This window comes from Lemur catta, chromosome 1, assembly GCF_020740605.2.
Source record: "Lemur catta isolate mLemCat1 chromosome 1, mLemCat1.pri, whole genome shotgun sequence".
Lineage (NCBI taxonomy): Eukaryota > Metazoa > Chordata > Mammalia > Primates > Lemuridae > Lemur > Lemur catta.
In genome coordinates, this window is record NC_059128.1 from 256,300,216 (window position 1) to 256,369,603 (window position 69,388).

The window sequence follows — 69,388 nt, forward strand, 5'->3', positions numbered from 1 at the left end:
AAAAACAACCCTAAATGAATGCAAGTAAACAGAGGATAAATAGGCACTATTATTTTACTCTATCATGAAAACGTAAGGTGAACAGATGTAGGAGCTGCTAGGAATAAGAAATTCTAGGAATAATTGGAATCAGGTTAATCTTGAACCAGATTGTAAGAGGGAAGGAACTAATAAATGAGGAAGATGTCCTTATTTATCTTCAAGTGAGAATGAATTGAATCATAGGCAGAATTTGTAAGGAGGTTTGTCGGTTTGCAAGTATACAAGACAGGTATATATGAGGAATAGGAGGAATAAATAAAAAGACAGTGAAAAAATCAAATAAGCACTTGGTTCAGTGTTTTGAAGGCAGTGAAGTAACAAAATAATAAATGATAGCCATTTTTAGGGGAAGGTAGTAAATTGATGAGAACTGGAACCTGACAAAGAGAGGCTGTGCACTCTGTGGTGGTGAAGATTTCCACTGCACTAAGTTTTTAAAATAAAAGGGAGTAAGTACCTAAATTAAAAAGACTTAGAAGAGTTTGTTAATTGTTTTGCTTACAGATTAAAGGAATGAGTAACATATCTATGAGTGAGTATATTGCAACTTGTTCATAATGCACCTCACTTTAATATAGAATTATAAACTTAGACTTTATATCTTTGCAATTAATGTAAAAGCATTCCTTCTCTAGGTAGTCACGTCGCTGAGCGCTGCTTGGCAAGTGGAGGTCACACTACATTTCAGACCTACTTGCACTTGTGCAATGAATAGCGTGTGCAAATGTACATAGTGCACAGTTTAGTGAATATGCTTGTGCATGGAATAACCTGTGCAACTGTACATGGTGGTGCTGCTTTATTGATTTTCATATTATAGAATGGGAGGAGAACTTAGTAATTATCTAGATGAAAACGTTCATATTATAGATGAGAAAATGAAGCCCAGGGACAAGAAAACCTTTTCTAAGTTGTTGAATAAGTAACCCTGATAATTGCAAATAGTGAACAATATTCAAGATTATTCTATAAGGAATTAAGGCATAAAACTAATTTAATATCCAGGACCAATTTGGCCTTTGTAAAATAAGGTTTGTAAGATTTTTGTTCTACTTTTGTTTGGATGAATTCAAAATATATTCATTTTATTCCTTGAGCCACAAGAATATCAATATTCATTGAAGAATGTGTCTCTTTTTCCAATTTATTTTTAAGTTTATTCCTAAATTTTCCCAGATTAATTATATGCATTGTCATTATCACTTAGTAGTTTACAGGTATGTAGTAATCATGCATTCTATATCTAGATTGTATTATGTTTCTTTAGGCCATACAGCCAAACATTCTGAACCAGAAGCTGAATTTGTATCTGTTTGAACTTAACACCTGTGCTCTTAACTATACGTCAATATTGTCCTGTTATGCATTATATAATAATAGTTGTAGCTAACCCTTCATTAAGTGTTTTAGAATGTGCAAGCCATGATATTTGGACTTTTTATGAGTAATCTCATTTAATTATTACAGTTAATAATCCCTGTTATTATCCCTATTCTACAGATGAGGAAATTGAAGCACTGAGTAGTCAGTGGGTGGTTTGACTGTGAATCCATTCTCAACTTTAACCTACAGTAAAACTTTTATCATTGTATAACTAATTATTATGTTTTGCTTATAATTCTTATATGTTGATATGTTTACATAAATTAACATTTTTAAGGAATTATAAACCCATTATTTAAAAGTCTTTTTTCTGATTATTTATGTACCATTCCCTAACAATCACTTTTGCTTCAGATGCTTAAAAACCTGTAAGTTCAAAGCCACTTAATATTTCATAGAGCAATAATAATGTTTTATATTTCTCATTTCACTACATTTAAACATTGAGAAGCAATGTTTTATTCATAATAACATTCTGTTCCTTGGACAGTGAGGTATAATTCAGCATTATTTAGTCTGGGATCTGATAGCCTCGTCCACCAACAGAGAAGTCAGTTTGGTATGGTCTAAGGAGTGCTAAAAAAGCAATCTTAGGATATGTGATTTATGCCAGTGGTTCAGTTATTAGCTAGTTGTGTGACCCAAGGCGAGACACTTTACTTCCATGAATCTGTTTTCCCATCTGTAAAGTGAAGAATTTATCTCTTCTAGCACTGTTATTACATAAGTCTGAAATTTTCATGCAGTTAGATGTTACAACCCGAGTATAGTAAATGTAATTTAATCTTTGATTAAAATAACATTTTAGAATCTTGAATTTCTGTAGTATTACCATTATGAAACTAATTTATCATTCTGCAGTAATCAGTGTTTCTATTAATAGTGTATTCCTGTAAATAGAAAGAAAACAGAATTGATAATATATGTGTAAGTAAAGTCCTTGGTCTGTAGTAAATGTTGAGCTGCTTTTGTTTGTTTTAGAAATTGGTTATTTTGTTTTGATTGTCTTTGTAACAAACAATATCTATTCACTTTTTAAATATTTATTATTCCTTGATTATTTAGTCAAGAATTAATTTTTTCATTGTTATTTTTGACGTATTTATGGAAAAACTGAATTTAGTCAACAGACATATATTAAGCCACTATTGTATACTTAGCTCGGTGCCAGATATTCGAAAAATGTAATATGAAAAAGTCAATTTTAGTCTTTCAGGATCTCAAATTTTAATAAGGAAAAACAAACGTCTATGATAATAATTGCAGTAAAATGTGATGAGTGCTCCAGTAGATATTTAATTAACAATCCTAGAATATTTGAGAGAAGACCTCTGTTTTAATTGTCTTTTGTAAATTTAATGGAGGGTTACTAAGTAGAAAAGAAGAATAAGATCCTTGTAGACCAAGGAAAGCCACTGTGAACAGGGACCTGGCGAATTCAGATAAACGAGAAAATATTTCATAGGTTATGAGGATAAAGGGGGAGAAAGAAGGCTGTAGAATTTGAAGAGAAACTGTGAAGGTGCTTGCAAGCCACGTTCAGAATGTCTACTTAATTTGCTATAGGTTATTTAGTTAACCAACTTGGAATTAAACAAGACAACTTGGAATCGAAGATTTAAAGCAAGGGTGTGAGAGGTTCATATTTGGTTTTTGGGAGCTAACTACAGTGGAATAATTACTTGACCCAGCAAACGGGCATGCTAGATGAAAGAGCAGTACATAAACATTTGCACTGGTAGATAATGAGCTACATTTTGCAGCAAAGAGTCCCACACTTTTGGTTGCTTTGTGCCTACTTATTTGCACATACACTACAATTTTTTTAAATATTTTTATTTACTACGTACTACTGCCTACCAATGCCAATGCATTATGTATATTTTAAACATACAAAATTTTATTAAAATTTTAAACATTAAATTAAAAAATATATATCAATAGAATTTTTATGAATAGCCTATGCCAATGGATTGTTTTCTGTAGCCCTGGAATGTTGTTCACTCATTTCAGATATTATCAGTCTAGAACAGTGGTTCTGAACCTTGACTGTATGTCAAAATCACCAGGGTGCATCCCAGACAATTATTTCTGAATTTCTGGGTGTGGGACCCAGATATCTGAATTTTTCTATTTCTCCAGGGGATTTCAGTGTGCAGTCAAGGATAAGAACCACTTAAAGGGATTAGAAAAGTGATTTCAACCCTGAGCACAGAGAAAAACAAGAGAGAGGAGTGGTATGTTATGTTAGAATCACATAGGAAATGATTTCAAACTACACCCACTGCTTCACATTTCTGGAGATTTTATATATCCTCTTGGGGTTATAGTATATGCTTTGAGTCCATCTAGATGGAATTAAATGCTTAGAGTTAATCTAGACAGAGAAGTTGGCTAGAATCTAACTTAACATGTGAAATTGGGCTGGGAGAGAAGATAACTGGTTTGGGAGAAATTTTCATGATAAACTTGATTATTTGGATATGGGGATAATACAAAGGAAGGATTCCAGGTGGACTATAGGGTTTCTTCATTTACTCATATACAGAGATATGAAATACACAAGAACTAAAATGGTTATTGTTATTTGTTTTGTTTTGTTTTTTTAAGAGGAGTAGTGGTATTGGTGAGGTGCGTGTGTGTTTAGGATTCAATCTTGTGAGGCATTCAAGTGTTTATGTACCAAAGAAGTGAGAACTATTGATTTGGGACTTGAGAGAAAAATTTGGGTTATAATAGGAGGTACTGGAGCCTCCCACATAAAGACAATAGCTAACATCTTAGGGTTGATTAATATCATTCAGTCAGGAAGAAAATTTAGCATGTTGGGGGGGGAAGTTAGAGACTCTCCAAAAATCATGATCAAAAGGAAGACGTGGAGAAAAATCTAGTCAAGAAGGCAGAGAAGGAACAGTCAGAGACGTGGAAGTAAAAGCATCAGAAATGACTATGGTAGGCACCAATGGAGATGAGGTACCAAGAAGGCGAAGGAGGTTAGAAATAATGAATTCTGCACAACAATCAAGTCATGCAGAACCTGAAAGCAGGCTTTCTGATCAGAACAACTAAAAGATTTTCAAAACCTGAACTATAAAGCGTTTCAATAGGGTGAGAAGATAAATTGAGCCAATGTGTCTCAACTTTAAAAAATTTTGGCAGTTTAGGAGTAAGATACAAACAAAGTACCATGAGGGAAAGTTCCAGGGATGTGTTTATAGGATGGGAGAGATATGGGCATACTAGTATAGGGAATGGAAAAAAATAGTAGGAAGATAAAAATGGTACCATGGAAAATCAAATGTGTACCTTATTCTAACTGAGCCCAGATAATTTTATACAAGTTTGTATTTTTTTTTTTAGCAATTAAGATATTTTTCATTTTGGAAATTGTATCTTGTTTTAATATATTGCCGTAACATGTAGTTGTGCCATTCAATCTCAGTTATGTCAGTAACATATGAAAACAATTTTTTAATAGAAAGTAAACCAAAGTTTTTATTTTGACTCTTCTTTTAAATTAAGCACTGTTAACAAAAATACTCACTAAAGAGGATTAGGTATGTGCTCCAATAGTGATTAATTCCATGCATGTATATTTGATTTGTTTACCACCATTCCACAGAACTTTCAACTACAAATATAAAGAATGTGGATTTAAATTATATCTATCAATTTCAGCAATAATACTAATAAGACAAATGTTATGGTACCAGATGACATTTGTTGTGTGCATGTTCTGAGGAAAATTGTGAAGCAAAGTATGTCTTCATGGGCCTTTACTTCTGTTTCAGTATGTCTTCAGGTTCTTGTTTTAAAATCCTCCTCAAATTGACCTTGCTATGTACTATCTCTGAAGCTTCCCTTCTAATCATAAGACGTTCACATTTGTGAATGGAATCAATTAGATTAGCTTATTTATATTAAGATGTTATTGATCCTGTTTTAATTAGTAGCCAACGGTGTCTGTTCCCACAGTTTATCCATATTCTATTTGGGTTGAAATTTGATATTCAACTTTGCATAATTAGGAAACGAATTTTACTGTCCACCTAAGGATAGTCAATCTCTTGGGGTCCAGTTCAATCTAATCAAAGTGCAAGTGGAATTAGTGAGAGTAGTAATTATTGTAGAGATGGCTTCCACTAACATGCATGAAGCAGAACATGAGACTACATTAATATTGACCATAGTAGCTAATATTTTTAGCTATAATTCACTGTATTGGACACTGTTTTAAGTGTGTCACATGTAATAACTTATTTGATCCTCACAACAATTCTATGATATGGTGTTTATTATTAATACTTATTTCATTATGCTTCCTTTTTATAACATATATGTAGAAATTCAAGCACAAAACAGTTAAGCAACTTGTCCAGTATTATCCTAAATCAGTGGCAAAGCTAAATTTCTCAGCTAGGCAGTCTGAATCCAAAGTCTCAACTCTTAAACACAGTATTATCCAGATTTCTACACCCTAATTTAATTTGCACAGAAAAATACCTATATCAGCAGGTGAGTGTTGTCAATAACAACCAAAGATTTACTTGTTGTTTATAGAATCATAATGGAATTCCACCAAGGCCTAATTCCTCACTGAAACTCTATTAAACAGTTTCTTCACAAGTGTCTGATTGGGATGTGAAGGTCTTTCATTCAGTCATTCATTGAACAAGGCTTACTGATTGTGAGATCCTCAACACTAGTCTGTGTGCTATAGACAAAAGATTTCTTGAAACCCACAGAAGAGTGGGGAAAAGAGACAATAAAAAATCATATAGATATAACATGCTAAATATAACATATAACCATAAGATATAATTCTGGTCTCATAGGTGTACTTTAAATTTAAAGGATAAAATTCTGCATAAATGGAACGCTTACGGAAGTACCGTGCTCTGTACTTGCCTGCTCCCTCAGTCCTGTGAAATAAGACGCTGGCGGGTAGAGTCAGTCAGTCCACAGACCTCAGCAGAAACTGGCTAAAGCAATAACTAAGGCAAATGAGACAAAAAAACGCTTTTTAATCGAAGGCCAAAAATGATTCCCGGACAATAATTCTGCTATAAACCATAGAGCATAACTTGGGCTAGAAGACTAAAGTACAGCGAAGTACCATGAAAAATCACCAAAGAAAACAAGGCAAGCTTATTAAAGAGAAAGGTTCTGAATGCTTTAAAGCTGGAATAGTTTGTATTTTTTTTTTTCTGAGCAACTTGAGGAAAGATCTTTGCACATATTTAAAGACAGGTGCTATTGCTCCTTTTTCTGTAACTTTGCCTCTTTGTACAGCACAGTGACTAAATTGCTGGATGTTGAGTGAAATGCTATTGCAAAGTAAATAATGCAATCCTTGCAAGGTTGGGGAAGCTGCGGCCTTGGAGCCACATGTAGCCTTCTGGATCCTTGAGTGCGGCCTTTTGACTGAATCCAAATTTTACAGAACAAATCCTTTTAATAAAGGGATTTGTTCTGTGAAGTTCAAATTCGGTCAAGGAGCCACCCTTGGGGATGTGGAGAGCCCCATGTGGCCTTGAGGCTGCAGGTTCCCCGGTAGTGCATCCTTTAAAAGTCTTACCAGTCTTATTTTAATTATTTTACTTATTTTTAATTAAATACACCAGAGTTGTATTTAATGGAAAGTAATGTATTATATAAATAGAAATCAGTGTGGAAAAGAATCTTTTTCCCTCGATTTTGTTTGGTCATCTGACAATGAACATCTGTACCTTTGTATTTGCTATAATTTTCCACCTTAGCAATTACACACATGAGCTAGTAGGATATAATTGTTTAAGGTTTGTGTTCATCTGGGTAATTTAGTGGAAAAATTCCTATTAGATTAAGCTGGCCAAAAGATAGAATTTCACTGGATGGTTTACCGGTTAATCAGCTTTATTTTATGATGGGTACAAATTCACATCTTATGCAAAGAAATATGTACACTTGATGCATTTCTATAAAGTGTATGATAAGCAAAAATCAGAAATGTCAAATCTACTAATTATAAGAGTCTGTAGTAAAATTGGAAAAAGTTCATTTTTCAATTAATTAAAATTATAAGTAAAATTTAAGTTTCATGATTAGCTTTGAAGAGTATTATCAATTTACCAGTGGATATTGACTTATATATTTGGTAGAATTCTATTAAATGGGAAATACTGAATATATTTTAAAGTATTTTAGACTTAGGAAGGTGAATAGAAGATCATTTCTGAATGTTTTTATTTATACAGAGTAAATAAAGTCACTTTAGAGATCACTGGTGTTAAGTATTGTTGAGCAAGGGACCCAATTTGAACAGCTATTCCTTTTGTTATTTGTTTTATAAAAATTAATGTTTACCAGGATATGAAAGTTAAAGTGACCTTCCTCTGATATTTTCAAGTGATAGATTATTTTTTAATTTAGAAATGTTTTAGCAAGTATCTTTCTTGCAATAGAGAATAAAACATTTAAATGAGCTTTTAATTTAAGCCTAGCTTAAAGGATCATGACCCTCAAAAACATTAAAGATGGTGGAAATAGTTAAATTGTGCAATTGTTTTTAGATTGTTACAGTTTTTGTCACCATGTGTAATATTAGAATTGAACTAAATGACTAGTAAATGAATAAATAGAAAGGATATGGCTGTGGAATTTCATGTACCTTGCTTGGGTCCTCATCTGCCATGTACTAGCAATATTCTTTGAGCAAAATTCTTAAATTAGAAAATGAGTAAGAAAGTGAGTACACCTCTCAGGATTGTTTTAGGTATTAAATGGCATTATTTGTTTATTTAAAAAGTATCTGTTGAGCTCCTTACTTTGAAAGGAACAGTACCAGATCCAAGGTATCCAAAGATATTAATAAATAAGACATTGGAGCTTAGTGGAGACACCAAGATGGAAATAAGACACACTATTAAAGAAATTCAGTTTTTAAACTAACAAGATGTGTAATAAAGATATTCAGCAACCAACATTTTTGTGCATGCACCATGTGCCAGGTACAGCTTGCTATGGGTGAATAGAGGAAGGAAGATGTATTATTAATAACTAATGAAAAAGGATGAGTATTGGAGATTGTCTACCACACCACACTAAGTGTATGTAAAGTAAGCCCACCCAACATGAAGTTGTTTTTTCTCTTTCATGTCCAAACACATCAGTCAGAAAATTATAGAATATTTATAAGAGATAATTTATCATCATTTTATTCTGGAAACATATGTTCCTTTAAGGTAATGTTTTAAATATCACCAAAACCTAAAATGGGTTGGGCATGGTGGTTCAAGCCTGTAATCCTAGCACTTTGGAAGGCCAAAGCAGGAGGATAGCTTGAGGCCTAGAGTTTGAGACCAGCCTGGGCAATAGCTAGACCCTCATCTCTACAAGAAATTTAAAAAATTAGCCAGGTATGGTGACACGTTCTTGTAGTCCCAGCTACTCAGAAGGCTACGGCAGGAGGATCACCTGAGCCCTGGCGTTTGAGGTTACAGTGAGCTATGATGATGCCACTGCACTCTAGCGCTGGCTACAGAGTGAGACTGTAACCTGTACATTTGTACACCCATAATATACTGAAATTTAAAAAAAGTCTAAACTGATTTATGGTATGAGTTTTTTCATCTCTTTTAGATAACAGTTTAATCATTTTAAGAAACAGAATAACTACATTTCTCTATGCTGATGTCAGAAAGTTCAATTAATTTAGTGTCTAAGTCTTTTTCTTTTAAAGAAAGAATTCCATTTAAAAACTGCCTACTAGGATAACAATGCATCCTTTTTGTGGTGTTATACTGATTTAATGAGTAAGAGCAGTGATTTTGGAATTAAGCTGATATGGTTTGTGTCTTGATTTTTGTACCTGCATATCACTTTGTTTTCTCACCAATAAACTGGGATAATAGTAGTAGCATTAAATTTATATGGTTCTGGTGAGGATTAATGAGATGAACGTACAACAAATCCTTAACCATGTCCCTAGCTCAGCATAAAATATTAAATTCCAATGTTAGTATTCAAAACATACACACCTTGCACCTAATAGCCAAAGAATAAGTATTAAGTATTAGTTTTGTTTGGTTAGTATTATATAGTACTATTATGATGTGCTTTGGGAATATCTAATATGAAACATAATTCTTGCCCCCAGGGTTTTAACAGAGCTCAGTGGTTAATATTGTGGAATTTGATGTCAGACAGACCTAGGATACAGTTCCTTGTTCCCTCATATAATAAGCGAGTGACTTAACCTCCCAAAATATCAGTTTCTTCATTTGTAAAATAGTGAAAATTCTTCACCATTTTTTTGAGGATTAAATGAGATTCAGTTCTTAACACAAAACCTTCTACATATTAAATGTCAGATTTTTAGCTATTTGAGTTGAGCAATGAGAAGTGATCGCATCATATAGAGTTATGTGACATATGAAAATAGGATGATATTTAGTACAATGTATGCTTTTCACTTACATAGTAACAACATAAGTTCACTTACAAAAAATCAGAAACTTAGAAATATACCAAGGAGAAAACTTAAATCATCCATAATCTCAGTATTCAGAAATGATATCAGTTTATCTTTTCTTTATGCTTCTGCTTTCTACAGATGTATATATATATATATATATTAGTTATAAGCTTTTACAAAATTATTAATAGAAATATATTTTACATTGGCCTTTTCCAAAGTGTAGTTACTAGAGATTTTATTTTAGAAAGATGTCAATGATGTTCCTCAAATAATTTAGAAAAATTAGTAAAGCTGATATGGTCAAATGGATTTGGAAAATACTAGAGCAATAAAATCAAATGAGTTTATTTATTGCAAGACTTCAAAATATTTTTACCATGGCAATGACTATTGTAATTCTCCAAAGGGGGACTACAACATAGAGAATTTTCCAAACATAAATGATGTTTTTTTACAATGTATATATTTAAGGTCATTTTGCACTAGTATTTTATGGAACATCATTTTAGAAACTTTGTTGTACACATTTTTATGTGCTTTTTATCAGTTAACATTTTATCCTGAGTACTTTATTGCTTTATTTTAAAAAGATCATTATATTTAATGCCTGTGTAATATTCCCTTGCAATGCAGTTCCTATTTTAATCACAAAGTGAAACTTTTGTTTTAGAACGAGTAACATGGGTATTGAAAACTTGAAATTAAAAAATACAAAGCCTAAAATGGCCTATCAAAGCTTTGTATGGGTGCAAATGAACTGGGGGTGTGAGTGGCATGCTAAGAGCAAAGTACTGTGTAAAAAAAAATGTCAGGGGAAGCCATTTTTATGTTCCCCTAGGAGGAATTGCTTCTAATAATTTCATGGCTGCCTGTCAATCTGAGGCAGATGCTCTATTCCTTCCAATATAAATGATAGACCTACTACTACATGCCTTTTTCCTTTGTTCAAGATCATTTTGAAAGGATCATTTTTAAACAAAATTATTTCAACTAGGCATTTGCAAGAAGGAGGTTAGGAAAATGTATTCAGGCAGGCATTTTAATCAAAGAGGTATTTGTTGAAAATATGGTCAAAAGTATACTTGGCCAAGTCATACAAATAGTAACTTTTTTTTCCCCTTTGAGCTCTAGCCCAAGGCTGTAGAAATGAGTTATGAATATAAATAAATACAAATCAATAGGAGTTCTGTTTTTATTATTTCACTGGGAATTTCTGTACAATTTGAGAGCAACTTGCTGCAAGTTCAGCAGATGATTAAGTTTAACCTTGATCCTGAGCCAGCAAGATTGGCTTACTATCTATCAGCAAGGGATGTAAATTTACTTGGACACATTTTAATTGGCATTTATGCAACATGTACACACAGATGCTGAATTCATTGAGAAATCCTGAGTGCCATCTGTTTAACTAGCTTTACCCTCTACTAAAGTATATGACAAAATGAGCCTGGGTCCCTTTGGCTTGCTCATGTATTTATCTTATACTACACAACATTCTGAATGACCACTTTATTAGCATGCTAGCCTGTCAGACATTAATGCTTACTATAATAATTTAAAAATATACTTTATTTTCTCTTTGCCTTTATGTGGGAAGATTTTTCCTACTCTTTCCCTTGGTAAAAAGATCATCTTCATGAAGGATCTTTTTCTAAGTTTAAAACTCTTTTTTTAGTTTAATATAATTTCTTAGTGAAACAAGTGGGATTGCTCTATATGTAGGATTAAAATATTTTATTGAATGCAAATTTATTTTTAATGATAGATGTATTGTTTCTAAAATATTTAAAATGTTTAAAATAATAATTTTCATCTGTGAAATCTGACTTACAAATGAACTAATATTTAAAATTGGTCTGTCCTATCTTCTACATATAATCAAAATTTGGGATTGGACCCAGTTTCAAATGAAAGAGTCAGTTACCCTGTTACCTTCTCTACAAGACTTGGGTCAGGTAACAACAGTATCCCATCATGACCTGTATACAGACTTTGAAGGAAGGCCTGAAATTATCATATGAGTATTAATGGGGAAGTGTTCCTCTTAACCATGCAGTACCTTTAAAATATATATATATATATATATATATATATATACATATATATATATACACACACACACACACACACACACACACATATATATGGTAACAGCAGTAAAACCGCAGGTGTAAAATCCACATTTGAAAAAAATCTAAACTGTACATTGATTCATTGATGAGGTGCTATGTTGAATCAAAATTACAACTATACTTTCCTAATACATTGAGTCTTTTACTTAAAAAAAAAAAACACATAAACCATTAAATTATTTTTGTACCTTTTGCTCTTGAACTAAATATTCAGTGTTAAGAGAGCTGTCACATTTTAAAGCCATCATGATGACAGAATGAACCATTTATTTTAACAGTAGAAGCCTTATGTCTCTGTGACAGGTGGAGATTATGATGACATTGATGTCAACCTAAATTCATGAGCTTGAGAATGAAATTCCTAAACTTGAAACACTTTCAAAACTGAAAGTAAACTAACAGATACAGTATCAAATTTAAATGGTTGTTACGGGAATGGGTTTAGTTAATTTCCTCATGTGGTTAAGTCTTAATACAATGATATTACTTACTATATTAACATAATTCTCTTCTAAGTGCTGGCTTTCTGGGGCTGATCTAAGGGGAAAACTATGAAATAAGCAATCCCTCCCCAATGAACCACCTTGGTCAAATCTTGTGGCTGTCAAGAATTTTCCATTAATGCCCTACTTAGAGCTGCTTGAGAAATAGTCTCAATTCCATCTCAAAATATATTTTTTTAATTTAAAAAAAATTAAAAGCTCTTTGTTATCTTTAGAATCTGTTCAAGTTGTCAATGGGTAATAATAACCTAATTGGAATTCAGCGGGCTTTCTTAAGCTGTTTGAGTTATTATAGCATTAAACCAATTACAACCTTGCTGAATTCAGTCTTTCTATCTGTACCATGAAGACCTGGACTAATAAGATCTCTGATTCCTTTCAGCTAAAACATTCTATGATTCACAATAATAAACATACAAAATAATATGATAGAATATAGATTAAGTTGCTTATCATTGCTCTCTCTCATGTCTCCAAAGTGTAAAACTTTAAGACATATGAACAAATCCTTCTCTGCTGAATTAAACTGAAAATCTATGTAAAAATTTATTTTGCTTTTAAGATATAGCACAGTTATCTATGGAAAATCCACATCCAAAACAGTCAGCTTCTATTTGCAGCCCGCCTCCTAACTAAAATTAAATCTTTTAACCCATAATCACATCTCTTACATTTCCACCCTATAAAACTTTTATTTCACACACTAACTTTACCGGATTAACTGCTCACACTTTCTATGTGGGTTTTAAATTTCTGTATGTATAGACAGCCAGACTTTGAGGAATAAGGTAAGAGGTGGAAAATGGGACTGCAAGTGGGAAATACAGTAGGGATTGGAGGGAGTGGAAGGGATGGTGGAGGGTTGGCTGAAGAGCTCCTGTGAAGTAAAGTCTTACAGATGGTTTCAAGATTGGCAGAATCAAAGATGGAGACTTGGTTTTTCAAAGACCACCACATAGTAAGAACTCAAATATTTGTTTACTGAATAAAATAAAAGATGAATAAATGAAAAAGGAGGGGATCAAATGCTGTGGGGTTTGACACAGAAGAGAAAATAATGTTTTTTTGTGTGTTTATTTATTTATCTTTTGCAAAATCTTGTTATAAGCATGTATTATCAAACCTCATAATGAAGTGAATGTAGTTAGCTGAAAGTTACAGTTGCTTCAAAACATACTTCAATTTTGATTATAACATGGGAGATTAAGGTATGACTTTCTTTTTAATGGTAAAGATGAGAAAATATAATATATATTACTCAAGTTGGAGGTGGTGTTCATAGATTAAAATATTAAAAACAGCTTCTAACTTCAGAAGGCCTATGCATTTTCTGTAAATTTGTTCAGTAGTTTTTTTCCTAGCCATTAGGGTACCTCCCAAAAAAGCCTACTAGAAATTCATTTATTAATTTAGTTTTTCTTATGTCTTTACTTTTGTTTAATTTTTACTTTGATACCAACATTGAACTTATGTAACCATATAATGCTGGATAGGGTATTTTAATTGCTAGTCTAGACTTACAGCCATCTCTTATCCCTGTTAGAAATGTGGTAGTATTTTTCTTTTAAGTATTACTTTGATCAATTAATTATGGTTGTTGGAGCTATCAATTATTTTTAGTGTTTGGGAATAAAATATTAATACATGCTTGTCTCTTGTATCACTTATCATATAAGTATGGTGCTGCTTCTTCAATACTTAATTACTCTTTTTTTTTTGAGACAGAGTGTCACTCTGTTGGCCTGTGCTAGAGTGCCATGGTGTCAGCCTAGCTCACAGCAACCTCAAAATCCTGGGCTCAAGCAATCCTTCTGCCTCAGCCTCCTGAGTAGCTGGGACTACAGGCATGCGCCACCATGCCCAGCTAATTTTTTGTATATATATTTTTAGTTGTCCAGTTAATTTCTTTCTATTTTTTTAGTAGAGACAGGGTCTCATTCTTCCCCAGGCTGGTCTCGAACTCCTGAGCTCAAAGGATCCTCCAGCCTAGGCCTCCCAGAGAGCTAGGATTACAGGCGTGAGCCACCACGCCCAGCCCTTAATTACCTTTTTCAACATGTCTATGATCCTCTCAAATCCTAGAATATTGTATAATTACTAGTTGTGTTTTTTTGTGTACTAGTCAAGATGCTTTAAAATGCCTTTTTAAAATGTTTTTCTTTTGTTTCTAAATAAAAATAGTGTAATTTTCAATATTTAATTGATTAAATGGCATAGTTTGATTAGTAATATGTTATACTTTCAATTATAAAAATTAAACATATAACCAATTTTCTCATATAAAATTTCAGTCATCTTTTATTTTTTGGAAATTAAAGAGGATATCATTGTTCATGACTCAACTAAAATTTTTCTCCAGTTTTGACCTTGAGAACAAAAAAAAATTAGTTTAAGAAATGTGAAAAAAATAGTGTGATTAAAAATGCTGCTACATCATTTGTTTAGTGACATAATTACCTTAAATATGTATCCTAGCTTATTATATGTTCAGATAAACTTCCCTTTTGTAACAGTGAAGTTAAAACAAACAGAAATAACAAATAAAAATATAATTGAAAGTAGGAGCAACAATGTGTTTTTAATTTTATTGTTTCCTGGCTTTTAGTATTTAGGTCAAGGAGGCAGTCTATGCTTGCCATGTTTAAAAGCTAATAAATAATCCTTTATATGACTCAACGTTTTGCTCATTAAGACCATGGGATTGCTCCATGATGTCTGTAAATCCAGACTTTCATCTCTATTAAATCATAGGTCATTGTCAATTAAAAATTATCATGCATTTAAAGTGGGTCTTTTATTTACTTACCTAAAGATATCTGTTAAAAAAATCAAGAAAATCTATTTAGACTCAGAAAAATTGTTTTATAATTTCTTTAGCAGGAAAATGTAATCATACATTATTATTGATAAAGTAAATCTTCATATTTTAAAAATAAATATGGATTTCAGTTACACACATTGTTAATGAAACCGAACTCTTTGAGATCAAATACACATTAGTAAGGCTGTAAACACAAGGTTAACATTTACTTTTAAAGACCTAAGTTTTACAATGTGAAAAAAATATTTAGTTTCTAGGAAATTATAACATTGATTTTAGGAATCAAACTTCAATGAATATCTTAAAGTATAATGTCACTAAGTGTGCCTTCTTTTGCCAAAATGAATTATCAGTAATTTTAGCAAAGAAGATAATACACTATCAATAACCAGTTATTTTACATTTACCTCTAATAGTTGATAAAATATGAAGGACTAAAAATTAATAGCTAAAATGATCATTTTTAATTTAGTTTTTATTGCAATTTCTACTCAAAGAGATGCTGGTGTTGAGAGGGAACTTGTGTCACATATATGTCAAAAAAACCCTACCAACTACTTAGCAAACAAGTTTATCAACATATTTAAAATACAGACAAAAGTTTTATGATAATCAGGAATTTTATTGGCTAGATATAACTTGATTTAGTAGAATTATTTGGTTCCATAGAAATAGAAACAACTTTCAGAACTTAGAAAACAAAAAGATTTAATTTTTTTTTTTTTTTACTTTTTTCACTAAAAAAGCAGAAGTTACAATTGCTTTTTGCAGAAAAACAAAACCTTACACATTTGCTTAATTTACAAGAAATGTTTCTGTTCCAACTGGGGTCTGTTAAAGAAGAAAAGTAATCCCAAACTTGCCAGCATTGCAAAGAAACTGAGGTTTCTTTGTTCTGTTTTGTTTTGTTTTGGTTTGGTTTCTTGAAGTTGCTAATGGTTTTATAGCTCTTTAAATCAGTTGGAGGGTATTTTCAAAAACCGGTCAGCTAACCTGGTCCTAGGAAGTATATGCTCTTCATTATAAGTGTAGGTTTTAAAATCTCCAGAGAAATCATTTGGCCCTCCTCCACCCGTTAGACTGAGTTTTTGCTTATTTGCTTCCCTTTTGACTATTGATCATGTAAGATTTGTACTTTGATCAATAGGGCCTTTGTTAATTCACCAAACTCAATAATAATTACATTAGGTTTGGATTGTTTTTCTTTACATTTTACAATTAAGAATATAGAAGCATCAGCTCAAATTTATGAAATTTAACCAAAGTTTAGTTCACAGAACATAATTTACGTTTGTTTATGGGGACCTATACACTCCAGGCCTTTAGGTTGTGGCTCTGATGATAATAGAGATGAATTGGCAATTTCTTGAAAGCTGATGACTGAATTAGTGAGAGTGGGGCTTTATTTAGTGTAGTGGTCTTCACCAAAGTATTTACAGATTTCAAAGGCGTATGGGCATTGTAGGTTTAAGTTTTCCAGATTCTCACCCTCCGTATATATCATTGCTGAAACTGATGTGCCTGAAAATGCCTTATTGCAGAATTCCTCTTTGTCAGCTCAACTTTCATATTTGCATTTCTTTCACATTATAAGTGAAGCACGTAGTGTTCAGATGTCTAGATCTTTCTATGGTGCATTTTCAGAGGGATAAAAAGCTCCAGGGCAACAAACATAGAAAACGCTCCACAGTTCCTTATTTGAAAACAGAGCTGTGTTAAAGTAATTAATAAAAAGCAACAACGACAAATCTTTCAGACATAAAAGCATAGCTCATGGGGATACAATTGGGTGAGATTTGGAATGGAAATTTTAAAAAATAAAAGTTCCGAGAGAGAAATGAGAAATGTAAAATTTAGAACTTAAGAAAGAGCAATTTATGCATATATTTAAATGGACGATAGTGCGCCTCAAATCACGATGGTCTTTGTAGTTTGTCTGATGCACTTTACAAAGGCACAGCATGGTTTTATTTTTTAACTCAATATTTAAGATATGCTATGAACTAGAACCTTTGGGTGGGGGGAGCAACTTTGACCATAGTTTATTTTCTCTCTCTTTTGGTTTTTTGAAAGCCAGGCATTATATTTGTTCATTTCATGCATTTGAAGTAGTCCTTGATGACTTCCTTGGCCTGCGATTATTTACCATAGTTCTCAGCTGTCACACAACTGCAACCAACCACTTTACAGATTGTCCGGTCTGTCAATTTTACAAAGGCCCACCCATTTCCTTACTATCTTGTTGTTATCAACCTTAATTAGATTGCTTTGGTGTTCAGCACAAAGAACCTCCACCAACTTGACATACATAGGCTCATCACTTTTGCATGCAAGCACGCAAAGGTGGACTTTGCCCTCCTATAAGGCTTTGGCAGCATCTGAAATCCTATGTATCAGGCCCCTGCAGGTAAGAGTGGTCTTCAGCACCTCTTTTAAAGCAGCATTAACATCCATCACACATCCTGCAGCCATGCCTTTGTAGGCTGTGTAGGTGGGTTACTGGTGGAGCAAAAACATCATAACCTGAACCTCTGCCTCTGAATGAGTTGTGGGCATCAGGGAAAGAGCCAGAGTTTCTCATCATTGCCTCACAGGCTGGTTATAGCTTCCCAGTTCATGCATTAACCTTCTCAAGTGTTGATTGTAGGTGTTTTGCATGTAGTAAACTCACCTGATGCTCACAGTGAGGTTCAGGTGAAGAGTTGTTGAAGATGTGCTTTTTTTTAGCATGGAATTTTCCTCCATTGTATGCATTCCATTTCCGTTATCTAATAAAAATAGACACATACACAAAAATAACATTGAGTAATGATTCATAATTCCAGATAATACACTTTGATAGAGTATTATTTATTTTTGTTGACTTGTTTTATCATATTTAATATCTTTTCCTTTGGCTTCTAATCCTTCCTGAGGAGGAATAAATTTTGTATTGCATGAAACACTGTTATTGGAAAAGATAGTATTGTTTATAAGAGTTATAAAATGATTTGCTTTGCTACTAATTTAATCCCAAGTACTTTTAGTCAGGGCTTGTTAGCATGATTCCAGCTATCAGCAAAAGGAGGTCTTAAACGTTGCTTGCCAAAGAGCTGAAGGCTGAGCGAACTCTCCCAAGGGCTGTGTAGTTTGTTAGGAAAAGGCAGCTCACGCAGCTACAGCTACACAATCGCATGCTTGTTATGTTCCTTGGAGATTGAGAGCCCTGTTAGGTACTTGGCATTATTATTCTGAAGCCCCAGACAGCCTGTGATAGGGGAAATACAAGGAATTAACAGATCTGAAAGTTATTATGTTCAGGAATAGTAATAGTGATTTAAGGCAGATTGTCACCAATTAAAGACCCCTTTGTTTAGTTCATGCATTTCTGTGTGTGCTATTTAGACTTTGTTTTTCCTATCACTGGAATATTCCTTTGGGTTGGGGGGAAGTTATAATTGGCAACCCTAATTATGCTGTACAAAGCTACATTGGTAATAAGAGTTTGTTGTTTTTAAATTCAATAGTTATTTTCTCTAGTTCTTCCCAATTACTAGAGAGGTTTTAATGAAATCATTGTAAATTGTGAGGATCCCTCCCCCCTTGAGACTGTTACCTTTAGACTCCCCCCCTTTTTCATAAAATTTCAAAACTCCTTTTAGCCTTTCTCCTGTTTAGCTGCTGATATTGTGGGCTTAAGAGGGTCCAGAAGCACTTGTGTATATGTTTTTTTTCTTTTTTTTACAACCCCCTCTGTTTCCCAGGAAATATTTTAATTAGAAAGAATCTGAGTCTTTTTCAGGCACTTGAAAAAATATATGTGTCTTTATGAAAATAAAGGATGAAAACAGTTGTGGGATCTAATCTTGTGTACTCGTATGTTCGGTAACTCATAGTACAATTTTGAGTCCTCCCATAGACTGTGTTCCTCTTTTGCGATGGGGGGTGGGAGTGGAAGTGGGGGAGGTTGTACTTAAGTTATATAAAGTTATGATTTTATAAGCTCTAGTAATATAGGCCTATTTTAAGGTATTGTTTGAAATGCTAGCAGTGATACTCCTCCGCATTTCAGTTTAAAGTGACAGTGCTTCCTCAGCTGGATGCATTTTGAAATGGCACAAAAGGAGAGTTTTCTTATAAACCACCGAAGAGACAAACCCAGGTCTGCGTATCTCCTCAAAGACCAAAAGAGTTTAGTGCTAAACGTGCAGGCCATGGTAGCCAAGAGAATCTAGGTCCAAATCCCAAATTTATCACTTACTAGCTGCATGCTGTTAATATTAATATGTACCTCTATAGGAACCAGAGAAAATTATCTAACTTCTTGCACATTTTACCTTTTAAATGAGGATGATAATAGTACCCACCTGTAAGTTCACTGTCAGCATTAAATGAATTAGTACATATAAAGCCCTTAGAATAGTGTCGACACTTGGTGTTATTACAATGAATTTGAGCTGCTGTTCATGTTATGTTGTTATTGTTTCTTACTAGTGACTTTCAAGCCTTTTGTGTGAGACCTCTAGACCTGGGTTCTTTGGCAGCACATCCCCATGTTCCTTTAGCTGTTTTGCGTATCACACCTTTGCCTGAAGTTTCAATTGAACAAAGCATCCTGTGACACACACAAAGGAGAGAGAGAGAAAAACAAACAAAAAAACCCTCTGAAATAAATGCCCTAAAAGCAGAGAACTTGTCTTGTTTATCTTATTAGCCACCACCACCAAATATGATGCACTGTACTTTTTTGAATGAATGAATGAATGAATTATAAATAAAATCTATAAGAATTTGGGGTTTTAGCATAATACTGGGGCACATAAAATGCAGTGAAATTTCTGATTATTCTAATTATATAATAATATTTAGTATGTTATTGATTCTCTTATCCTTAAATACTGATATCCCATATCCTTTAATATGTTATTGGTTCTCTTATCTCTTAATTTAAGCTTAACGTATGGCAGTCCTGAGGAATGCCCCATGATGTTTTGAGTTATATTCATTCTCCAAACAAAATAGCTGAGTTTTTACTATAATTTGCTCCTAAGCATGGATGCCATCACAACATATTAGTGGTCATGTATGTTATTTATAGGTTCAATCATATATACATTTACATATATAATCCATTATATGTTGTCTACAAACATATATAAAATTAAAATGGATCAGTAGTATTTGGGTTTTGCAGTAAGTTAAAAATATATGATATACATCAAACTAAATTAAAATTTGCCATCCTAAAAATTATAATATAGATTGATTGATCAAGGAATGTTATCAATTAGCAAATGGGATTTGTAATATAGTAGCATAAAAGTCCAAATAGGTCAAAATAGATCTTCTGTTAAATACTAAAGGGCAGAATTTGAAACCATAATATTTTAATCAATGAAAATATTAGTCTCTATAGTCTGAAACCATGTTTAATATTTTTTTAAAAATAAGGATTTCTTATGTTTCCCATTCCTCCTCATGGGAAGATTTATTTAGGTAATTAAATGTGAAATGTTCAATTTCGAATCAAAAGTGTAGTTTATTATATCTCTAACACGAAGCAGTACAATTAATCAAATCATATGCCTAAGCTATGGACACAGTTTTGGCATCTTAATGGTAGCTTGTTTATGCCAGCAGCCAAGAAGCTTGGAAAGTAAGTAACAATGAAATCATGAAAGGCGTTTTCCACAGCTTGTTGAGAATTGAGTATTTTTCCTTGCAAGAAGTGGTCCATAGCCTGGAAGAAGTGGTAGTCAGTTGGTGCAAGGTCTGGTCCAAGTCCAGCCTCTGTAATTTAAGCAGCATTGTTTATGTGACATGTAGTGGAGTGCTGTCTTCCAAGAGGATTGGCCTGTCTCTATTGACCAATCTTGGCTGCTTAATCACAAGCACCCTCATCATTTCATCCAATTGGTTACAGTAGACATCCGCTGTCATAGATTGAACAGGTTTCATGAAGCTGTAGTGGATAATACCAGCACTAGACCACCAAACAGACACCATTACCTTTTTTTTATTATGAATATTTGGTTTTGGACTGTGTTTTGGCACTTCATCGTTATCCAACCATTGTGCCAAATGCTTGTGACTGTCATAAAGAATCCATTTTTCATCAAACCTAACAATACAGTATAGAAATGATTTGCCTTTATGTCGTGACAGAAAAGAAAGGCAAACTTTGAGACGATTTCTCTTCTGATGCTCTTTTAATTCATGGGGAATCCATCTATTCAGCTTCCTTACCTTGCTGTTTGTTTCAAATGTTTCAATATTGTTGGAATAATAATTTCTAACTTTGCTGCTAATTTATGTGTAGGTTGAGATGGATTCACTTCCACTACAGCATTTAGCTCATCATTATCCACCTTGGTCTCATGCCGCCCATCTGGCTTATTTTCAAGATTAAAATCACCAGAACCGAGCTTCTCAAACCATTGATGTACTGTGTATTCATTAGCCACATCCTTCCCAAATGCTGTGTTGATATTTCAAGCTGTGCGTGCTGCACTGATTCCATGACAGAACTCATATTTGAAAGTAACATGAATTTTTGACTTATCCATGGTTTCACAACAGTTGCTCTAAAAAAATAATTTGAACGATAGTCACAAGCCAAAAGTGCATTGTAAAGACTGAGGATGTACCTTCACAATGAAAATAAAACAAGAAGTGTCAAAGTGATATGTCAGAGATATCAACTGTTAAACTTAATACTTAAAGAAATCGGGCATTTCATACTTATTAACCTAAATCTATTATCTGTCTATTCTCCTATACCTTAAAAATAGCATGTTCAGTTTTCAGAAACCTGGGTGTTATTATTGATAGCTTTCCCTCTGTCAAGTTCATGCTCTCAAGAGGTGATTTTGATTTTTACCAACAAAATGCACTTCTAATCTGTCCCTGTTGTGTCAAATCCAGTATCATCATAATGGTATAAAACCATCATCAATTTCCCCTTAATTACTGCAATAGCCGCCTAATTGGTCCCTCCACTTCCATTATTTCCATCCCCATTTTATTCACAGAGTGGCTAGAATGAACTTTTAAATAGGAGAATTTCATTATAAGACTACTTTGCTCAAGACTCCAGTGTCTTCTTAGGGGAATTAAAATAAAAACTGATCCTTTGTCATGGCTGCTGTGACCAGCAAATCTGGCCCTGCCTTCTCTACCAGGCTTGTGTGGCATTGCTGTCCACTGGTCCTGCCACAAAGGGTGTACCGTCCTTTAGTGTACCACGTTTTTCCCTCAACCTGGTTATTTCCTCTGCCTGCATTACACTTCTCCGGGTTGTTTTATCATTTTTCTGGCATCACCTTGACTGTTACTGTCTCAGTGTTCCCTCACCTTCAATCTAAATTATGCTTCTCATTGTTCTCTCACACAGCACCTTATCCTTTTCCTTCCTGTCATGTATCACAATTATAATTGTATATATGTGTGTGTTTATTTGAATATTGTCTGTCTACGCCCCCCAAACCTCAAGTACCATGAGTGTAGGCCTCATGCCAATTTAAGCAACCATTTGGTATCTACTACCTAGTGCATAAAAAATATAGTAAACATTCGCTGAATGCCTTCTATTGTCTTAGGCATTGTTCTGGGCACTGGAGATACAGAGGTGATAAAGGCAAATTCCCTGTTTTTGTGGAGCTGAACTTTAGATACAAAGAGTCAGGCGATAAATACAGAAGTATATTCCTTTGATTAAGGATTCTGAGTACAAGGCACTAAATAGAAAGTTGGATTTTACAGAAGAAAGAATGCATGCCTATCTTGCCCTAATCAGGCTCCCCTAGCTCAGATGTCCTCATTTTGTCTGTGTTTTTTTAACCCTGCCAGGCTACTCCTGAGTGTGACTTTTGCTCTGGCACTTAAAAACCCTCATCAATAGCATTCTTTGTCCTCCTTTCCATTTGTACTGGCAGCTGAGAAATTTGGCAATTCCTTACACAGTGACTAATGGCAATACTTCTTTGCAGATGTAATGTACCATATAAATGGCAAGTCCTGTATAAACATTAAATAATTAGCTTTCATAATAAGCCTATCAAGATAGAGTGTAAAACTCTGTTTTGTATGGAAATAACTAAGTCATTATGAATATACCTATTACAAATCACAGAGTAGTGGAAGATTATGTGTTGTGATTCTGAAATTCTTGACTTCTGTTTTCTGACTCATAAATCAATGTATCTATAAATAATACCATATAAAATAGTGTCCTATAAACACTGAATTTTTCATTAATAAATCCATTTCATTTGTATTTTAAAGTGTATAAAATGCAAACATCTAGTAAGCTGCTGACTTTGAGTTAGAAACATACAATTTTGGCACTTTGACTTACTTGGAGGTACATTTTTTTATGGTCTCCCAGACATTCAAGTCTGCTGAATATTAACAATTTAAATGTTGATCGTTTATCTGGAATAATACATTACAGATTTTAACTTAAATCTAATATCACAAACTTACTTTCTGTTTGTCTTGATGACTTCATGCCATTTTAATAAACACTAGGGAGTATCTATATTGCAGTATAGGAAGTGTCTTTATGGTGTCTATGTTTCTGCAAAATGGCAATGTTGCTTAAGCTTGGACCCAATCCAGAAGTAACTCTAACCATTAATAGACCAGGGATGACCTGTCCATTTCTACAGCCCAGGAGGATACAGAAACAGAACTGTGTTTAAGTTAGCTTGCTCCTCCATCATATACTGCCTAAAGAAACAAATAAATTGCTGATAATTGCTTTTTTTCTGGTAATAGCTTCTCATTGTATTTGTAATGGCTTGTATTCATTGTTAATTAAGGTTGAGTGATGCTTGACATTCCTCTGTACTATATAAGTTTTTCAGAATGTATAATTTGGGGACAAAAATGTACTTCTTTCTAGGACAGAGATTAAGAGGTTTGTGAACCTTCAAAAGCTCTACTATTTAAGAAAATAAGTGCTTATACCAGCATATTTTCTTCCAGGGTCTTAACCAAAGCATAATTTAAGGTTTAAAAATAAAGTTGTGTGATATAAAAAACACGAGTAGAAGATGACATAATTATTGAAGAGTAATTATAGATATATTCAGTGTCAAATTTTTAAAAGTAAATGCATATCTTTATGAAACAGTCATGGTTAAATCATAACTTTATACAGAATTGATATTTGCATGCATAATTAAAAAAGACAGATTTCTCAGCTTTAGAAGATGGTAGTGTAATATGGCTTATACTTCATGGGAATATTATTTTACATGTTATCATTTTAGTTTTCTTCTTCAATGGATTGAGTTATATTCCCATGCATTCATCTTTTTCATTTGAATATTTGTTAAAGTTTAGAATTATTAATTTATTTTAAGAAATACTGTGGAGTTTTGAACACATTTGTATAAAGAGTAACACCTTGTTCTTCTGGGTAATATGGTTAGCTAAAATGTAGGAATGCAAATAGTTACAGAAGCCTTTATCATATATGTTTTCTTATCCAGCTCTGAAAAATCTATCTTCATTCAAAATAACCTGCAATAAAACCCTGTTGTGTTAACTTTTCCCAACAAGGTGAATATTAATATTGTTTGTTGTAGACATAAACATTGTATATATACTTCACTGCAAGGAAAAGATAAGAGTGATAGCATAGCTGCCAGGCACAAAGTATGTGCTCAGTACAGATGTGTTAAATAAAAGAATTATAGTTATCTTGAAATTAAATAATATTTATTTACCTTAGCAAAGTTGGCATTTAGACAGAGAACTAGAAGTATCATTAAAGTGAGTAATATATTCTCTATTTAAAATCAAAGACTAGGTAAGTGATTAGTAATTTTGAAAATAATTAAAATGGTACATTGCAACAGAGGCACGTTGTTACTGAGCATCAGTAAAGTTGCTGTCTTTGGGAATATACTTCCTCATTTATTTCATCTTCCAATATACCCTATTTTTTAAAGGTTTCATTGATTTTTTTTCTTTCTCCCAGTTGACAAGAGTTTACTATTTCCTGCAAGGTTTCATTGATAACGTAGTCTTTTAAGTAAAAAAATAAATAAATCCCAGGACCTCGTATTATCTTCCCTGTTTTTCCCACGATACCCACTTCTAATTAAAATGCCCATATTTAATTAAAATGCTTATTATTACACAGCTTTTTCAGTCATGTTGTGGTTGAAACAATAGAAGAATTACAAGTTTTTCTTGAAAGGAGATAAAAAAATCATTGCTAGGAAATATGTCATATGCATATTATGAATCATGAAATTTAATTCTCAATATTCTGCTGAAAGTGTCCTCTTCCAAACATGAAACATATCTGAAAAAAATACAGGATGCAGTATATATTCAGAGATAGCCATATGACCATCAGGAGGGAAGGTTCTCATTTCACTTCTGTTATAATGGAAAGAGTCATGATACATATGTATTTAGAATTGTGAACTCTGTGTTAAGGCCAGATGTGTGGGCAATGTGATAGAACAGATTCCTTTATGGACGGGAGATCTGTGTTCTAACCTGGTTACTAAGTCCTTACAAATTCCTCATCTGTGAAATGAAACTAATAAATTCACTTTATCATAGGCTTGTTACCAGGATTAAAAAAGTTGTTACTTAAGATGTTTCTTTACCCAGTAAAAGTTCAATAAGCATCAGCCATCGCTAACTTTATTATTATATTGCTAATATTATTATTATTATAATTATTATTTATGTGGTTTGTCCCTCTCCTCCTGAGGAGCCTTAATTTATAAATAGGATTGCAAGCATGAACCATCACGCCTGGCTTGCCCTCTCTCTTAACATTACCCAGAGAAGTTTCAAAGATGCCACTGAGTTTTAGAATTCTTTTTTGAATACATGTTTACTTATTTTGAAAAGTGTATTAAAATTGATATAAAGCTTTTCAGAAAGACAAATGATTATATGCTTTGTTTTGTTTTAAAAGATTAGTTTTATTAAGTAAACATTTTTTTAAGACAAAAAACTTTCAAGAGTTAAAAAGTCGGTGCAATTTATGTTTTGTCTAATTTAACAGAATGAAAATAATGAAAAGCTGTTGAGTCAAATTATATGAACCAACCTGTACACATAAGATAAAATAAAACTATATAAATATGGAAGAAATATGATACTGTTATAATATTAGGGTGAACTGTGGCTTAATAGCTTTTTAGATAATATCTACTTGGATACACTATATATGCAACTTGTTTTTTCAAATTAATATTAAACCTTTTTTAAAATTTAGTTCCAAATTTAAAAATTTTATACTATTTAAATCAAGAAACATTTACATATATACATTTTGGTTAACAGACATGTTAGAGGAGAAAAGGAGAAGTTTTTCAAAAGATCTGTATTTGGGAATATTTATGGATGCCATCGGTTTTTCTGCCAAGATGCCACCAATCATTTGAATTTGATTTTTATTGTAATGGCTTAAATATACACATGAAATAAGAAAATTGAATAATTTAACTGAAAGTTCATATTATTTTATAAGGTGGCACATACTATTTTTCCCCAAAAGGAAATGTTCAGGGCAGGTTAAAGAAGGAAAAATTACTTTTATAGAAGGAAGAAAAAATCTTAAATTCATAACTTTATGCAGGATTGCTCATAGCCGAAGGCACTACTAGAGTTTTATGTCTTACAGCTGCAAAAATAATTGCATGAGCATTATCTAAGAAACAATTTTTAATGGATTACATTTTGTTAGCTTTTCATTATATACTGTAAAAAGCCAACTAACATAATAAATGGGAAAAAAAACTTGACTTATCTGACTTAGCCCTTTGATATTTTTGCAAGAAATGTTATTATTCATTGATTTGTTTGAGACATGATCTCAATTTGTAAATAAGATATAATATTACGAAGTTGGTTTTACGGTTACCACATAGAAAAATTGTTCAAATTATTTATTTTTTATTTGAAAAGTATTTTATTTCTGGGTGTTTCAAAGGTGTTAAAACTTTTTGCATGTGTTATCATACATTAACAATGTGATCCAGCAAAAGCACATACTGCTTGTTAAGGTCCATTCGTTTGCTTTTTCTATAAGCCTTACATTTTATTTGTGTTACATTCTTAACACCTAATAATAATATAAGTTTATAAATAGTGAAAGTCTTCATACTCTGTTCTTTTATTATGCAGGAACAGTAGCTGGAGTTTTCAGTCTATATATTTTATTAATAGTGAAGAGTATTGAAGTTAGAATTACAACAGTTTGGTGCAATCAGATTTCCTTTGCTTTTTCCTTTACTGCTCTTTGGAAAGATAAGAAAAAAGTCTCCTCCTTCAGGCAGTATTTTCCAAGTGTTAACATTGTCACATTGTGTCCAAGTTGTCTTAGTATGCAGATTAAAAAATGGGGTCTTCTTGAGTGGATGTTATACCTCACTCAGATGTATGTACCTACTTAGTTGGTATTGAGGAAGGAAAAGTAAAGAATTAAAAGAGAAAAATATAGGTTTTTGTAAGCCTGTAAACTTGTTTGAGGTTTTGAAACCAAAGTTGAAGAATGATTTTTGAAATAACAATTTGAGTATAAGTTTCTTACATTGCAGTACTCCATCCATGAAAGCATTTTTAATGCCACTGGAATGGATGGACATCCATGCTAGTCCAAAATTATAGTATCAAATATTTAATTCAATAGATTTTAAAATATAAATAATGTTTATCACTCCAAATCAATGCACTTAACATACAACAATAACAGTAAATATTTTAAGTACTGTCTTAAATCAGGTTACTAAAATGGTTCACATTTTATTACATACTGGATCAAGGAAAATGAGGTAGAGAAAAGATAACTATTTATTGGACTTCGTATTGAAGTGCAAAGGTATTTAGTAATATGTTCAAGATTACATGTGTAGTAAATAGCAAAGTTGTGATTTAAGACTAATTGATGCCAAATAATTTATGATCTTTTGATTTTATCAAGATAGTGAGGACAATTTTACTGTATGAACTATTTTTGGAATATATAATTGGATTATTTCCCACATTTTATTCCAACTGTTACAAAGTGTATAATACTGCTTGTTTTACAGTATGTTAATATAATAGGTCATTACATATGAAATGTTCAATTTTGAATCAAAAGTTTAATTTATTATATCTCAAACAAGAAGCAGTACAATTTATCAAAGTACACTGTGCCTAAACTATCGACACAGTTTTGCTATCTTAACGGCTTATGTCGGCAGTGAAGAAGCCTGGACAGTGAGTGGCGATGAAATCATGAAAGGCATTTTCCACAGCTTGTTGAGAATTGAATATTTTTCCTTGCAAGAAGTGGTCCAAAGCCTGGAAGAAGTGGTAATCAGTTGGTGTAAGGTCTGGTGAATACGGTGGATGACAGAGAGTTTTCAATTCCAGCCTCTGTAGTTTGAGCAGCATTGTTTTTTGAGATATGTGGTCTTTCAGGAGGATTGGCTTGTCTCTATTGACAATAGAAACAATATCTGCTGCTTAATCATAAGCATCCTCACCGTTTCATCCAACTGATTACTGCTGTAATCAGTTGACCAGGTTTCATGAAGCTGTAGTGGATAATACCAGCGCCAGACCACCAAACTGACACCAATAGCTTTTTTGATGAATGTTTGGTTGGACTATGTTTTGGCACTTCAACTTTATCCAACCATTGTGCCGAGCACTTGCAATTTTCAAAAAGAATCCATTTTTCATCACATGTAACAATACAGTGTAGAAATGGTTCCCGTTTATGTCATGACAGCAAAGAAAGGTAAGCTTCAAGAGGATTTCTCTTCTGATGCTCATTTAATTCATACCTTGCCCATTGGTTTCAAATGGTCCAATATTGTTGGAATAGTAATGTCAAACCTTACTGATAATTCATGCATGGGTTGAGATGCATTTGCTTCCATTACAGCTTTCAGGTCATCATTATCCATCTTGGTCTCAGGTCGCCCACGTGGCTCATTTTTAAGATTAAAATCACCCAGAACGAAACTTTTCAAACCATCAATGTACTATGCGTTCATTAGCCACATCCTTACCAAACACTTTGTTGATATTTCAAGCTGTCTGTGGTGCATTGGTTCCACAACAGAACTCATATTCAAAAATAGCATGAATTTTTGACTTATCCATGGTTTCACAAAAATTTCTCTAAAAAAAAATTTGAAAGAAAATTGTAAAACAAAATGTATATTTGAAACAATGAGGATGTACTTTCACAATAATACAAAAAAAAGAAGTGTCAAAGTGAAATGTGAGAGATATCAACTATCAAACTTTACACTTAAGAAAATCAGACATTCTTTACTTAACCTAATATATTAGTATTCAGTTGAGATTATAACAATAAATTGCTTTCTCCTCTAAAATATAGTATTAATAGTATAAATGGGATAAATAATCTCTCTCATTCTCAATAGATTTAAGGATTAAATAATATAATATATACAAAAAAAACCCCACAGTAACTTAAAACATAAAACACAGTGCTATTGGTACCAGTGCTGTTAGGATTATTCTTGTCTTCTAACATTCTCAGTGATAATGGAAAAATGTGGACAATGATTTTGAATATAGTTTCTTTGTAGATATGTGTAAAGTTTTTATAGTGAACATATTTGAATTATAATGATTATATAATCTGATTCATTAATTTTAAGTATCTATAAAATATCTCTCAATTAAATGCATGTTTGAAAGCATCTTTGTTTTTTCTTTTAAGGAGGATTTGGTTACAGTCATTAGCACAGGGATGAGAAAAATGTAGGCAGTAGGCAGAAAAAGAGGTGCACATGAAAGATAAGCCAAATGCTAACTAACTGTGAGGGCACTAAGCACAGAATACACTTGCCTGCTGGCCTATGAAGAATATCAAATTATCCCCCGTGTGCATGCTTAAGGCCAAATATCTTTATTAAATTGCAGATGTCTGTAAGTAGATAGAGATTCTTAAAGCTGTATGGCAATAGCTATTAGTAGTAGTTTATTATAATAAATGTCTCTTGCTGAACTTCAGAGATAAGGAATGTATATGTCACTATTAAGTATAATGATTTAATCTTGTTTCTGCAGTACTACGGGATGACTTCAGACAAAACCCTTCTGATGTCATGGTGGCAGTAGGAGAGCCGGCGGTAATGGAATGCCAACCTCCACGAGGCCATCCTGAACCCACCATTTCATGGAAGAAAGACGGCTCTCCACTGGATGATAAAGACGAAAGAATAACTGTGAGTATTTAATTCAACAGCAGGGAACACTTGTAGGTTTAACTACACATCTTCACAAAGAAAAAGAGAAAAATGAAACAGATTCTTTTAAATAAGGCTTGTATTAGCTCCCATTTTCAGCTCTTCTTTTAAAACGAATATATTTCAATTCTCCCTGTGTTGACATGAAAATAAGTGAGGAAAATGCATGGTGTTTAGAGATCAATGAAAGAAACTATAATTTCTATTTGAATGTCTTAGAGTTAACACATTTGTGTATGACTTTATTATTACAATAAGTACAGTTGTAAAATTTCCATGTGTTACAATAAAAATTATTTATTTAAAAAAATCAGTTATATATATGTTTCTAGAAGTCTTCTTAAGCTACTTCAGGATTATTTTATGTTTTTTTCTCATTTTTAAATTGCTTTTCGGTTCTATAGAGTTTAATATTATTTCTGAGAAATAAAATGTCATTCTGAATGATGGTTAATGATGAATTTATCTCATTACAAAGTACAATTTGTGTGATTAGGTTATTGGATTTCATATTCCTGCTCTCATATAAGAGAGAATTATGTGATCTGTAGGAGGTCATGATGCATTTTCTTCTTGATGGTAGTGATTCTATGTGACTTCTTTGCTTATTCTGTCTTGTAAGGTGTTATTAAAGCACCTCATTCACCAAGCTCCCATTGATTCTATGATCGTTCAACATTCCCCTTTACAATTTTCTCTGTTCAGCGTGTACTGATGTCTGTCTATTGTACATTAATTGGCCAAGATTTAAAGTTCCCTAGGAGAACACGTGCGAGAAAACAGTCACTGTTGAAGGTGTAGGAGAACAGTTATAACACGGACCACCTAAACCTAGTAAGTGCTTTTACTATTTCTGAGCAACCAGTCAGCAGATTAGCATGATGACTGAGTAGTGAGAAAAGTAAAGAAGGTTGTGTTAGACAAACTTTTAGGGACTTAAGAAAAATCAAGCATTTTTCCTGTACTGATCTAAGCCAGAATGAGTCTTTCAAAGGATTTTTGTAATTCTAGGGATTGGGCTGAGGATGACCCAGTTCTGCCTTTCAGTACTGCTGAAAAGTCACATGGCGACATGAACTCTATGTGGCAACGGTGGTTTTGGAAAATGAAGCCAAGAGCACAGGGGAATGGAAAGTAAAGGAACAAATGCTTCTCCTGCTAGTGATAAAAGATGCCTTTTGAATTTATGTGCAATTAAGATAAGAATATTTTGCCCTTAAAAATACATTCTAGATGATTTAAGAACCATTATCTGTAATCCCATTTCCCAACCTTAATGATTCAAACATATTAAAACCAGTATTATCACTGATTCCCCTCATGCCTTTCCTGATTACCTATTTGCATTTAATTCAAATTAATGACAAAATTCTTACCACTGGAAATACAGCTTAAACAAAACTCAGTGAGTGCCCTTCTGGAATTGACATTCTATGCGTGTATGTACAGACAAAACCAAAATAAATAAGTATAATATATACTATGTTAAACTATAAGCAGTCCTATAAAAATCGTGAAGGGGTACAGGGATTAATTAGGGTTCAGGTGGGATTGAAATTTTAAATAGGCTGATCAGAGAATGCCTCACATAAAGACATGAAAAAATTGAGGGAGGCAACTATACAAGTCTCTGGAAAGAGGGTGCTTTAGACACACAGCACAGTAAATTCAAAGACCCTAAGTTGGGGTGTGCCTGACACATTCAGCAAAAAACAAAGAGTCAGCTTAGGCATAGGCTGAATAGAGTTAAGTGAAGGAGAGATTTGCAGAGCCAGGTAAAAGGCAGCCAGATTGCATAGGATTTTACAAATGTAAATAGTTTGGCTTTTCTTCTAAGTAAGGTGAGAAGCATCAGGGGCTTCTCAGCAGAAGCAGGAAGACCAGTTAAGAGCCTTTGCAACACTCCAGGAAAGAGATAAATGATAGTTTGAACCAGTCTGCCAGGATGGGAGGCAGTGAGGAGTGGTTAGATTCTGGACGTACTATAAAGCAATAGCCAACAGAATTTGCCAACAGATTGGATGTGGCTTGTGAGAAAAAGGAAGAGTCAAGGATCACCTTATTTGATTGGCCTGAGCAACTGAAAAGGCAGAGATGACATCAGCTGAAATGCTGCAGATGGTAAGAGAAGATTTGGGGGGGGCGACGTATCAAGAACTCAGCTTTAGACATGGTAATTTTGAAATGCTTATTAGATATCCAAGTATAAATGGCAAATAGGCAGTTGGATATATGAGTCAGAAATGCAGAGTTGAGGTTGAGGTTAAAGAAAAAATTTGTGGTAGACATGCAAGTCCTCATTATTATGTAGTCCTTCCTCCTTCCCTCCTTCTGGGCAGATGAAAGACCCTGCTTGCCAGCTTCCTTGCTGTTGGGCAAACCTGTTTGTTTCAGCTTCATGGGCTGTGAGTGGAAATTAAAGAAATTAAATACTAGTATTGGAGTGAGCATCCAGTACTCCTTTGTTACCACTATGCAACCAAGGAAGCCCCATATTCTAGGAAGGGCCACTAAAATATGGAGGACACCTGAGAGCCTGAGCCCCTGAGTTATGCGTAGCAGAACTTTCTACCCTACACCCCTCTCTTCCCATGATGGATGGGTAGAATGAATGAGAAATAAATCTTTGTTGTATTAAGTCACTGAGAATTTCTTACCACAGCATAACATAGCCTATCCTGATGAATATGGGAGTCATCACGGTGTACATGTTATTTGAAAACAGGAGACTGAAATTGCCAAGGGAATGATTCTAGATAGAAAGGAAATGAGATGCAACGCTTAGTTCTCAGGAAGAAGAGACAGAAAGAGCAGTGGAAACTGAGAGGGAGCAGTCAATGAGAAAGGAGGAAAATTAAAAGGGCAGCCAAGTCAAGTCAGGGTTTTAAGAAGGTGGCAGTGACTGACGCAGTTGTAATTGGTAGATCACGTTATAAGGGGATTGAGAATTGACCGCTGGATTTAACGGCTTGGTGGTCAATCACAGATGACCTTGACAAGAGCCATTTCAGTGTAGTGGAGGGGGTTAAGATCTCACTGAACTAGTTCAAGACAGACTGGAAAGATGGGAATTCGGCACAGAGCACAGACAGCTCTTTTTGTTTTATCTCATATGGTAGATAAAAAACACAGGTGATTTTAGTCTTGCGTTTGGAAAGATCTTAGTTAATTTTAAAGATTATGTTTTCTGCATGTGCCTGTGTGTGTGTGTGTGTGTGTGTGTGTGTGTTATTATCTTGTGACATTCACAGTTTAAAATCACTATAGTAAATTTGATATTTAAAAAAATTCTTGGAACTCACTGCTGTATCATATATCGAATTAGATGGAATTTTGTCATTTATGCCAAAATGTTTAATTTATTGTAGAGTTTTCATTTACTTGGCTATCTAGAAGGATACTAGCCTCTGATTAAAGAGTACCAGTCCTCTACATACCAGCAGCTCCTCGTCAATGTAAGAACCACCTCCAATCAGGAATCAAGCAATTTAAAGTTGTAAAAACCTATGACTATGAAATTATGCCAAGATGTTAATATATAAATAACATTTAAATCATTTAAATGCTGCCAAAGTGATGATCCACGGTAGTGTTCCATATGCTAGGAAGTTGTAACATCTGAAACTTTTACTATTTCTAAGACCATCTGTGTGTTTTGTATAAATTATGACTGTGGAACTGATAAAACACTAGAGGTAAAAAGCACATTTATACATTTGGGAAAATGAATAGATTTAAAATTAGCAGTTTAGGTTGAAAAATCACTGTTTTTATTTAGATCATAATTGTTTATGTTTTATTTTCTTCCTTTCAGCAAAACTAAAATTGAATAATTAAAACAAAAACTTAGACTATAAACAGAATACATGACATTATTTCAAATTCCTTTATTCAAAAATGAAAATAAATTCTTAAAAAATGTTGGTTGTTAGCTATTTTAATGTGATTCTTCTTTCCTAAGCTTTGTATTCAAGTGATTTGTTTTCACTTCTAATGTTAATGTACTTTGCCAAATATGTTGAGGGCAGATGAACAGGAGATTAAAGCACGTAATATCTTTACGAAAGGCAATTGAAGATTGCATGGTTATTGCTACAGTTTTGGTTATAGGAATTTCTAGAGTTCTTTAATGTGGTGGTTTTCTTTGTTGAAAATTTAAAGTACACCTCTCCCAGCTGTGAGAACAAAGACACACCCTACAAAAAGGGGAAATATGTAATTGAATTGTAGCTGCACCTGTATTTTTTGATGTTCTTAAGTCATTTCTTCTTACACTGACCTGGATTCTGAGCCAAATTTTAGATCCATGATGATTATAAACCAGGCATACATAAATAACATTTTCTTATTCTCCTACATGATAGGAGAATCTTTTAGAACTTTTTTGGCACGTATTTCTCGGAATCATTTGAAAGAGGCCTTAGATGATGTTTGTCTCTGGTGTTTTTTTTCCCCCAGACATGAGTATTTACAGTTAGAAATAGGCTGGATTAAACTGATTTAATTCATGTGTTTGAGAGTTAGTCATAACCATCATTAGTAATAAATGAAATTTTCTCATAAGGATGAATCAGAGGACTGAAGTCTTCTTTTTGATGTATCACAAATTTATACATACCTGATAAAAAGTAATATATTTCTCTTATTTCATTATATTTTGGAAATACTGCATTTAAGTCTAAGATATTTCATAAGGGTGGAAAAAAGAAAATATTAAGATTGGGGAAAAAAACTAATGCCAAATGTTAAAAAAAATTATGTTCAATCAAAAAGCTAAATATTAAAACAATTGATCTCATTGAGACAAAGAGTAGAATGATGGGCACTAGAGGCTGGGAAGGCTAGTAGGGAGGGTTGGATAAACTAGGAATAATTAATGGGTGCAAAAATATAGTTAGATTGTTAGATGGAATGAGCAATATTTGATAGCACAACAAAGTGACTATAGCCAACAATAAGTTATGGTATATTTTAAAATAAAGAAAGAATAGAATTAGAATGTTCCTAACCAAGAAATGATAAATGTTTGAGGTGATAGACACCCCAATTACCCTGATTTGATTATTACACATTGTATGCCTGTATAAAAAATCACATGTACAGTGTAAATATATACAACTATTATGTGCCCTAGTAATTAAAAATAAAAAAAATTAAATGTTAAAAATAAAAAAGAACACAAAAAAAATTGTACTTGAATTAAAGAAAAAGTTAAATATAGCTTAAAATAGATATAACAAATAGTTTTCTAAATTAAATTTATTTAAAACTTTGCCACTTATTCTATATTTGTTGATTTGGGTAATTTCAATATTATTGTCTTAGTGAAAAGGTGAGTTTGTTGTTAATAAGCAAAGTTTTGTGGGGAGGGTCACAGACAATTATACAATGTCCCAGGCATCAGTTTCTCATACCCTGTCTTGGGTTTCTATGAAATGGATATTCTCTTGGTAGTAGCTAAAGATGGAGAGAAATAGCCAATCTCTCATAGAGGATGGCTTATAAATAAAAAATAATAAAACTTATTTAATTGATTATTATAAGCATAAGAACAAGTGTGTTTATAAACTAAAATACTAAGGTACCCAGTAGTACCTAGGTGATAACTAATGAAACAAGAGCAACTATGTGGTTTACTTTTTTTTTTTTTTTTTATGAGGCAGAGTCTCGCTCTGTTGCCTGGTCTAGAGTGAGTGCCGTGGCATCAGCCTAGCTCACAGCAACCTCAAACTCCTGGGCTTAAGCGACCCTACTGCCTCAGCCTCCTGAGTAGCTGGGACTAGAGGCATGTGCCACCATGCTCGGCTAATTTTTTTCTATATATATATTGTTAGTTGGCCAGATAATTTCTTTCTATTTTTTAGTAGAGACGGGGTCTCGCTCTTGCTCAGGCTGGTCTCGAACTCCTGACCTCGAGCAATCCACCCGCCTCGGCCTCCCAGAGTGCTAGGATTACAGGCGTGAGCCACCGCGCCCGGCGGTTTACTTTAACATATTATAGAAATGAGATAGCAAATTGATAACATTATATTAACAAAATGGTTGTGTATATTTGTATATGAGATCTGCTAATTGGTAACTAGAAATTAAATTTTTGTTTTAGATCAATAAGTGAATATTACAGAAACAATAGTAAATTCTTAATACCTGGTACATAGTAAATATGAAATCAATGTTTAATGAATATTGCAAGTTAGCATTTAAGGCCTTGTATTTAGCTCTTCTTCTTGTCTGTCATGAAGATGATATGAAAAAAACAGTACATTTTTTAAATCTGAAAATTTTCTAATAAATATATCAAGTTTTAGAGATGGTTATTGCAGGAACACTAACAATTTATTAATCTACCAAAGTAATAGCAACAGCTGTTGCATATTGAGAACGTGCTATGTATTAGATGCATTTTATTATTGCATTTTATCCACTTGAAAATTCAGTGAAGAAGCTATTTTCTTTCCATTAGGGCATATTTGTAACTGTCAATTCATTCTCTAGGAGAATAATAATAATAATAAGATGATGATGATGATAGTAAACACTTAATGTAGCATTTACTATGTGCCACGCCCTGTTCTAAGCACTTTATGTATATTGACCCATTTAATCTTGACAACAACCCTGTCAGATAAATACTAAAAATTTTGCTAATGCAGTAGCTAACTCCAAATTGGGGGATAACATTTTTTATAGGGTCCTATATATTTTACTACATATATAACAACCCTGATATGCTATCAGTACAAATTTTGACTCAGGATGACTATATCTCTTAGTTTCCACTATGAAATATTGTCTTTAATTTGCAAGGATCTGGAGAGGTTAGTCTGCACAATGGAGGTTATGGTGGTCTTAAAACTGGGCTTGGGACATTCAAGAATTTGTGCATATTATATCCAGTATTGAAATCTATAACATAATAAAGATCTGTAAAATTTGAAAAGTTTAGTAGTTTCATAAAAGATGGCACAGGAATGGTCAAGTTTGGCCAAAGATTATAGCTCAGATAACCTGGAATTATTTATTCTGAAGACTAGAAGTCTTCCCTAAAAAGATATTTGAGAATATCTAAAGAGGATGATAATTGACTATTCACCACTTAGCATTTAGAAAAAGGAGCATTTATGCTAAAAATTAAACTATGAATCAGTGAATGATTCAATGGAATGTGCTTTATAGTGCACAGTCCAAATTTTGGATTAGCCAGGTTCTAATATTATCACCTATACACACTTTAAAAGTTATTTTTGAAAAAATTAAGCAATTATGAGAAATTGTATAATTATTAGGAAATTGAGTTAAAGAAAATATTATTGATGTAGTGTTTTTATAATTTTGTATAGATAAAATAAAATATAGTAAAAAACTAACACATTAACAAGACAGTGTAAATAATGAGCTCTACCTAGACCCAGTTCTGAAATTTCAAAATTACTTTCTTCATAATCACTTTTATCTGTCATTTATCCTAAATTATTTCATTTTAGTACTTAAGAAGAAGAGCTTAAATAGCATTCATCTTTTCATGTTTGAAAGTCTTAGCTGCTATGAGCCTTTGTGACATGAATACTTTTGAATGATTGGTATTATTCTTTGAGATAAGCTGTTCCTTGAATTTTTTATTCTTCTTCCTTCCTGTCCTCAAAATAAGTAGCATGTTACAAATAATTCTATATGTCTTCCATTTTTTTAATTGATTGAAATAATAATTTAGATGGTGGGGAAATAATTTTCTTATAAGTTATTTATTTTCATCAAAGCCATAATCCAAACAGAAACCTTTTTTTTTTCAATTTCATCTACTTATCACATAACTGAATTAGGATTTTATCCATTCTTCTTTGAAAAATGTGAGCAAAAATTCACAGCATCAATGTGTTTTAACCTGATGAAAAAGCATATTTATAAACTTTTTTTAAGAAAGGTTTTTGCCTTAAATAGGATGACTAACCATTCTGGTTTGCCTAGCACTGTCCTGGTGTTAGCACTGAAAATTCTAGTCCCACGAAACCCCTCATGTGAGGGAAAACAAGGATAGTTGGTCACCCTCATCCTAGATGGTTGAAATGAATTGTTTTATATGAACAACAATTAATTACATACAAGGTAAGTAAAAACATAGCTAAAAATAAATAGAAGGGTCTTATCGTTTCTTTCATGAGCAAATTAAAGATTTGAAAATCAATAATGAAGTTAGGAGAACAGTTATGCATTAAAAAAATGATTTCACACTTCCCATTCCCATGCTGAAGAGTCAGAATTGTTAGAATGGAGTATGTCATCAGTTCTTTTTCCAATCCTTTTCTGCTTCCTGTATGTCTTTGTAGGTTTCTTTGATTTCCCTTGTTGGTGTGATATTTTGGTAAAAAGCAGCTGACTCACATCCCATCCAAATCCCCAGTGACCTTCAGATCCTTCACAAATTTGGCATTCAGCCTACTGCTTGCCAATTGCTTCCTTTCCCTCCAACTCCCGCGTGTCTCCTTCCTACACCATCTGCTCCTCCTCCCTTCCTTCGATTAGTGCTTTCGTCTGGTCTTCCAATTTCTTTCATTGTTCAGTGTCTGTTGCTTCCTTTCCCTCTTCTCTCCCCTAGAGGAAATCAACATACTTAATGCCACTGATGTCATAAAGCCCCTTTTCCCTGAGAAGTTAAATTTGTGTTCCTGCAAAATAAATATGTAGTTTGTTGTGTGAAGGTCAAAGGAAACTGGGATAGTAAATCAGAAATAGATTCTTTCCCTATTCATCTTACATAAAGAGTCAATCCACATTATGTATTTTATTTCTTTAAAAAAAATCTTTTAATTCAGGATTTAAATGTAAGTTAAATCACTATAATTTCATTATATTGGTCATGGGATTAAGGAAATGAGTTAAAAAATAAATTTATGTCCTATCCTACCATCTTAATTTTCTAATTTAATAATTGAAACACTATGGATTAGTAAAATAAAACATAGGCTTGGGCATTATAAGACCACATTATAATTTCAGGTTTCAACACTTATTAAATGCATGACCTTATGAAAGACACTTGATCTCTATAATTTTCATTGTTTCTATTTGTGAAATGAATTGTCTAATAATACCTATAGTAGTTCACGGTGTCATTGTGGGAATTCAGTGAGAAAATACATGTTAAATGTCATTGTAATGGTGACATACTCTATACATATTAGTAATGAGTGTTCTGGGGAATATTGTTATTAGTATACCTGCCTGAACTCTGGGTATATTAGTATTTAGTCATCAAAAACTTGACAGAAAAGGAAAATAAGAAACTGTTTGTGCCATAACCATTCTAATTTTCTTGCATAAGCAAGAATATCATATACTTGTGCATGAAGGGAGAGCTACCTTTAAATCTCGTCTGCCTATATTTCTATCTGTATCTGATTCACAACTGTGAGAGAATTTCCAGTTTCCACAGAATTAGCATGAGTATTTCCACAGAATTACTTATGAGTAAGTAAAGTATTTAGACTAATACTGAAATTAAGAAACAGATTAAAGTTCCATGTACACCATTATTGAGCAATGCAGTAGTCAACTTCAGATTCCACAAGAGAATTAAGTGAATGCCCTAAGGCATCCACTGTATGTAATGAATCAACTTTTTTCCCACACATCTAGAACAGTTCTAGTTATGTATCATCATTAGGGGAATTGAGAAATTCTGTGATTCAGACATAAAATGCTGGTTGAGAAAGACTGGCGTATCTTCCCAAAGAACATACTGAACCTTTCCATAAACTTGTAATTCTATTTAAATTAATTACAGATACACTCATCATGTTTGGACCTTGAAACTAGAAAAAGAAAGCCAAGCATTTCAGATCTACTTGTGAAGTCCAAGCACTCTTTTGAAATGATTGTAAGAAACTAAGGCATTCTCAGTACTAGCACACAAATTACTTTAGGTGACAATACAATGACAAACATAATTCCAGTGAATATTTGGTTGTTGCTTTAGCTTTTCAAGAGCCTTACGCACCAATTTATCAGTCTTTGCATGTGCTATTCTACCTGTCTGTTATGTACCTATATCCCCTTTGTCCAACTCACTCATTTTTCAGGTCTCAATTTAAGGGCAACTCTTTCAGAGGAGCCTTCAGCAAAATGTCACCCCTAACACCGGATTTCTTCTTCCTATTATCTGTTGTTTCTCCTCTTACCAAGTATTTATCTTATAATCTGTTATAAATCATGATTTATATGTGACTTATCTAATATACATAAGACACATAAATGACCAGCTGTATTCCTTGTGTCTGTCTTATGGTAGAAGCTCAATATATATTTATTGAAAAAAATGTTAAATGAATGAAATATAAGTCAGAAATAATGTCTTCTCGCTTACCCAAAACAGAAAAGTTACCAATCTGAACACATTTGATTTTGTTAATCTTATTTCCGTATATAACTATGTATTTCTCCTTTTATTCTCCTATAAAATGGAAAGGGGGTATCATTCACACCATTTCTTTTTCCTGAAGCAAGGTTTTTTATTGGCTTAAGAATAGGAGATATTACACAAGTTAATTATGTGAGTACATATATTGCTGCGTGATTACAGATATTCAGAGTGTTAGAGATGGAGCTGACTTGCAGGATTGTGAATAGGCAAGCTCCTTTGTTTTTAGGAACAAAGGGAAGCCAGGGAAATTGATTTACCTGGAGTTGCATAATGGGTTAGTGTTGAGTCAGGAGTAGGAGCCAGACCTCTCAACACCAGAGTTCTTCCTGTTCTGACTCTTCCCATGACAAAGTAGACCTGATCAACCTGTCTAAAACAATAAATTTGATCGGAATATAGCTTAACAAAAAAATCCACAAAGTTTTTTAATGGGTTCATTTCATGCAATTTTGCCACATGTTTTGTGTTTTAAATTCAGTATTTCCTACCTTGGTACCAGTATTGAAATTAGTTATTTTAAATGTATGGGGCTTCACAACTTTCCCTGCTTATTTATCCATTGGGTACAAACATGGCCTTGTGTATTCTGTACATTCTACATGTTATTAAGAATATATCCAAATTTATCTTAAGTGATTGAATATCTGTAGTTATCTCACAATCTCATTCAAAATAGAAAAATACAATTCAGCAATTTTAATAGTCAGTCAAGTTTAATTTATGACCATCTTGGGAAAGAACTCTTGTGTCTGAAGCTCCTTTTTTAAACCTGTACTAACAACCAGAACTTTGTCAAGTCTTTTAATTGTTGACAATATGATATATTAAGATAATAATATATGCCCTGCCTATTTATTAGGATCATTGTGAAAGGCAAGCCATAGTAGTTGAAAGTGTTTTGAGGACTATTGATGACAGCTTTATTATAAGGTGTTATTTTAAGTATTCCTGTCTTGATTTTCAGTTCATCTTCTTTCTGCATTCATATTAATAATTTCAAGAGGTGAGAGACTAGAGATGTTTAACTTTGGAAATTAAAACAACCCTTTTGAATTAGATATTGTGTGGACAAAAGGAAACCAGACCTTTTTAAAACAGTAGTATAGCCTGTATAGCCTGTTTCAATGAATTTATAAGCATACATCAAATATATGAGTCTCATTATGGATGACAAATACCTTTAGTGGGCTCTACAGTGCATAATCTGCATGCCCTTTTTGGTTCAGGTCCTTTGAGACATGTAGTTATAATCTCTTATGAAGTTTGTATAAACTCACATAAACTGACTCAAGGACTGTAGAGAGGATGCAAGTGTGTTTAGATGCAAAGATAAAGTAGCAGAGGCTGAAGATTGCCAGATAAAGTATTTTCTAGTCCAACAAATAATCCTTGGTGACTTTGGGAAACAATATACTATATATTTTTCAAGTTTCCTTTAAGTAGTGTAATGAAATTCCATATGGGTTGAACTCTTCACCTACGTGAAAAATATGAATATCGAACAGTTTTGATACTGTATAATGTTGATGTTTTATCCTGATTTGATTTGTTGTATGTTGATTATCAGTATTCTACTAAATCTCTTGAGATCATTCTGGAATTTTTTCCCCAAATAGGTTTCCTCAAAAACAATTTTGAAGGTTTTTCCAAAAGCTAGTCCTACCCACATGTTAGTTTCAGTCAAAGTAATATTAGCTGACATAGAGGACTGCCTAACAAATCTGCCCTAGCTGCCTTCCACATGGAATTCTACCAACTCCTGAAAGTCACTCTGCCAAAACCTGATATAGCTGCACACTGCCAGTTAGCATCTGCAACCCTTCAGTCAGAGTAGACCCTCCAAAAAGCATAGTGTCTCAGAAATTCGAGTAATCAGCCAAAAAAAAAGGCAGTACCTCATAATTCAAAGTAATTATCAATACAGGATACTAAGGTTAAGTACTGTATTATAACTCTACCAAAGGACACACATGGTCAAATGGCAAAACCTGTAATTGGAACTTCAGATTAGCTTGCTATCCCAACATTGAAAACTGACATGCAAATGTTATTTTCCATTTTTTTTTGCTTATAATAGATACTCAAGCAGCTGAGTTTCTTCAGTTCCCCAGCACTTTGATATATCTGATCAGGCCATTTAATTTCTCCAAATAGCCAAAGACCAGTGGAATTTTACTACTGTCTGGGAGCACTTTGTTTAATTATAGGTTAAAGTAGTTTGCCAAATTAAAGGCACAATCTTTTGTGGGTTCAGAAATGGTGTTCTAATCAGTTTATTTTATTTTCAGTGTTCTATTAATCACAGATGAAGTATTTTTCTAAAAATATAGTTTTAAAATTTATCTTAAAGAATTACTTATAAAGCTTATCTTTAATTTCAAAAATATTAAATGATACCAGAAATACTTTTTGATAAATTTTGTTTTTAAAAAGTTGACTTTTGTAATTGCTTGTAATCTTTGTAATTGCTCATGAGGGCCCAGACAACATTTTGTTTCTTTCTGTTTACATCAAGCAAAATGAACTGTAATCTTAAAAAAAAAAAAAAGTAGTACATTCAAAAGGACACTTGATTGTACAAGGCATTCTTTCCTTAAAACAAGGTCTCAATGCAGAAATCAAAGAAATTTTTTAAGCCTTTAAATTTTAAGTGATTTTTAGTCTGAGCACTTTAATGAAGGTTGGGATTTCCTTCTCATTATTTATAAATAGCTAAAGTTAGCTTTATTTCTCCATCTTGTCCACATTATCACTTTTATTTAAAGATTCTCTCTCAGAGAATAATTCCAAATTTTATGCCATGGCTGTTATCTCCTCTAATCCTGCAGTCCCCAACCCCCGGGCCGCAGACTGGTACCCATCAGTGGCATATTAGGAACCAGACCATACAGCAAGAGGTGAGCAGTGGGCTAGCAAGGGAAGCTTCGTCTCTGTTTACAGCCTCTCCCCATCTCTTACATCACCACATAAGCTCCGCCTCCTGTTAGATCAGTGGAGTCATTAGACTCTCATAGGAGAACGAACCCTACTGTAAACTGCACATGCGAGGGACCTAGGTTGCACGCTCCTTATGTGAATCTAATGACTGAGGATCTGAGGCAAGCTGAGGCTGTGATGCTAGTGCTGCTAATGATAATACAGATTATCATTAGCAGAGAGGTTTGGCTGCACAATAAACGTAATGCACTTGAATCATCCTGAAGCCATCCCCTACCCCCCTGTCGTTGAAAAAATTGTCTTCCATGAAACTGGTCTTTGGTGCCAGAAAGGTTGGTGACTGCTGTTTTAATCAAATGCTGATTCTGCAATTCTTTTGCTTAAAGGCTAGTAGCTTTAACCAAATAGCTATTGATAACATCTGACCACTTCAGTTTTTATCTCCTCAAGAGCAAAGAATTTGATAATATGATAAATAGTACACTTTTAAAATAATCTGGTGTGCATTAACAAAATTACTACCAGATGGTACAGGTTACTCTTCTCAAATCTTACAAATCTGGTGATCAAGCTTTAAAGGTCTTTCACATTAGAAACAGGCTCATGTTTAAGTCACCTTTAAGAGCATCATCTTGTATGGAAAAATTTCAAGAGCAGTTGAACTTAATCTGTATCATAGTGGTTGAAATTAATGGAAATTTCTCTCTTTGAATGGAAAAGTATAATTTACTAAGGAACTCATTATTTCTTATTTCTTCAACTTTTCACATTCATGGTGTCACTCTTCTCTGACCTCAATGTATCACGTCACCATATTGCTCCATGCATCATGCTTATAAAAGATCATGTCAGATTTTCCATCTATATTCGGGAAGCTTACAAATATTCTGTTTAAACTTAAAACATGCCATGATAATAAGCACATGCTTATATGGGAACAGGAGAGCCATTCCTCTGTGGAAGAACATAGGTGGGATATTTGCCTAACTTCATTTCTCCTATAAACAACACATACACATGCAAAATGTAAATGTGCATATTTTTTTCTGCTGACAACTAAGTGGATTAATGGCAATTAGGTTAGATAGCCAGATCTTTCAGACTTAAATAAGCAGGGTGATGGAAGGAGGACGCTCAATTTAACACACTCAAGGAGGTCCCCGGATAGCACCAATTAGTTCCTCCAACCATTTGGTCTGGGAATCTATACATTTATCAAGATATTGCTAATTTGCAGTTTGTGGCATAGAAAGTGAAGAAAATATGAGATCTTATCCTCTATCCCAAAGAAATCCCTCTATAGAAGCTTTACTTTGGATCTATGTAGCATGAGCTCCAGTGCACTTACTAACTGATATAGAGCAAGTTTTGATATTCTTTGAGCCTTAATGTTCTCATCAAAAAAAACAGGAAAGTGTAATACCTACCTTGTGAGAATGTTGTAAAAATTAAAGATAATGCATGTAACAGTGCCACATAGCAGGTGTTGGTACATCACAGCTCTCATTAAATTACAATAGTAATAATGCAGATTGTTGTTTAAATACATTGACACGTTTCTTTATCACAGATTCACTGATAAATTTGTGGGTTTGCAGAGAAAACCATCAAAGGGGTTTTACAAATAGGACATCATTTTTTTTCAGCTGCTGGCTATTTGCAATTGTAAGTCCTTTAAAACTTCTATAGAAACATCAGAGAATGTAAATGCATTTATTGTTTCTGTATTAAGTGGTCAGAATTTGAATTTGTCTTCCACAATGCAGTATAAAATAGTGTGCTTTTAACATAAATTCTAAAATATTAAGCCTTTTTCTGAAGAGATGACTGAAATCATAAGAATTCTGTATGTTCCATCTCTCAGATTGTGAGGGTAATGTGCTTTCTATGTAGGTGCTGTGCATTTTAAATGCTAAAAATAGGCTTTTTAAAGTTTTTCCCATCGTAGAACATATATTCCATGCATAAGAAAGGCAAGAAATGTCAAAACAAGTTTTTTAAATTGATTTTTCCTTGATCTTTAATCTTCCCACTGACTGATATAACTTCTACCAGAAACTTTCCCATCCCGTAATGCTGGAACTCCTAGACAGAGAGGTTTGTGTGGAAGCAACCTACGATTCTCAGAATTCTCATTTTTCCACTCAATGTTCCAACAATATAACTTAGGTTAGGAGCAAACCAAAATAAAACACCAATGTCTCTTAATACTATCAATACTATTTGCACTACATTTCTGTTCAGTATGTTTTTGTCTTGGCTATGGAACTGAACCATTATGTTTGAGAAAACATTCCAAATACCACTCCAAACAATTTTTTAAACACTCTCTAGTTAGATCATTTTCTCTTTTGTTTTGTTTTCACAGATAACTATAAAAATAGAAATGGTCAGTATGCATTTATTGTTATTTCTAATTTGTCCATGAGCTAGTTGTTAGCTCTCAGGAAATAGAAGTACATGTGGATAATTCTGAAGCTTAATGTAACCTTTCTTCCCAAGATTATACTTTTTTTTCACATGGATAAATTAGCCTTCTTACTTCCTCTTAGGAAGCATATAGAAGTATTGTTATTTATTTTAACATGTGTAGTGTTGGGAGATACAGGAGTTATTTATCTTGTCAACATGAGTTCCATATGAAATGAGGTGCAAATTTGCCAAATAAGTGGGCTAGATTCTGGCATACTCTCATGATCAATAAAAGAGGGTGAAGCAACTGGCCATATGGGTATTGAACCTCTAACTCTGCCCTGATGAGCCCTAACTTCTGATTAATCAAATAAGTTTGTCAATTGCAAGCTTTTCTTGTTCTTCCTTGACTCTTTGGGATTAAAATGCCACAGGATGTGAATGAATGTTTACTTCAATTTGTAGCTATTTTAGGGATATTTATTCTTAGATACAGCCTTAATTAACAATATTAAATGCTTGTATTGCTTTTTTATATTTGCAAATTAAAAATATGTACCAATAGAGTAAAATTGGTCATTCTGACTTTCTGAATCCAAGAATCTCTTATATACCCAAAGATTTGACTTTGTCTTCTGTGCAGACGTACCCAACCTATGGTGAGTTGTATAATTATTTTATTATATTTTACAATGTAATAATAATAGAAATAAAGTGCACAATAAATGTAATGCACTTGAATCATCCTGAAACCATTCTCCTCCCTCCCTGGTCTGTGGAAAAATTGTCTTCCATGAAAACAGTTCCTGGTGTCAAAAAGTTTGGGGACCGCTGTCTATGGTTATGTATCTTTTTTAGAATACGAGTCAATTTAAATTTCGAGAATAATAAATTATACAAGGTCTCTGGAAAAGGCTTTATCTTAGCAAGGCATTTGGTGGTGAAGGCAACTCTCACACTGGACCAAACTATAGAGACCTAAGGTGTAAGAACCCGTGGAGAGAAAAGGAGATTTACTGTTGGAAAAGTATTTTCAGCTGGTGTACTTGTACGCCAAAGGAGCCAAGAGTTTGAAAGTGAGCTTTTCTCCCCTCAAATACTATGAACATTTGTCATCTTTATTTCTAGAGTATAGTCATAATTCCTTCATAGATTTCTCTTTCAGGCTGCCTTAGCAATGACTGTATGTAAATTCCGAATTATAGCCAGATGGTTGGGTGAGGTGATAAAAAGCAAACCTGGTTTTGTGGGAAAGTGAAAATTGCCCATAAGACTTTGTTTTTACCTTTAAAACAGCAGGACATTGTTTCAAGAGAGCTGTGAAGGAAATCATACATTAACTTTAATAGCTATAAGCTAAATTAATTTTTCATATTCATACTGAATACTACCATGTAATCTACCTAGACTTTTCAAAGACAAAAATCAGTCAGCTTTCTTACTTTTAGGAGATTGCTAGCAAAGGCTATTTCATTCCCAAATTACTCTTTATATTGCCTCCTTTTTATAGGATTCACTTTTGGATTCTGGTCTTAATGACTTGGGAACCAGACACCTGGGGAATCTGCTAGAAATCTTCACTGTTTCATGTGCTCTCCATTTCATCAGCACTCTGCAGTTGTCTGCCCCCAGTTAATGCTATAAATTTGGGGAGGGGGCTTTCTTGGCTGATTGCTTTAGGCTACATACCTCTGACTGGCCAAAAAAATGGGTGTCCAGGAGAAAATGCCAAACCCAAGACTTCATGTTGGCTTTGAGCTACACTTAAGCAAGCAAAATAGGTGTGCTTTAAGCAGGCTGTGTTTCTTCTTATTATTTCTTGTTAAAATTAGAATTCATGAAAAAGGTCCTCTGGTGATATACACTGGATAGAAAGCAAGGTACTAATTTATATCTTCACAAAGAAAATCATCCTCTCTCTTAAACTTCACTATGTCTCTCTGCAGGGTGGCTCCCAGTGCCTGCAATTAGCAGTACAGTTCTTTCTGATGTAGTCTATAATCAAATTATCATAGGTACGTTTCTGCAACAGCAAACAGCCAACTACCAATTTATAAATTGCTGTGAGGAAGAAATGAGAAGTTTAATAGGAGAAATGGAAATAGCAGAGAAATGCAGCTGCCATAGTCCTAGGCAGGGACTCTCCCAGGCCTGTGTTCTCAGCTGGCAGCTCACCAAGCTGTGCAGAGAGCCACGTGTTCCAACTGGGATAATTGGTTTTTCTGCATGAGTCTCTTGTTGCTTCTTTCTGATGATCGAGTGTGTTTAAACTCTTGGCTGAATTCATGTTGGGTTTCAAATGGTATCGTAAATTGTACCAGCAAACAAATGAAATTGGATCATGTTCTCTTGCATGTATGTAGCCCTGGCAAATATGGGACGCCACTAGAGAAATCCTAATTGCCTATTCTTCCTCTCAATTCCACTCCTAAGAGAACAGTTGAAAGACCTAAAACAAGTTATGGTTTTTGTCCCTTTAATGTCACCAGGAAAATTGTAGAATGGTCATTTGATTACTTTCAATTTGTCATTCTCATATTTTCTTTAGAATGCATATGTACTTGCCTCAGCATCCTTTTGTTTTGTAAGATTTCTTGTGCAAATCCCAGGAACATTATTTATACTTTAAGTAGGCTGTAGAAGATGAAATAGCCTTTGCTTAAGAATCGCCAGTGAATGCGTTAGAAAAATCAAGGTGAATACTTTCTCCAATGTGCTTGAAATCTGACTGGGTCTATTTTTTTTTTTAATAGCCTATAGTAAAAAACAATCTTGTAAATATTAGCATGTAGTCTATTTTTCTTAGTTTGATCCATCTCTGGAGTACAATGCTCTTTCTTATTTTGTGTCATGAGTCCATACTGGATTGGTCATGAGTACACGACACCTTTATCTGACAGTCTTTGGATGAACAGCATGAAACCAGATCATATCTAATGAAGAGTCTTGTGTGGGAAATAATTGAAAATGCATTTCTTTTTCCTCCATCTCCTCCTCCTCCTCCTTCCCTTTCCCTCTGTCTTTTAGGTCCCTGTGAGCCAGAATGATATTGGAATAAGGAGAGGTGAAAAAATTTTGGAAAATGAATTGAGAGTCAATAGCATTTATGAAAAATAAAAGATTAAATAAATTTTAATAAACTTTGTTAGCCAGGAAAAAGAACCATGATTTGGCTGACCCAGGTTTATTGTTTATTGAGAGTTAAATATAAAATCATTTTGTCATAAATGCATGCTATCATTTTTAGAAACTCTATTTTGTATGATAAGATTAGTAAAAATAAATATAATATATAAAAATTAATTTCTTGAAATTTGTTCTCATACTTAAGAGAAGTATTGATGGTAACTAGAGTAGTAGATATAAGGTGTTTCACATCAATTATTTTTGATGATGGAAATTTATCAAAAATTTAAAGTTTTATCTGATAACTAACTACATTAAAATTTAGGTCATAGGGCCGGGCATGGTGGCTCACGCCTGTAATCCTGGCACTCTGGGAGGCCGAGGCAGGAGGATCACTCAAGGTCAGGAGTTCGAGACCAGCAAGATCAAGACCCTGTCTCTGCTAAAAATAGAAAGAAATTACCTAAACAACTAAAAATATATAGAAAAAAATTAGCCGGGCATGGTGGCGCATGCCTATAATCCCAGTTACTCGGGAGGCTGAGGAAGTAGGATTGCTTGAACCCAGGAGTTTATGGTGCTGTGAGCTAGGCTGATGCCAGGGCACTCTAGCCCAGGCAACAGAGTGAGACTCTGTCTCAAAAGAAAAAAAAAAATGAGGTCATAAAGAGAAAAATAAAAAAATCATTTATGTATATGTTCAGAAATATAAAGTACCTGCATATGATATTAAACCATAATAAGTAAATCATTTAATACTAGACATGGCTTTAAAAAAAAAAAAACTGTTCTTATTGTGCTACCTACCTGAGGGAATGAGTAAGAAATATTACCAAATAAGAAATATTGTGTTTTCTTTTACGTTGTATAAGATCTGAATCATACGAATTATTTTTACTTGGTTACATATTTTTTAGGTGGCTATGAGCCTTTTCGGATTGCTTATCCAGTGCTTTGTCTATCATTTGTATAATATAATTATGCTACCATCAATGTTTTTGCTTAATTTAGAATACAGTAAAGCATGATTATTTTTGACAGATATGATAGTATGCATTAGAAGATATGGATGCTTTAATCTGAATCATCTAACGTATAAAATGATATCATTCTTGTAGCCAGATTGAAAAGTAGTGGGTATTATTCCACCTCCTGACTTTCTCTGCTCCCTACTCGAACAAGGTATCTTTTCTGGTTTATTATTATTATTACTTGATGTTCTTCTTATTATTGAATTAACTCAAATTTTTAGAGAAATAAATGCTGTTATTGTTGTGGCTTTTCTTCTTCATATGTTTCTGTTGAAAGGGGTCCTTAGGGACCATCCAAAACTGTCCTGCAGCTGATTTCACCAAGGAGAATGAATGTCTGGGGGCTATGACTGGCCATCTGGGTTACCTGCATCTCATTGTCATTAAGAAGCCATTCAAGGCACTTTTCTAGTCCACAACAGCTTGCTATCTATTCTGTAGGTCAAAGAGCCAGGCAGAATTGACAGCATTGCTATGAAGAGATATTCTGCCCAAGGACAGTTAGTAGTGACTTGCTTAATGATGATACACTAGACTATAGTTCAAAACCTCTCATCTCACTTACTTTGCAAAATAGTATGAAAACAAGACAATGATAAAGAATCAAGTTTTTTTCAGAAAAAATAATTTCTAAAACTAAGAAACTTCACTCTTCGTGTCAATATTGCTTATCAAGCCCTAAATGAATATTTTCAAGCCTTTAATCTTTTAGGATATTGTAAAAACTAAGTACTCCACAATTTCTCATTGGAATGAAGTTGCCAATGTGTATCTTATTTGTGTTATTTGAAACATACTTCTCTTTTAGCATTCTAAATCAGTATTCTATTAATCATTGTTTTGATATATTTTTAAATAGCATTTCTAGTAAAGAACACAGATTTCGAATGTAAAATATATTAAAGGAAATGAGATAAATTATGTGACAGTTTGGTGGTTAGCAATTTGAAATCATCTTTGAAGCCCTTAATATAATTAGCGGTTTTGTTTTTGGTCTGTTGAATTCAAGTCACATTGAGTTAATGTAATTAAAAGCAGAAAAGATTTTGTGTAGCCATACTAGTTAATTAGCCCCAGTTGGTTTAGTATGTTAACCTAGAGGTATATGGATAACATTGTGGGGGTGATGTCTGAAAAAAAATTCCTGTGTAACAGATACTGCAAATCATCTGACTTGCTTTAGGGTAGAAAATGAAGACGTACCAAAGAGTTCATTTTAAGTTCATCTTTATTTCTGATTGTGAGCACTGATTGTAGGGTCATCTGTATACTCCGTAGAATAATTGGACAAGAAAACTTACTGAGTTTACTTTTTTTAAAGGGAGCATGCTTCTATGTGTACAAGGGTAATAAGAAGTTTTTCTTCTTATATTCTGGAAATAAGAATACTGATACTAGTTTTTTCAGGCTCACCAGAGATATAAAATGGTTCTCTTCACTTTGGGTAGAAAAGCTACATTTTTCTGTATTACTACTCAGTAAACAATTCAGTAAAAGCGATGAAGTTAGGATTTCCTGTTGTATTGGGGAAGCCTTCAAGTGCTAGGAGAGAAGACTTTTTTTTTTTGCCCCCAGGGAAAATAATGATTTCTAGTTTTATTCTAGGGAAAATTCCTGGTTTATAAAAATCATATATATTAAATAGATTGAGGATTTCCATATCTTAATGTCTCTAAAACATTTTTTTAATCTAAGACTGTTGCAAAGAAAAATATAATGTTTAAAGACATCTGATACTTTAAAATTCTTTACCACCTCATTCTCATCTCTCCTCTGTCTCCTTCCCAAAAAGGAGCAAGACCACTGGGACCTTTTTTTGTTCTGCTTTCATCAAGTATGTATATAGCTGAGGCCCCTCTTTAAGCACTGTCTAGAGCTTATGGTAATGTGGGCTTCTAATGTGGTTACCACTGGGGGCTGGTAAGGTATATGGAGATGAGGAAGTAAGACCTCTGCCTTGAATTTTTGACATAGGCTAGATGCCAGCATATTGTCTGAAAGTTTAACACGTTCTGCTTCTCCACGGCCCGGATTATGTTAATTGAAGTTGTGCTGCTGCAGTTCACTGTTTAACATTGTGTCTGTGCATTATACAAACCAGTTTTTGATAGGTTTACAATTTGATTGTCAAATCCAGCTGCAGGAAGAGACCTGCCAAGAAATATTTCAGCTTGTTTTAAATAGTGCTGTTTTCACATTTATAGTGTTTTGTATGTGTTAGCCATATTTTTTCTGTTCTATGTAGGCAGAGGAAATGTCAATTTTTGTTTTTTTTTTTTTTTTTTACAAAGGGCACAAAGATTTAGAATGTTTAAAGTCACCCTAAATTTACAATCAGTATTTATATATGACTCAGCATAAAATGGTGATTGTTAATAGAAGGTACTGCTTGAAAGCTTTATATTTGATCAGGATTATAGTACTGTGTTTTTACTTTTCTTTTCTTTTCTTTATTGAAATGAATAGGCTACCATGTATTCCATATTTGTGACCATAGAGAATAAAAGTATGGCTTTTGGGTAGTTCCATTTCAATTCAGCCATTGACATAATGCAAAAATCAACTTAAATTTATGGAAATTGAAAACTATCATTTTTTTTCTATTATTTTTTTGTTCTCCATTTGCTCTATTATGTTGTTTGTTCTTTCACTTTTAGCAATTTCTGTCTCTCATCTCTGAGGAAATAAGTTTCTCCCAGATTTGGTGAGGCTTGTTTAGTGTTTCATTTAAATTGTAACATCTACTTTGGGAACCTTAACGATTATTGCCATTGAGTGGAATGTTGTATTTTGTGATGGAACTGTGTTATTGATGGGGTGAGGGATTTGGGGGGAGGTTATTTTTACCAATCTGGGAAGTCCCAGCAATATTTCCCAAATAGAATAAATATTTCTTGTATTACCTAATTTTATCCCCTGTTTTTGTTATTTTAATCCAGCATTTACCTTAGTCCAGAACTGAGTCTTTAGAACAAAGTTTCTCAACCTCAGCACTATTCACAATTTAAGTCAAACAACTATTTGATGTATGTCTCTGGCCCCTACCCATAGTACTGGCTCCTGTGCTGAGTTGTGATAACCAAATATGTCTCCAGACACTGCCAAGTATCTCTTGGGAGAGAGGAGGTCATTACCTCCATTAAGAATCACTGTTCGACAGAAAATAACAATAACTTATAAAGCCTGAAAATTATTTAATTTTAAGGTTTTGCTGTGTTGGTACAAATACACATTTTCCTGATAAAACCAGTGGAATTTGTGTTAGTAATTGCAGTCAAGCATCACTTAACAACAGGGTTACATTCTGAGAAATGTGCATTGTTGTGTGAATATCATAGAGTGTACTTACACAAACCTAGATGGTATAGCCTACTGCACACCTAGGCTTTAGGCTATAGCCTATTGCTCCTAGGCTACAAACCTCTACAGCATGTTACTGTACTGAATACTGTAGGAAATTGTAACACAGTGGTAAATATTTGTTATCTAAATCTGTCTAAATGTAGAAAAGGTAATGCATTGGGTTACAACGTTATGTTGGCTGCCTCATCGCTAGGCAATGGGAATTTTTCAGCTCCATTATAATCTTCTGGGACCACTGCATTATGAGACCCATCCTTGACCAAAAGGTTGATATTGGGGGCATAACTGTAATTTTAATAAAAGCTTCTAGATTTAGCCTGACAAAGGAAGATTGTTTTTTTTTTTTTTTTGAGACAGAGTCTCGCTCTGTTGCCCAGGCTAGAGTGAGTGCCATGGCGTCAGCCTAGCTCACAGCAACCTCAAACTCCTGGGCTTAAGCGATCCTACTGCCTCAGCCTCCCGAGTAGCTGGGACTACAGGCATGCGCCACCATGCCCGGCGAATTTTTTCTATATATATTTTTAGTTGGCCAGATCATCTCTTTCTATTTTTTTTTTTAATAGAGACTGGGTCTCACTCTTGCTCAGGCTGGTCTCGAACTCCTGACCTCGAGCGATCCACCCGCCTCGGCCTCCCAGAATGCTAGGATTACAGACATGAGCCACCGCGCCCAGCCGGAAGATTGTTTTTGGTTAGACAAATATCTCTTAAATTATTAAATGCATAGTATCATATATAATTATAATAATGTACAGGCATTTTTCTAAATGCTTCTTGTAATTTATGTCATATAATCCTCATAACATCCTTGGAGGTAGGTATTAATAGGATCTCCATTTTAGAGATGAAAAATAGAACTGTAGAGGAATTAATACCTTATCTAAAGTTACACATATATAGTAAAAGGTAGTTAGAGTCCAAGGTCCATGCTCACTTTTCTATGTATACGTATCTAAAAAATGATCTGGGATTTAAAAATCTTTGTAATTTTTTTTTTAATTTGTATATACTTTGATTTTGAGTTTGGTTCTGACCTAGGTAATGTTGATAAAGAATACCTTGAGTAGAAAAACAAAGGTACATTTTAGTTGCCCTTATTTTATCATTTGTGATAAATATCTTTGCTGTTGTTACAATAAAAAAATGCATTTTTCTTATTAAAATATATTTTATAAGTTTCATATTTTGATTAGTTTTATTTTTTGTATTGATATAGAAACTATATATGCATGAACACCTTTGATAAATAAATGTATGCTTTTAGTCATATCAGAATACTAATGAAAAAGCTTCCCAATATACTTGATTCATCAAAAAACTTTTCCTGTAGAAAAATTTGTCAAAGTGGTACATATCATTAGCATTTGTTTACTTACAAAGGCTAGAGAAAATATTTGTAAAGTGCCTGGTGTATTACTTTTAATTTACACAGTATAAGTGATGTAGTTGTAAAAGATGACTATAAAATAAATTTTTATAAAACAGAAACAGGTTTTCTATTTATGTTCAATACCAAAAATATAGATATGTGCTCCCAAAGCATAAGTTTCCTGGTAGATTGAGTTTAAAACTTTTTCCAAGATTGAGCCAAGTTTAATATCTAATTGGATCTATAGTAATTGGGTGTGTACTCATTAGGACTTTAAAACTCTTTGAATTTTGGTTTACCTCAGCTATTGTGTCCTCTCATTTATCTCAAAATTGGAATTTTTCCATGTCTGAGGATCTCCTGGCGGTCCCCTCATAACTCTTGTGAACTAAATCCCCCTCCTTCTCCATTGGTATGGATTTTTTCAAAATATAATAGCACTGGGCTGTAATATATAATGTTAATTGGTGCCCCACGTGTTCATAAGCAAGTTGATTTAATACTTTACATTCGCCAGTATTTAAGATTTGTAAAAGTAAATTAGTACTACATTATACTGAAGCTGCAGAAATAAATCTGTGCTGTTGGAAATTATTTATATGTTATCACCCTTTGACTCTCATTTTTCTACAGACTTGAATATGTTTTAAAATTATTTTTAAAGCCTTACATTTTATTATAGATTGGCTTACTCACTTTTAGAACAATAAGAATCTTTCTTATGATGATATAACTTTTATCTATTACTGTATAATTCTTTCAGAAATGAACTGGTCTCTTGAATATCCAAAGTCATTCAAGGTTAGGTTCTGTGGCATAGGATGAGGCAGCTCAATGTAATGTCCAAAGTTTTAGAACCAATAAAGGTACATCTAGGACCACATCTCAGATCACTTAACTTCCATTTCAGAAATTGAATTTTTCACCTTCCCTTTTACGGTAATGATTTTGTTTCCTCAAGGTTTTCGGAAATGCTTATGTGAGTGTTTAAAAATAAGTACATGATGAAAGCTTATAATGGTTCTTCTTAGGATTCGATAACACTCAAATTGTTCTGGATCTCAAGAACTCAAGTTTATTAAACTCAACTTAATTAGAGAGTAATTACGATAATAGTGTTGCTGGCTGTGCATTTATCATCATTTGTACAACTCACATTAAAAAATACTCTAGATGGTATTTATGGTGGGACCTGGAGCATGGTCATTTGTTTATAAAACCACTAAAAAAAGTCAAGTTCTGAACCCACAAAAATTCCGAACTCTCTGTTAATATTTGTTTTGTTTTGTTTTAATACGTAAAGACTTGGCTGAAGGAGTTCAAGACCAGCCTGGGCAGTATAGCGAGATCCTCGTCTCTACAAAAAAATTAAAAATTAACCAAATGTGATGGTGAGGGCCTGTAGACCCAGCTACTTGGGAGGCTGAGGCAGAAGGATTGCTTGAGTCCAGAAGTTCAAGGCTGCTGTTAGCTGTGATAGCACCACTGACTCCAGAACCTGTCTCTGAAAGAAAAAGAAAAAAGCTTGGCTGGAATATCTACTTTGGGTATCTGGATTGAAATAAAGCAATTTAGGCATTCTGAAACAGTGCTACCCCCACCTTTAAAAAGTAGTAGTTTCAGTGAACTTCATAGTGTCTAATTTTGTTTAAAGGTTTCCTTCCCGCCTCCCTCCCTCCCTCCCTCCCTCCCTCCCTTCCTTCCTTCCTTCCTTCCTTCCTTCCTTCTTTGTCTGATTGGTATGCTGTGCAAAATGACTGGGAGGTCAAAATCTCCATGAATAAACATTCTGGAAATTTTCCCTGACAAGCTCTTTCCAAGTTCAGGACTTTGTAGATATTCATGGGTAATTGAACTCAACTCTCAACCAAAAGTGTATTAAATTAAGTAAAGACAGTCCGATTTCCACATCCCATCTTAATTCATGTTTAGTTTCAGTATACTTCTTATACTGTATGTCTATTTATATTTGTAATTAATTTTATTCAATTAATTAAATGTTCAAGTGTGTACTTCAATGTGACTTTCCAGATGATTTATTGGGATCTGTTCAGTCCCTCCCTCTTAAGGCTCTAAGAAACTGCTTTGGAGACAGCAACATCTATGTTTTTTAGGAAATAGCAAGTTATACTGTGTCTTAGCAATTACGATACATTCCTCTAGAGCAACACTGGAATTAAGTAATTAGAGAAATTTTTATTTTCATATCTTATAATGTAGAATACGTTTCCTTGAAATCACCTATACCTGGTATGTATTTATATATTAATTATAGTCATATGGTATTAAGACTTTCCTTTTTCTTTTTTCCACTTATTAACTAAATTACTCATGCAATTTCTTGTGGTTTTCATTTAACTAAATAATATCAAAGACCTTGGCTTATTTGGAAACACAGATTTCTAGTTATATAGAATATAATAACTTTACAAGACATATACGTAATGTTTTTCTTCTTTTATATTGTACCGTTGGAGTTAATTCTGTTTAAGATTACTACCTGAAAATATAGCAAATACTACACATCAGCTTTTTCATATATACTTAGAACGTAGTCTTCTCTTATGAAGATGTCTATCATATAAACACAACTAAAGCAATTTTAATAGTGTTCATGTGAATTTTTTTTTTAAGATACGAGGAGGAAAGCTCATGATTACTTACACTCGTAAAAGTGATGCTGGCAAATATGTTTGTGTGGGTACCAACATGGTTGGGGAACGTGAGAGTGAAGTAGCAGAACTAACTGTTTTAGGTAAGTGCAATTTTATTTAGTCTGCTTACTGTAAAATATATCTCATTGTTTTGTATGTTTATACAAAGTTCAAATGAGCCTTATACAAGGAGAAGGAAATATTGGTAAACCAATATTTTGGGGGGTTACAAAGAAGAGAGAAGGAATCAGTAAAGCAACCTGATAAAAAGTAGCCAAAGATGTGGGAGGAGGATTTGGAGGAGTACCAAACCTAGTGAGAAGCTTCTAGAAGTAGGGAACTATGTGGAATAATTTTCTCAGTCACATTTTAAATTATAGATCTGCTCTTACTGAACATGTTTTCCAGTTTGTCCATCATTTATTTCATCTTGAGACTGCTCTTTCTAATTTTAGAGAGACCATCATTTGTGAAGAGACCCAGTAATTTGGCAGTAACTGTGGATGACAGTGCGGAATTTAAATGCGAGGCCCGAGGGGACCCTGTGCCTACAGTACGATGGAGGAAAGATGATGGAGAGCTGCCCAAATCCAGGTACAGATCACAGTGTAATGATGTGTCATAATTCATCGACTCCTCATTTCTATACTTATCACATATGTGCCATTAGAATAGTCTACTCTAGACTCCTTCATCAGGGGCCGGATATAATACTAGAGATAGTTTGAATCAGGAGGTTGCCATGCATTCTCTGAGGTTTTCAGGTAAAAACTATACATTCATGACCTTGGCCTGCACAAAGAACTCTTGTAAAATGTGTTATTCCTTAAACGTGTTTCTCTTCTGTTCAGCCACGTCATAGTTAATACCAATATTTTGTATGGCAGTAGGAAAGAGAAGAAAGTTACAGCATTAAAGACATGACTATGAGCCAATTAAAATTTGGGCTTGCTTTTCTACAGCTATAATATCACCAGGGAAAAGTAGAAGAGGTCAGAGTTTCTTGATATCTGTCAAGTCCTTAAATTGTCCAGGAGCACAGAGACAGGAATTAGGGAGCCTTAGGGAATAAGGCAATAAAGTAAAGCCTTTAGGTATTGTCAGTGGCCTGTCTTATCTAGTGTTTTCATTTGTTCAGCAAATATGTGTTGAGCTTCTGCTAGGTGTTAGGATTACAGCAGTGGCTTAGACATAGTTTTTGCTCTCTGGGAGCTCACAAAAGGAATCATATATGGACAGATACAGAATAACATTATCAAGTCCTTTTGTCACGTAAAGGTGCACTTGTGCCAGCACACGGAAAGAAAACTGGGAGAGAGTTCTCAAAGGAACATAACACATAGGCAATGTCTTGAAAAATATGTATCAATTTCATAAGCAAGAAGGAAGAGTATTCCAGGAAAAAGACCATAGACATCACACCATAGACACAAATATGAGAAAGAACATCATATATATTTAGTAGTGGAAGGTTTAACAAGGCTAGCACATAAGGTATGTGGTGAAGAGTTATGGGATATCAGGTTGGAAATACTGGAGCTGAATTACTTGGGCCTTTGTATAATAAAGAATTTCAAATCATATCGCATGCATGTTGATGAACCAAGAGGGGTTAGTATGAATAGGATTACTCCTTAGAAAACATAATTTTATTAGCACTCTGGATGTTACATTATGGTAGGGAGAGGCTAGGGGCAGGGATACTATTTTTGTGGTTGTCCAGACAGGAGATGTACATTGAACTGGGCGATGAATTGGAGACAGAGCTCTACAGTGGAGAGAAATTCCTGAGACTAAATTGACAAATTGGATGGCTTATTAGATACAGAGAACTGGTGAAGGAAAATGGGTAGATTGTCTTAGGAAAAGGAGTTGGTTCATGTTAGGGGAAGAAAAGAAAGGTTAATTTAACATAATAAATATTAAGTGCCTATGTTATGCGATGGCTAATTATTAGCCAATTGGGAATCTGAGTTTGTAACTTAGGTGAAATAAGGGTTAAAACTGTTTGTGTGGTAGATCAATATACAAGCTAGAATAGATAACAAAACTCAGGGAGATCATGTAGAGGAAAAGAGAACTAAAGTGAAACTTTAGGGGAAAGCCAACATTTAAGGGTAAGAAAGATGAAACAAGTCAGGTGAACTCTAGAATGAGACTGGGTTCAAATTTTGACTCTGCCACTAGACTAGCTGAGGCCCAAGGCCAAGTTACCTGACTTTGCTATGCCTCAGTTTTCTCATCTACAAAATGGATGTAAGCTTAATATTTACTTCACGCAATCATTATGAGAATTAAAAAAAATGAAATTTACAAAACATTTAAAGTCTGGCATATAACAAGAATTTAATTAATGGTCACTATCTTTTAATTTTAGTGTGAGCACAGTAGCTTGAGGAAATAAGTGATAAGTGCCAACTTTATCCAAAAATGTTCTCTTAGAAAGTGGTTTAATATGTTAGCTCACATAAATATAAAAACAAGTCTTTTGTTCTGCTTGCTGACTTAGAAGAATGCCACATTTTACATTTTGTTTTAAATTTTCTGAAGAGAACGTTGCACGTGATTTGATGCCTAGAAGCATCATGTGTGTAATGATGAGACCTTTCAGTTAGAAAGTTGCTTACATATGCTTTCTTTTGTTATGTCATTAGATATGAAATCCGAGATGATCATACCTTGAAAATTCGGAAGGTGATGGCTGGTGACATGGGATCATATACTTGTGTTGCAGAAAATATGGTTGGAAAAGCTGAAGCTTCTGCTACTCTTACTGTTCAAGGTAGGCATTGGGGAATTCTTTGTTGTGGTTGTTTTATTATATGAAATACAATGTTGATATTTGAAGACAATATCATTTATTAGCCTATATTAAATATAGACTTTAAATATTGCTCTATGTAATTTATTTCACACATATTTAAAGAAAATGCATCAGTTTGCCTGTGAGAGCTTTATAAGTGTTTGTTACAGGAAATCGAATTAAATTTTCAAAATTATGGCGAGTTCTATCTTGGTCAAGGAAAAGAAGAGAATATGCTTTAATCTCTGGTTCTTCAAACATAAAGCCCTTCTAATTTTTTGATTAAATGGCAGCTTTTGCCCTGAAAACTTTATTTTTGAAGGAAAACAAATCCTTCATTACTTTTGATTATGCACTTTCAAGGGTGTGTACCATTTATAACACAAAAACAGGAAGATTCTATTCCCCTCTAGCATGTGCGATCTATCCATAGAGTAGGGACTTTACAATTTTTTTTCTGTGCACCCAATGCCTGTAACATAACAGATAATAAATATTTGCTTTATGAATGAACTGCATTTATACTTGGATAATTTTGATAAAGATTTATTGTTCAGTATTATATGAGCCCAAGTGGATACCATGTTCTATGGCTACAAGGTTTTTGAAAGTTGGTCTTAAACTGATATGCAGAAATGGTTCTGTCACCTTCTTTATATCCATAATCCAAATGTTTTTCATTCTCATAACCCCATTTTTCCTTTCTTCATGATGTCATCCTGATTATTTCTAACTATGTCTCATCTGAGAACTTTCTCATATTTTTTTTTTTTTTGTTTTGGGGGACAAATTGTTTATTGTGGAATTTCACAGGCAATGACCTTTAAAAAACATTGTATTGGTGGGAAAAAAAATCTCTATTTTGACAAGTATAAATGGTAAATAGGGGTTTTAGCCATAAATCACTTAGCTTGTTTCTGAGTCTAACATTAGCGACACTTGATGCTGTCATCTTTTCTGAACACTTTCTCTTCTAAGGCTATTAAGAAAAAAAAGGTGGCTTTTGAGGGAGTACTTCTACTGTGGGCTTTCTACAAAAGAGCCTTGTGGGCTTTTTACACTAGAAAAAAAGAATAAAGAATATTTCCTTCCTGTCTCTAAAGCCATTATTTCCCACTTTGGAGTTTTTAGCTCAACCTCATAAAAACAAAAGAAAAAAAAAAAAGATCAAGAGCAAACATTGAATTTCTAAGGCCAAGACTACTTCTCTTTAATCTAAGTTAGACTTGAACTCCAAGGAAGGCTAAAACTGTAAGAAAAGAAAACCTCTTCACATTTAGAGAAAGCATAAATTTAAGAGGTGTCAAATCCAAGTTCAAAAGCCCTCCAGAGGGAGTGAAAGTTGCCAGGATGAATACAAGACATGAAAAGGTGTGTCTATCTCCAGGCAATCATGACAGAGAGGGTGATTGCCTATCACATTAGTCAGTGAAATGTGTTTCACTTTAGGTTTTAAAAGTGTTTCACCTCAGTAGCCTGATGCTTTTTATAAATAATAGCCATTCTGCTGTGTATACAGTAGACATTGAAATCAAAATAGAGTTTCTTCCTACATTTTTTTTTCTTTTCTTTTCTTTTCTTTAAGCTAGTCAAGAGAAGCTGTGGGAGTCTTCCCGCAATTTTAAACTCAGTTCCAAAGCCCATTCAGCCCTTAAGTTTTCCATATGGAATTCTTTCTCCCTAAAGCTGGATTTCAATGGAAATTGGGTACAAATGATCAAATCCAGAAACTACTTGATGAATTTAGAAGTTCTCATTTCAAGTGCATCTAGTTTTCTATAAACTTATGAAAGATTTGTATATAGTTGAGAATGTATTGTTTTTTTCAATATTAAAACAAAATATACTTATTAACATCACTGTTAAAACATCTTTAACATGCTAAAATAATAAACACAGCATGTTAAAGAAAGTAACATGATTCCCAACTGCAAAAGATTACTAAGAAAAAAACATTCAAAGGAAACCTGAGAAGTTATGTCTTTTTTCTTCCTTTGAGACTGAATACTAGTTACTACAAAGGAAACCAATCCGAAATGAATCCATTTAGTATCAGGAAACAATTGCAATGAGAAATTCAGTAGTGTAATTGCTTTTTTCTTCATTTTTAAAAGACACTGTGGGAGTCAGTATGAGCTTAAAAATAACCTTCCTCTCCTTCACCCCTCATACAATGAATGTTTATTTAATTTGGAGGTATTTAATTTGTCTTAATTGTAAGGCAACCAAACCCTGTGCTGCAGGTAGAAGTTATGAGGAAAAAATTACCTTAGATAAGAGTGACCATTTGATGTTCATCCCCATTACAGATGTTATTAATTCTAACATCTTAAAAAGAATGCTGATTGGAAAATTATTTCTTTTTTTTCCCATTTTCTTCTTGAAATCTCAAATGTTGCTCCTTCATAGATTCTACTTCATAGACTCTACTCAAATATTCCTCTCTTGACTCTAGGGTTTTCCTTAGATTTTCTACTTGTGTACTTTTCACAGTGCTTAGCATAGTACTGGACATCAAATAGGCACTTTATCTAATAAATACTTATTAAATTTTGAAATATGAATATGCATTCCAAACTTTTATTTCAGTGGTAGAAATAGCACAGGTACATCCTAGGGGAAACTTAAGCAGCTTTTGGTGGCTTTGATCCTGAGTGCTAATAGTTAGCTCCACTGGATCAAATTTGAAGAGATTGCTATGCATGAATGATGCTACCTGAGGATCTATGTTTGCAACTGGAACAAAGTAGTAACCATTTTACTATCTGTTTGTACCTTTCAACATCATGTTGTATACAATAAAAAATACAATAAAAATGTATTTACAAAGAAAAAAAAAGGAGTAGAGTAAAACGTGGGGCTAAACAGGGTTTCTTAAACTGACCTGAAGTTACTTGTTAAATATATAGATTATCAAGCATGACTTCTAGAGAATCCATTTTAGGAGATCTGGGTTGAAGCATAGAAATGTGTTTTTATTTTTGTTTTTAGCCAAGCAAGTTCATGAATGTCAAGAATGAGGAGTTACTTGATGAAGAACTGATAGAAAGAATAAAGAGCTTTAAAAAGTTTCTTTATAGTTTGAGACTTATAAGAGCTAGAAGAAGTATGTTACAAAGAATGGTGTTGCTAAGAGCATGGACATAAGAGACAGAATTTAGATGAATCCTGCTTCTGCTTTTACCACTATACAGTGTAGAAGAGTTTATTTAAACTTCCTGAGCCTCAGTTGCCCAACATGTAAAATGGGTATAGTAATATCAACCTCACAGCATTTTTATAAGGATTAAGTTAAATTATATATAGTTATAAAATATTAAACATAGTGTCTTCTACAGAGTAAATGGTTTGTAAATAAGGAGTTCTATACTCATATGAGTATTATTATTGATAGTTTTATTGCTTAATTTTAATGTTATTTAGTAAGGGAAATGGTAGTTTTTAGATAATTCCAGAGAAGTAGCTCTTCTTCTATTGTAAAGGAGAAATCTAAAGTACTAATATAGTTGTGACAATTTATTATGTAACAAATTATTAAAAACCTTTCTCAAATATAAAACATTACATTTTCGTTTTAAAAAAATCTTTATTGGATGTACTAGGGCCATCAAAACTAATGCTAGATGTATGTTGAAGTTTTCTAAAATAACTAGATAAATGAATGAAAGTTATGACCATTTGGGAATAAAAATTATTCAGAAAGATTGCATTTTGTGTGCAATGGAGTGTTATCATTACAGGAAAATATTTAGGAGGGGGTATTTGACCACAATTCTGATTCCATTACCTCTAAGAGTGACTGTCTTCCATTTTTTAAGATTCTCAGCACCTCAGTTTATCTCTTTATAAAATAGCAAGTGTTTTCCCACAATTCATACTGAAACTAGTAAGACTGTCCATGAGCAAATATCCTCAAAGGCTGCTTAATCTCCTTCATGACCACTTGGAAGCTGCAATTAATACCTTCAAAACATGGGTGAAGTACGAGGTCATACTCTGTTAACAGCAAGTCATTGCACCACTAAAACCCATACCACACCTGGTATAACATTGGTTGGATTACTTCTTCCTGGGCAGCAGAGTGTCAAAGTCAAATCAGAATTTTGAATCAAAGGCTGGGCAAGGATCACACCTGTAATCCTAGCACTTTGGGAGGCCTATGCAAGAGGATCACTTGAGGCCAGGTGTTCGAGACCAGTCTGAGCAAGAGTGACACTCTGCCTCTATCAAAATAAATAAATAAATAAATTAGAAAAATTAACCAGGCGTGGTGGTAGTGTGCACCTGCAGTCCCAACTACATGGAAGGCTGAGGCAGGAGGATTGCTTGAGTCTAGGAGCTTGAGGTTGCAGAGCTACGATGACGCCACTGCACTTTATCCTGGGCAACAGAGAGAGACTCTGTTTAAAAATAATAATAATAATAATAATTTTGAATCAAAATATTAATTATTTAAAAATTCAGAATATTTTATTTTACTTGGAAAAAAGGCAACTTGTAATAAAATTTGGTGACATTAGAAAGTTTTGGATCAAAAATATATTTCTTCTGGCTCTATAAATATTTAGGCAATGAAAAAAAGGGTATCTTGATGTCTTTTAATTTGCATGTCAATTTTGGTTTATCATTGAAACTAATTGTTAGAATAACTAATTGTCAGACTCAAAGGCTCTGCAGTAATTTGATCTATTGAAGAATAACTTATTCTTCAATAAAAAATGCTATTTGGAGTAATTACAGAAGAAAGGTTTTTTTGCTAAATTTCCAGTTAGCCAGAAAATTCAGTTAACCTGAATGTGATATTAAATCATTTTCTGGGCTAATCAAAGTTTAATTACCTATAAATTTAAACCATCAGTGTTGTTACAGTTTATACTTAGTATTTGTCTGTCTGCATTACTATTTTCCCCCTACATGTATAACATCTACACACCTTCTCAAAAATTCTCTTTGTGAACCTAAACTACACAAACAAAAATCATCTTTTAAAGGACATGTCACCTTAATTTTGATTTATTACATTGTTAGATTAGAACATTAATGTCTCAGTTAGACAAGCATTAGGATTGCTGGCTCTGTCTTGATAGGAGTGGATTATTCTCTGAACTTGTGTTTAATATTGTATAATGACCCCCATCCTTTAAGGAAAAGGATATATATTGTGGTATTTATAACAATTTTATAGGTTGTGACATACCTATAAAATATAAAGTCTAACCAGAACAAAATAGATGCATAAAGGCTCTCTGCCAAGTTTTTAAACAGTGTGTCATTGAAACTGCTAAAATTTATGCCTCCCCTTGGTGTTTGAGAGTGGTAGCAGGTTTGTTTTTATGTTATTTTACTATCTTATTCTAAACCCATTAAGACTTTATTAGATGCTTACCAGGTGGGCCTTGAGGTTCTTCTTGGAATCAGACAATAGTCAACTTAAGTTATTTTACTTGGTTTTATTTTTGAAATAATTCGTGGTTAATTAAAGAAGAGAGTGGTTTTTTCCTTCGGTTGAAGGTAGACTTTAGAAAAAGCATGGTGGATGCAGCTTCAAACTACTTGAAAAAATAAGGAAAGAAAAATAATTTTATTTGTTACATAGTATAGCATTAACAAACCCTATAAAATGTATAAATTATTTTCTAACACAATTATGTTGATGGCTTTTAAAATCATTCCATATTTGAGAAACATCACCCCAGAAGAAAGACAATAAAGCCATATAGAATATAGTTTAAACTTTGAGTTTTTCCCATTTCTCAATTTGTCCTCGACTTCTTATATTTCTTATGATTCTTCGCTTCAGTGACACTCATTGCTTAAACAGGGCAAACTAGATAGCATTATTAATCTTTCCACTCCCCTTGCAACTTCAGAGATAAACCAGCTCCTCTTACTGTCACAATTTCATTTCCAAAGTATATTTGTGACTATCACCAGCATGATCGTGTTCCCATCTCTGTGTCCCATCAGTCACAGGAAACCGAACTGAAAACTGATTTCTATACACCAGCCATTTCCCAAGCAATCACCTTTTATCTCCCTGAGTTGAACCATTAAGAAAATCCAATCCCATTTTTGTTTCTCTCTTACAATAGGAACTAAAAGACATTTAGTGGTCATTTCCCTTGAGGCCTGAGTGCTGGGCCGGTCAGACACAGGAAGCTATACATTTAGATCTCAGTTCACACCCCACTACCGGTCATTTTTTGAAACTCAAGAAACAGTTGATTTTATGCCCTTTTTGCCACAGCTTTGTTAAAAGTAGGCGGGTGACAAACGTTGCCAAATCAGGTGATGTTCTGTTGTCAGATGAATGGGATTTCAGTGAGATCCCAGGTCTTCTCCCATAAGTGCTTGTACATTTTTCTTCCCTTGGCAGGAAATTACTCCCATCTCTCAATTTCATCACCTGTTGTTTTTTAACTATAAAATAGGATATCATGAATTATGTTGCTATCTCTTTAAATTTATTATTGATATATAATAGGAATATTAAAATGAATCATCAAAAAGATGCACATTGTATTCCATCCTATTCTGTAGGATTGTTATTTTGTCTGATGCTTCCCATAAGTATTTACACCAACTCTGCAATGAAGGAGCATAACACTTTTCTCATTAGGATTGCTTAGCCAGTGACAGCTTCTGGAAGGCTGAGCCTTAAAGTATGCGATTGACATGAAACAAGGGAGAGGACAGATGTAGAAAAAAAGACCTGTGCTGTCTTTTGGCTGATTTAATTGCTACTAATGGGATGTTTCCTAGAGCATCTCTCCTTGCTGCTAATAAACTCCACACTTCAAAAAAGAAATTATGCTGAAATATCTAGGGTGCTACAGTTTATGATTGACCCCTATTTAGTGTCCCAATGAACTAAGAATTGAAAAGCAATTATAACTATTAGTAAAACAAGAAGTAGCTGTCAGAGGTTTGTCTAAGCTTTTAAGTTTCTACTAACCCAGACTATAAGTATTAAATCACAGAATATAATAGTGATGTAGTGAAAATAAGAGTATACCAGGCATCAGAAGCTGAATTCTCTCTTATTCTCCATGTCAGTGGTTGGCAATGCAACCTGCAGACACACAGCTCGGAGACGGATTATTCTGTACGCTCCTATTTTTTTCCATGTCTTACTCCTAATCAATCCCCCCAAAATCCTACTTATTTTGCCTTTTAAATAGTTCTCAACCCTTACTACCTCTCTTACCTTCTTACCATTGTGCTAATTCAGGCCTTTATCATCTCTCAGTGAAGCTGTTAACCTCTGACCAGTTTCCTCACTTCCATCTTGTCCCATAGAATTCATTCTCCTTACAACAGACTCATCTACCTAAAACACAATTCTAATTATATTAGTTTCTTCCGTGAAATGTTGTCATACTTCTCATCTCTCCAGGACAAAATACAAAATATTTTGATGATGCTTGCCTCCTGTCTTGCTACTCACTTCAGTCTTGTGTGCTATAATTCTACGTTTTTTCATGCATGTATGACCATGTAGCTTAGCTCTGAGATTCTCATTATGTTGGCTCCTTGGTCTAAACTGCCCCACCCCCACCTGCCCCATCCCCACCTGCCCCATCTTTTGCTTGCTAATTACTCTTATCCTCAGACTCAGGTCAGATAAGCATCCTCCAGCAAGCTTTCCAGAGACTCACCATCCCAGTGTGGGTTAGGTATCACCCATTCGTGTACCATTGCATGCTCTTCATGCCCTTACGGCAATTCAACATCTGCATGGCTTGACTGTGAGTTCCTTGGTCTCTCCCTTTGTTTACTTTGTCTTCTTAGTCTGGTTTACTGCAGTCTCAGAAGCATCTGTTTTAGTCAGGGCCCTCCAGAGAAACCAACCCAATAGGCTACATATGGGTACACGAGAAGGGATTTATTGTGGGAATTGGCTTACTTGATCATGGAGGCTGAGAAGTCCCACCATTTACCATCTGCAAGCTGGAGAAACAGGAAACCAGGTGGTATAATTCAGTCCAGGTTTGAAGGACTGAGAAGCTGGAGTACTGATGTCTGAGAGCAGGAGAAGATGGATGTCCCAGCTCCGGAATAAAGAGCATATTTGCCCTTCTTCTGCCTTTTTTTCTTTCCTTTTTTTTTTTTTGAGGACAGCGTCTCACTTTGTTGCCCCGGCTAGAGTAAGTGCCGTGGCGTCAGCCTAGCTCACAGCAACCTCAAACTCCTGGGCTCAAGCGATCCTACTGCCTCAGCCTCCCGAGTAGCTGGGACTACAGGCATGCACCACCATGCCCAGCTAATTTTTTCTATATATCTTTTTAGTTGTCCAGATAATTTATTTCTAATTTTAGTAGAGACAAGGTCTCGCTCAGGCTGGTCTCGAACTCCTGACCTCAAGCGCTCCACCCGCCTCAGCCTCCCAGAGGGCTAGGATTACAGGCGTGAGTGCCTTTTTTTCTATCCAGACCCTCAATAGGTTGATGTCTGCCCACACTGGTGAGGGCAGATTTTCTTAACTACTGAATCAAATGCTAATCTCTCCTGGAAACACCCTCATGGACACACCCAGAAATACTATTGTACCAGTTATCTGGGTATCCTTTAGCCCAGTCAAGTTTACACATACAATTAACCACCACAGCAACCTTCATGCTCTTTGTAACACTTTCTGTGTGAGTGAATTAATTACTGGCCCTGATATATACCAGTTGTGGGATCCTGGGCAAGTCACCTAACTTCT

The 69,388-nt window shown here is 33.8% G+C and overlaps 1 protein-coding gene across 1 annotated transcript; it reads left to right on the forward strand.

Annotated features, from left to right (window-relative positions):
- Positions 1-4,387: 4,387 nt before the first annotated feature.
- Positions 4,388-60,704, forward strand: LOC123649908 (roundabout homolog 1-like). The gene is made up of 5 exons (XM_045568255.1): positions 4,388-4,418; positions 30,391-30,548; positions 57,859-57,979; positions 58,334-58,472; positions 60,533-60,704. The coding sequence occupies exons 1-5, from the start codon at positions 4,388-4,390 to the stop codon at positions 60,702-60,704; spliced, it is 621 nt and encodes a 206-aa protein (XP_045424211.1).
- The last annotated feature ends 8,684 nt before the right edge of the window (positions 60,705-69,388 follow it).

What these genes read in the sequence shown, in the direction of transcription:
- LOC123649908 (XM_045568255.1), top strand. Translation starts at nt 4,388, where the DNA reads ATGGAGATGAGGTACCAAGAAGGCGAAGGAG. An exon ending in GTACCAAGAAGGCGAAGGAG is followed by an intron (nt 4,419 to 30,390) that starts GTTAGAAATAAT and finishes TTGTTTCTGCAG; the next exon opens with TACTACGGGATGACTTCAGA. An exon ending in GGAGAGCTGCCCAAATCCAG is followed by an intron (nt 58,473 to 60,532) that starts GTACAGATCACA and finishes TTATGTCATTAG; the next exon opens with ATATGAAATCCGAGATGATC.